General features: G+C 41.8%; 1 protein-coding gene across 1 annotated transcript; it reads left to right on the forward strand.

Moving 5' to 3' along the window:
- Positions 1-36,810: 36,810 nt before the first annotated feature.
- LOC147425805 (isoamylase 2, chloroplastic-like) lies at positions 36,811-37,933 on the forward strand. Its single transcript, XM_086498406.1, has 4 exons — positions 36,811-36,923; positions 36,999-37,139; positions 37,377-37,463; positions 37,550-37,933. Exons 1-4 carry the CDS (start codon positions 36,826-36,828, stop codon positions 37,611-37,613), a joined length of 390 nt encoding a protein of 129 aa, XP_086354532.1. The 5' UTR covers positions 36,811-36,825; the 3' UTR covers positions 37,614-37,933.
- Positions 37,934-69,474: the final 31,541 nt, after the last annotated feature.

Here is a 69,474-nt window from a genome sequence, read left to right on the forward strand (position 1 = left end):
AAAGGTCGCTTGTTCTCATTGGAAGCTTGAGATCCATGTTTACACAGTGGTATATATGCAAACAAATCAGCAACTCAAGATGATTGGGCAAAGTTATGGCATAAGAGTATTGGTCATGTCAATTTTAGAAGACTAAAGCATATGCAATCAAATCAAATTGTACATGGATTACCAAAGCTTGGCAGATTGAATTTGATCATGTTTGTGAAGCTTGTCAATTTCGAAAGCAATCTCGTTTACCATTTCCAAAGAGGGGGAGAATTAGCCAAAGTCCTTTGGAAATTGTTTATTCAGATATTTGGGGACCTTGTGATCATGCTACGCCGAATGGTTGTCGATATTTTATCACATTCGTAGATGATTACAACAGAATGACATGGGTTTACTTTCTAAAGGCAAAGTCAGAGGCATTTGAGGTATTCTTGGAGTTCAAAGTTATGGTTGAGAAAGAGAATGGTTTTTAAATTAAATGCCTATGTACAGATGGAGGGGGAGAGTACATGTCACACAGTTTTGATGATTACTTATGTGAACAAGGCATAAGAAGGCAGATTACTTGCAGATACACACCACAACAAAATGGAGTTACTAAGCGAAAGAATAGATTCATAGCAGAGATTGCAAGAGCCATGATGAATGAGATGAATATGCCGTTAACATATTGGGCTGAAGCAGTGCACATTATGAATCGAACACCAACAGATGCCATTCATGAAATTTCACCTTATGAGAGACTTTATGGGATCAAACCAACAGTTTCCTACATGAAAGTTTTTGGATGTGTTTGCTATGTTCATGTGCCAAATGAAGCAAGAAAGAAGATGGATCCAAAGGCAGTGAAGTGTATATTCTTGGGCCCACACAAGAAGAGGTTACAAGTGTTATGATCACGACAAGACAATTTTATGTCAGTAGAGATGTCAGATTTTGTGAGCATGAACCATGGTATAAACCAAAGCCAATGATGATAGAAGATGAGTATAAAGAGCAAGAGAATGTGTGTCATGTTTTTGATAAGCCAGGACCATCAACAAGAACTATTTCAGGATCACATATGGCAGAGGAGAGTACAGGAAGTGTCAACGCATGGAGCGGTCGTTTGCGAGATAAGAAGCAAGATGAGGAAGGCAAGAAGAAAGTGGTTGAGGAGAGTTCTGGAGATGAAAGTCTTGATGAAGAGCATGGTTTACCACATTTGATGACACCTGGCAGTAAGCATGCTGAGAAATATGTACTCCCATATGCAAGAGTTGAAGAGAATAGTGCACCACAGTTGACAAGATCAGAGAGGTTGCATTATCCAGTTGATAGATTGACATACAATGGTTACATGCGTACACATTATGCATACATGGTTTCATGTGTGCAACATAAAGAGCCTACATGTTTTCAAGAGGCAATTGCAAAATTAGTATTGGAGTCAGCCATGGATGATGAGATGAATGCTCTTGTGAAGAATGACACTTGGCATTTGGTTTCCTTGACAAGTGGAAAGAAAGCAATTGGTTCAAAATGGGTATACAAAGTCAAGTGCAAGTCAGATGGTAGTGTGGAAAGATACAAAGCAAGGCTTGTTGCTAAAGGTTATGCACAAACAAAAGGTCTTGATTATGATGAGACATTTAGTCGAGTTGCAAAGATGACAACAGTCAGATTGGTGATAGCAATGGCAAGTAGTTCGGTTGGAAGTTACGAAAAATGGATGTCGATAATGCATTCTTGAAGGGTGACTTGGAAGAAGAAGTTTATATGATACAGCCAGAGGGTTATCAACATCCAGAGTTTCCATATCATGTGTGTAAGTTGAAGAAAGCATTGTATAGTTTGAAGCAAGCATCTAAAGCTTGGTGTGAAAAGATAACCAGATTTTTGAAGAAGATTGGCTTTAAACAGTCTATTGCTGATCACTCATTGTTTTTGAAGCATGTTGATGGAGAGATCGTCATTATTGTTATCTATGTCGATGACTTGATTCTCACTGAAAGTCATGATGAGAAAATTTTGCATGTCAAGAAGAGTTTTTTGAGAGAATTCAACGTGAGTTGAGATATTTTTTGGGAATTGAAATTGTCAACACTTTATCAAGAATTTGGATGATACAAAGACAATACGCATTGGATATGCTTGAGAAGTATGGAACGACAGCGTGCAAACCGGTTGATACACCTCTTGATCAAAATGTGAAGTTGTTTGATGATGGACATTACATTGAGGATGTCACTATGTGTTGGGGTATAAAGCCCAATGTGGTCGCCCAGGTAAGTGGGCGGCCGCCAGGTATGTACACATATTCTTTTGTTAAAACCTAATAAGAACTCACTATGATCTACACATTACAGTAGAGCAAGTTCACCATATTGTCGTGTTCTTCTTCTCGCACTCTCTCGCGCATCACACTTCCGCTCGCACTCCTTCAACTGGTATCAGAGCTCAGATCGAGGCTCGGGGCAGGGCAGCACTGCAGGAGGCTAGAGTCACCAACTCAGATTGGAGTGAAATTCGATAGGCGAAGACACGGCCCCAAATCTCATTCTGTGGTCATCTCGGCCACCGTTCGGCTTTGAAAAAGGTCTGCGCATGCCATTTTCGACTACGTGGTCTCGGTGGGTGCAGATCCGACTCTGCAAATTTGGGGTTTTTTGGCCTACGACTGAAGGTGCTGAGGATATCGACACTCCGAGAGTGTTGATTTGTGGCTGTCTACACATCGAAGGACGGCTCACAGTTCTTGGAGGCGTGTCACATACGACACGGGCGCATCTACACACAGACTGTAGGCGACATCCACTAGTTCATCAGGTAGCTTGTGTTTGCTGCTTGATATTCCAAATTTCATCCTGACATTGCAGGTACTTCCACATGGGATGTATTGTCAGAGATGATGTATGTTTGTTGAGGGTTTGCTGGCTGTGAGTCACGTAGCAAACAACCGCCGCAGCGGTTTATAGCATATAGTGGGAAATTTTTGGATGTATGACTTTGTGGGAAGTCTATGTACTGTCAGATTTACTGCAACCTTTTTTGAGGGTCGAGTGAGGTTTTATTGAGATGGGGGATTCTCGAATGTTGAGATCCTTTCGGTGATACAGGTCTTGGAGCGATCCCTCGAGCACCCTTAGATAGGCAGCTAGGATGTATTGAATGTGAGTTAGACAGTTGGGATTGCATCTTTGCTTTACTGCCGTTGAGGCATTGTCACAGTCTATGCTTACAGGACAGTGAGAGATAGTACAGGTGCAGGACAGGTTTACCCGCAGCTTACACTGTCAAAGAGACAGTGTTTTTTTGAGCTGTTTTTTTGTCTGTTTTTTGAGTACACCAGAGCCATTTTACAAAGGAAACTCTGCCAAAATTTATGCAGAATCTGAAGCTTTCTTGGTTCATTTGACAGGTTGATATTGGTTCAGAGGTCAGTTTACAGGGGAAACTCTGCCGAATTTTTCCCAAGAAAGTAAACCACTATGAAGCGTAGCTATGGCTGGATCATAGGACACTACTCTTTACAATATCAAGAAGCTGGATGGAACCAATTTCCCATTGTGGAAGAAGCAGATTTGGCTCGTGTTGGTACAAAAGAAGCAGATAAAACCTATAAAGCTCAAGGGGATAAAACCAAAAGATATGGACGAAGATGAATGGAGCAAAATGGATGAATTGGCACTTTCTACCATTATGCTAACTTTGGCAGAAAGCGTTTACTTCAATGTAGCAGACGAGATGTCGGCTTATCAAGCATGGTTAAAGCTGAGTGATCTTTATGAGAAGCAGAGTGCACCTTCACAGGTATACTGGCTTAAGAAGCTTGTTGACTTGAAGATGAAAGAAGGGACACCTATGTCCAATCATCTGAATGAATTCAACACAATCTATAGTCAGTTGTCAGCTCAAGGTGTCAAGTTTGATGAACCTGTTAGAGCTATGTTCCTGTTGATCACATTGCCGGAAAGTTGGGACACTTTTCGCACAGCTTTGAGTAATTCTGCACCTCCAGATGGTTTGAACATAGCAGGTGTAGAAGGAAGTCTGCTTACTAAAGAAACCAATAGAAAGACAATGGACAAAGGCAAAGGAACAGCCTTAGTTGTCAGGGGAAGGACCAAAGAAAAGTACAAAGGTGGAAAGAGGAATCAGTCTCGTAGCAAGTCCCGCAGTGCTAAAGGCAAGAGTGACATAGAATGCTACCATTGTGGCAAAAAGGGTCACATGAAAAGAGACTGCAGAGAATGGAAAGCAGAAAAAAGCAAAGAGAAAGCTGAAGACCATGGTGAGAAGAACAAGTCCTCAGTGAAGATTCAAGAAATAAATGTGACAAACACTGTTGCAAAGGATGACAGTCTAGTGTCAGGAGACATCTACTTCTTGAAGAGTACAATGGACTCAGCTCTTCTTACAACATCTGATGGAAATGCACTGAGTGACTGGATTATAGACTCAGGGGCATCACAGCCTGGCTTTTCATTTAATGATTTTGAATTCTGTGAACATTGTCTGTATGGTAAGCAAACACAGCAGCCACATAAGCATAGAAGCAGTAGAAGAGATACACAATTGGCACTTGTTCATAGTGATTTGTGTGGACCTATGCCTAATCTCTAGTGGGAGCCTATCTCTACTTTACTTTATGACATTTATAGATGATTACTCGAGAAAAGTATGGGTTTACTTTCTCAAGCACAAGGATGAAGCGTTTAGTGTTTTCAAAACGTTTATGACACTTGTGGAGAATCAGAGTGGCAAGAAGCTTAAATGCTTACGCACTGACAGTGGTGGAGAGTATGTTTCAAAGGCCTTTCAAGACTTTTGTGATTCAAAAGGTATAAAACGTGAACTTACTGCTCCTTACAATCCTCCTCAAAATGGTGTTGCTGAGAGGATGAATAGGACCGTACATTGAGAAGGTCAGAAGTATGTTGTCTAATGCACAGCTGCCAAATGGGTTTTGGGCTGAAGCTGTATCAACAGCTGTTCATCTTGTAAATAGATCTCCTAGCAAGATTTTGCAAAAGGATTCAGTGCCAGAGATGGTATGGTCAGGCAAAATGCCCTCATACAAGCATTTCAGAGTCTTTGGCTGTGAGGCATATACTCACGTTCCAAAGGAATTGAGGAACAAACTTGAGCCAAAGAGTAGAAAGTGCATTTGTCTAGGCTATGGTAATTCTGGTGAGATGGGGTACAGACTTTGGGATCCCGAATCCAGAAAGGTTTTCCGCAACAGTGATGTTCACTTTAATGAATCCAAATATCATTCTAAACCAGAGAGGGTTGAGGAGATTAGAAGAGTTGTCTTCCAAGAAGATGGACCTGCACGTGCAAGACAAAATGTCAGGGCTCAAGAGGAGCAAGGACAGGATAGATTGGAACCGCAGGTTGTGGCTGAGCCTGAGCCACCTATTGTGCATAGATCTAGACGTGTCACGCGACCTCCTGATAGGTTTGTTCCATCTATGAACTATGTCATGTTGACTAATTGCAATGAGCCTCCATGTTACAAGGAAGCAGTGCAAATAAAGGACTCCGGGAATTGGCAATTGGCCATGCAGTCAGCGATGACAGCTCTGCATAAAAACAAGACATGGAAGCTAGTTAAATTACCACAGGGCAAAAAGGCTCTACCTTGTAAATGGGTTTACAGGTATAAGATCACCGCTCATGATAGTCAGCCAAAGTACAAAGCAAGGCTTGTTGCCAAGGGCTTTAAGCAAGAACAAGGCATTGACTTTGATGAAGTCTTCTCTCCGGTGGTCAAGATGACTACATTGAGATGCTTTCTTGCATTGGTTGCCATATTAGATTTGGTGTTGCACCAAATGGATGTCAAGACAGCGTTCTTGCATGGTGATTTAGATGTGGAAATTTACATGCAGCAGCCAGAAGGGTTTGTTGAGAAAGGCAAGGAAGATTGGGTATGCCAGTTGTTAAAGAGTCTTTATGGTTTAAAACAATCACCGAGGGCATGGTACCATAAACTCCACAAGTTTACGCTTTCTCAAGGCTACGAACGTAGTGAGTTCGATCACTGTCTATATACAAAGAAGGCTAAGGATGGTAGTTGGCTGATCCTTATTTTGTATGTGGATGACATGTTGATTGCTGGCAAGCACTTGGAAGAAATTTCAGCTTTGAAGTCAAAGATGGCAAAATCGTTTGACATGAAAGACATGGGTGAGGAAAGTCATATACTTGGTATGCGCATTGAGAGACACATGCTGAATTTATGTATATATATAAGGAGTAAGATGGAATTGTACCTTGGAGATAATAGAGAGAGGCATAGAGATGGTGTATGTACATGGAGAGCTCATATGAGAGCTATGGGAGTAAGTGGGGAGGTTAATGGTGAAGAAGGTGAGAGAAACCATTGAAGGTGCAGGTTTGAGTGAGGGATTGAGAGGAATGTGTGTGTGTGTGTGTAGAAGTGTGGAAAGAGGTGAGAGAAGACTATGGGCTACTTGTGAAAAAAGTGGACAGACTGGGGTCCACTCAAAAAATCATATCTCACCGCTGGTAGCTCCAAAAATCATGAAAAAATTTGAGGTTATTATTCAGAGCGTGGCCTACATTTTCTCTTTTGACCACTGCTCCAAATTCGGAGTGGAGATAGGTGCCAAAATTCTCACCAAAAAGCCAACTCCTTTGTCATATCATAATACAAAGCATCCAAGTTGCCCTTGACACATGCATAGAGGAGGATTATTGGTGAATAAAGAAATATATACATGGTGAGACTAGTGTATGGACTATTCATGGACTTTAGCTCAATGAGCACATGGTATTAGAATAATGAGTAAAAATAATAATAAAAATATGGAGGAGTTATGGATATGAAAAGATATTGGAATCATATGATATGGTCCCTCTTTAAATTATTTTGGGTGAAAGAGGAAAAGGTATGCAAGTAAATAATATAATAAATGTGACCAATGAGTAGAAATCAATTTTTTGTTTTCACGAGGGTGAGGGTGAAAATGTGGGAGTGATTTGTATAAAGGAAAAATATAAGGTTAGAGTATGTACATATTGGCAAAAAATATACTTATGGTGTAAGAGGATGAAAGAAGGCATACAAAGGTTTAAAAAAACACACACCTAAGTATAAATATTTAAATAAAATACCAGAATAATTATAAAAATATCTATATTTAGGCCATATATATAATGCAATATTTACACACAAATGGGCCATAATATATTTTATTTTTTTGACTCAACTAGCCCAGTGACTAGCTAGCTGAGGATTTTAAGAAGATATGGGAAAAGCCCCCTAACTCACACACGCCTATTTACAGTGAAATGGTAGGGATAGCCATAGTGTTTGGGTGGATTTGATAGGGTGAGGTAGCTTACTATGGCAATTATGGAAAGCCGAAAAACGGCTATCAGTAGTAACCATATCTAATCATAGACTACAAACTTGGCTAGATATTGAGTAGTTTTTATGGGTTTCTAGAGGTCATAATGCTAAACCCAGTTTTTTGATGTTTGCTATATTTAGCACTTTATCATTGCCCCCAAGGTTCCAATTGTAAGAGATCCATTATCCTTTTGACATGCTCCATGGCTCCTTTTGAATCCAAAGGCCCAAAGGAAACTAAGAAAACATGTATATTGAGCGTGACTATAGAAACTTTGATGATAGGTCCGCAGAATGGCAAAAATGCAACTTTTTTGTACCTATTTTTTTTTACCAAAAAACAAATAGTGAGGCAAAAGCAACCATATGTTTTGGTCACCAACCCATTGAAGTTAACAAGGCATTTTATCCCATGTCCTACAAAAATCCCCATTCTTATTTATATGCAATCAACCATAAGAAATTGCTGTTTTGGGAAAAATGCACTGGTCCATCAACTTTGGAGACTTGTAGTGACCAAGGGATGAGAAAAATTACAAGTTTCTCATTTTTTCCATTTATAGTAGTTATTGAACTATAAGCTCATGAAACGAATTTTCAAAATGAGTGGATCTACTATGGTTTTGGAATTTCTTCCCAAAACCGTGAAAGGACACTTTCATGTCCTGTTAGGTTACCATTCTAGTGAACATCTAGTTGGTAAGGTGAATCTTTTGTTAACGTTGACAAAGTCATGCATTTATACTATTGGATGAAGGGGGAAGAAACCAATTTTGAAAAACTCCAATTTTATATGGTTGTTAACGTTAATTAACGCTTTTTGATCACGTAAATATTAAATCCCTACAAACGACGTAAAAACATAATGCGGTCCATCAAAAGTATCATGCAAAACTAGCAAAAAGATACTTTGGTCCCTTTCAAATCTTGAAGCCAATCAATGACATGGCTTATCAACTCAAGTTGCCCAACCATTGGATCATACATGATGCTTTTCATGTGATCCTACTTAAGCCCTACAAAGGAGAGCCACCAAGGGAACCAATTATCGAAGACCCCCAAAAATCGAAGACCAAGAAGAGCTTCTACAACCTGAAGCTATTCTTCGGCATGAAGACAAGGTACTACAACATGGTAAGATTATCTAAAGGTATCTTATTAAGTTCAAAAATTATCCATGAAAGGAATACAGCTTAAGGATAGTGCAAACCTTGGAAATTCTTACAATGCTACACTAGAGTAAGAAAATGTACTTAAGTGATTAATATTTTTGTCTTATAAGACTAATTTTCTTTTTTTTGTGCACAAATTTAAATAGTATGAATGTTTAGAATCATGTTTGTGATGACGACGTCTCTCAATCACTCTACGTTGGGAGAATGAAATGGATTCAAGAGTTGACATGCTTGCGGTAGCTAAGTCTCCCAAGACCCAACTGGATTAGTCATCCATGTTGGAATAATGTCGAAGGGTAAAAAGGAATCCTCTAAATGCTAAGAAACATCGACTAATGACTAAGGATTTATCTCTTCTACCTCATAGTCAAGGACGACTATGATTTCAAGAGAGAGGTAATGTCATAAAATCTAATATCTAACCAACCCAAATGATTTTCTCATATTAAACTAATCATTCAATGTGGAAGAATAAATGGGAACAAGGGTTAGAATATAGGCATGTGCTTATGGATCTATCTCAACACCACGCCAAGGTTAAAGAGGTCCAAATGAGAGATGGTATGTCAAAGAGCAAGGCTAGCTAATGGAGCTTAAAGACCTTAGGGTTAGCTTCATTAAAAACCTCCAAAGGATAGTGTTAAAAGTCCTTAGAAGTTAGGAAAGTTAGGGTTGTGCTTGAGGTGGGAACCCGGCCCAAGCTTGAGGTGCTTGTCGTGCTCGCTGACTATGGTGCTTGTCGTACTTTGCTTACTAAGGTGTTTGAGGTGCTTGATGACTAAGGTGACAAAGGTACTCCATGACTAAGGTGACAAAGGTACTCCATGACTAAGGTGCTTGAGAGGCTTAAGGTGTTCAAAAACATAACTACAATCTCTACTCATGGGGGCATGAGGCCTTTTTATAGGGGCATGAGAGAGAACACACACACCCTCACACAAGTCAAGCCTTGTTAAAAGAAGCAACAAGGACACATGTCAACTTCCTCTCCATGTTTCCTCATAAGATTCCTAAAGCCTAATGGTTGGCCTCTCAAGGGATCCAATGATAATTTAGATCATTTAACTAATTGTTTATGCATTTATCAAGTCCTCTCTCTCAAAGGGGAAAGGGGGACACTTGTCGCAAGGCTAGCATTGTTGCTTCATATAAGCTGTGTATGTGATTGGCTAGGCTTGTAGGGGTCCAATGAGGTCCAGCATGAGCTACAAGGAGGGGGGGTGTGCTTGGGGGTATACTGTCTCTCACACACACTTTCATGCTCATTCTCACTTGGACAAAGTGCAAGAACTCCATCTCCTTGTCCAAGCCTATGGAGAACTGGAGAGCCTAAACCAACACTCTTGGCTATGGAATGCAAATCCAACCAGGATCCATGCTTCAATTCTTAAGCTTGCCATCTTGTTCATCTTGATTACAATGCTATTATGCTATGCTAAGCAAGAAGAGTGATGATAAGTGAAGAGATATTTATTTCTCATATGAATGATTCTTCTTCCTCTTCTCTATCCTTATTCCCTGCTAGCTCTCTCCACCTTCTAAGGTGTTTGAGGCCTTGGGATTGAGGCTAGGGATGGTTAATGCTTTTACAAGTTTATGTTATGTCTGTGATACATGAAGCTTTCCATGTTCATTGAATCACCTAGGTCACAAGGAACACAAACATTGTATTGTACCAAGTCTCTCTTGATGGGAGAATCTATAATACAGAAGCCTATTGGAGGGGGGACCGACTCGAGATAAATCCGGTCGTCAACTGTTGTCAAGTTCTCTAGCTCTCTCTTTTGCAAAAGTATTGTTCATGCCAAGTTAATTAAGTATAATGGTTATGTTGCTATTGCTAATTAAGCCCTCTATGTTCTCAAAGTAGTCTCATAAAAATGCTCACTCTAGTATTGTTAATTCCGCTACTCGCAAAGTTCATAGGCCATTTCCATTACAATGTGTATGATATATTGAAGAATGTACAAAGAGGTTCAAAACACTCTTTGAATACTCTATTAATAAAGATCCGTTGCTATAAATGTTGTTACCACTATAATTCCAAGGAGAAGACCTGTCACTTGTCACCATCCAAAAAATGGGAGTCCATCAGTATTGGCATTAATTGAAAAGGCAGGTGTTAATGACCCTCCCCCATGTTATTGGTGTCAAAAATTACAACAAAAACAGAAAACTTAGCATAGATCAAATATTATATTCACAACCAAGACATTATTTTCTACTATGTCTATATCATTGTTTTTCCATACAAAATTGGTTGTAGCATCTCCTTTGTAATTTGAATCAATTTTTAAATTTTCTAGTCCATTACCATGTTATCCCAAACCCTCACATGAGGATTAAGGCCCTTACCTTGATAATGAATGAGCTCTTGCACAAGCTCAAGGTGTTGAAAATAGTTTAATCACGTATTTCTCAGATAAAGATAGCTTCACAAAATGACTTTTCAACTTTGAATCCCATCAGTGTATACGTACATTCACAATGAGTACAAATGGTTCTCCCATCTAGTTAAGGATTTTCTAAACAAAAAAGTCATCTACATGTAAAGCCCTCTCTGGGACTGCCTGAGAATGAACCTCCCATTAAATAGCCCCTTGGGCCTCATTCCCTATCCACACTTGCAGCCGGCCCCTTGGGCCTGGTCCTTGACCATCGGGCTTTGCCCTTGGCATGACATTACACCCCCTTGGAGAAGCGTTTTCGTCCTTGAAAACAAGAGTGATGATGCACTAATGCTTTCCACAGGGGCATCCTGCATGGATGCGGAACTTTGCTTGAACAGAACACGGTGTTTAGTAGGAGGTTCAATGAAACCAAGAGTAACAAGTTGATTTTCCATATTGTTGTCCTGTTGCAACCATCTTGGTGTAACCTTTACATAGATAATATAGTGTGTAAACTCCATGTAAAACTCACTTGAGTAGATAAATGAGTTATCACAACTAAGATGTACCCAAAGAGTACCTTTTTGCACTTTCCTTGAAAGTAACTTGCTGAGATAACTCATCAACCAAGTGTAAGTCCTTTGACTTGTTCTCAATCCTTGACTTGTTCTCAAATTTCATCAGTAAACAACCCCACCATACCTAGTGTTCAACGTTGAGAACCTGACTGATACATGAAGAGACGAAACCTAGTCGAAAACATGCTTTACCTGATGGCAAGCAAACTCCAAGTAGAGCAATAAATGCTTATTAATTATTTTGCTTGGTGCTAATGTACACACTTTTCAAATCCTTTAGCACAAGATTACACTTTGTAATTTTCCTATCCCCTTAGATATTAACAGTACTGAGGTGTGTTTCTCCCACGATTAAAAGGCAGTCTTCCTAGAGGACTGGTAAATGGGAATCACAAGATCATACAATATTGTTGAGGAAACGACAATGTCTTGAATAACCATCTAGGTTAACTTGAAAAATCCACACACACCCAAACCGAGTCGTGACCTCTATTGGTGATTGGTAGACCAACAAGTAAACTCAGCGAGATACTGTACACGGAGTGCAAAATGCTTCATAAGTAACTAATGTTATGAATATGCATGCCGCTCCAAATTAGTCTTTGCTAAACACTAGGACCCATGACACCTAGTGTGCATGCATTTAGAAAAAAGTAGATCCGAGCGTGTATATCCCTGATCATCCTTGCCAATACTTATGGTGAATGCGATGTGCATAGCACAGAGTAAAGAGGAATGTAAATAGTTCCAAAAAGAAACTAAATACTTTTAGTGGCAATCATTTTCAAGCCTTGCTGAAATGTTTGAACCATAATAGAAGATGAAACATTAATCACTTCTAGGGAGAAACAATGAAACTTTTTCATTAACAACTCAGAGCCTTGCTATATGTATAAACAAACATTTGTAATGTTGTTTAATAGGACTTGTACCTGAACAAGTCATTCTAATTATCCGACAATTTTTTGTCACCGAAATTGCTCCTGATACGTCGTGCTGAAAATGGTCTAGAAAACACATGTGACCAGTAGCTAGGGACTTTTTCATGACACATATTTGAAATAATGGGTGCCATTGTCAGTTCCAGAGACTCATATTCGCCACATGTGGAATATGTCTCAAGTAATGATGTCTAAAAAAAGAACATCCTACAAATACAAGATGTACTTGTGTGTGGTGGTAACTGCAAACACTCTACAACGGGAGTGAGAGGGACCCTCATTAGCATTGATCCACAATGGCTAAACCGAACTCCTTGAGTTCCTAGACCATCTTGCATCCCATCTGACAACATGTGCCAAATAAACCCTACAAATGGGTCTTTAGCTACATAATTCAGAAACTTATTTTGGACACTATGACCCTAAAGTCTTGGCTCTTACATGACCTTGTCATCTCTCTGAAGAGCAAAAAATGGATGACAACATATTTTATGCATCCTACATAGGAAAAACAAACCAAGAAACGTCAAACCAAATTAGATGCGTACATATAGGTTAAACATAGTGTCCACTTATCCGAGTGAAAAACACCTTGGTGTTGCCTTTGCAAACCAGTCCCCTTGGGTAAAATCAGCATTGTCAAACCTCTTGGTTAAACACTACAGAAAAACTATGCAACTAGCAATCGATAGTATCTTAATTCCACTTTGGAAGTCAAATTATCCAATAGCCGTTCCTTGAAATTACAAGTGTGAAGATTCCAAGAATTGACCATCACGCCGAATAAGTGATTTAGTAATCGTGAACTCGGTCTTACCTCAAAACTAGATTCATATAGACACTCGTAGTGCTAGAGATAAAATAAAAGATCCACTAAAGTTGGAATTGTATTCACAACTAGATCGTTTCCGGACCCAAAAAATCTAGAATAATGGGTTTTTGTGAACAGTCGTGCTGTCTGAAATGCGGGCGTCATCTATACACCTTGGGAGAGATAAGCCCTTACGAGTTTAAGACGTTCAAAAATTCTACTTGATTTTTTCACTCAAAGTGTGTAGCGCTAAAGAATGTCTTAAAAATTGTTAATAATAAGACTCTTGCTTGTTCATTAGAATCGATGGGTACTCAACTAAATAGGATTGTTCAATCTTGAAACAAATCACTAATGGAGTACAAACAGATGGCTCCTAGCCTTTCAAAAATATAGGTGGCAATAGATGGCGCTTAGCCCTTTCTGTTACCATATTATCATAAAAAAGATTGCAATAAAATCATGCCTAGTTTCATCTTTTCCGCATAGAAGCTAGAGAGAGAGAGAGAGAGAGAGAGAGAGAGAAGAGAAGAGAGAGAGAGAGAGAGAGAGAGAGAGAGAGAGAGAGAGAGAGAGAGAATTGGGTTGAGGAAATCCCCTTATTCAAATGTGTTGTATGCCCTTTTCAAATGTTCCAGTGCAGACCATGTCTGTGTCAGAGCCTATCTTATAAGCATACATCAGTGTAATTGTACCATGCGCTTGTAGAGAGAGGTACCATAAGTCACCTCTTGATCCACTTACCTTGTATGTGAGCGTGACTGTATTAGGATACAGATGTATGGCATGTTGCCTCTGAATAAAAATAAAATGTCTCAAAACAGTGACAACTAAGCTCATCCTTGATAAAGTAGTTAGTGATATAGCGGAAATGTATGCAATGATGGGTGTTGTACGTCATACTAGTATGCCATGCATACATATCAAAAAATAGAATGAGAAACCCTTGGATTCAATGATAGTCTCAACCATGTGAGCCGCTGGTAGACGTGCCTTGCACGATTACACTGGCATGGATATATCACAGTGCACCATTGTGTAAACTGTGAGCTTATATCCACATAGTGCCACAAATGCATGCCATTATCATTGATATGAAGTACTCAATAGATAATACATTGGCACATAAGAGAAGCCGTGCTTCACGTGAAGTTCGGCAAAGCAATTTTCTTTGTACAATGACTTCTTATGGAATCTACCCAAGCCCTTTGCTTTGCACAACAGAGAGATCTTTTCCAAAAGGAAAAGTGAAACGTAGACAAGAACAAACATAACATGAAATTTACTAACTTTACTTTGTCGCCCACTTGTGGCTAGGTTGCTAGCAATTTGTTTGAATCCGGATCATAGCCATATGTAATGGAGATGGGTAATGCCTCCAGTTTATGTGAGGGTGTTCAGAGTAAGTTTGATGATCAATATGCTGCCAACCTTTTAAGGATGTTCCAAACTCCTCCACAACACAGCATTGTGTTTGCATGGGATGCATCAGACCTATGGCTATGGCTAGCTGCTATAACATATAGAGAGAAGATCAGCATTGAGATAAGAGCTAAGGAGCCATGGATAGACAAAAGCCTGATAGAATGCAAGAATAAAGACCTCATTCGCAATTTGGTACAATTTTTTACAAATAGTGCATCCTCTCTTTGGAGAAAGGTAAGTGGATTACGCTTGTATTTAAGCCGCAAGGTAGGTGGCTTGCTATTAGCATCAGTAAAGGAAGCTGACATGTTTGAGCACACCCAAAAGAATCATGATATGCTTGTAGTTTTTTCTAATGGCAGTAAGCAGGACTCTGAAGACAGCTTGAGCTCACCACACCAACAAGGGGCGGCCATTTATGGTGGATTCTTGGTACACTCTTGGGAATCATAATTTTCAGTTCTGTCTTTTCTTGGAGCCAAGATGCTCATTTCCCCTCTCGCTACTGGTGGTTACAAATTTGATCCAATTTGGCATGCAAATTTTATTGTTCAGACAGTACAAACAATGATCCTATTTTTCACTTGGGATCCAGGAGGACACTGGCACAAAGTTCTGGAAGCCATGGGCTTCCCCTTTAATCAATCGACACTATTCCAAGAAACAAGCTATCACCCGGACCTGTTACAGATTAATGAATATCCCAGAAATCTCACCAATGGCCAAATGGAATGGCTAGTTCAAAAGGCAACTCGATATCGGATCCTATAGCTAAGCGGAAGAAGAAACAGAGCTAGAGACATAAATGCCTCTAGCCAAAAGGGGGGGGCTAATGATGGGGGCTTTTCACAAGCCAAGATCCCATACCCCTCTTCTCTCGTCCCCACCCCATGAAAACCCCCTCTTAGGGAGGGAGTGATAAAAGGCATTGGAAAAAAGTAAGAAAAAAATAAAGTATGATTATGTAAATATATAAGAAAGGTAAAATAGGCCACCTCATGCCTGCGGGGCAGCCCATCCTCACCTTGCCTCCTTTTTCTTCACTATTGCCCCGCCGCCGTGTGTCCCTTTTCCTCTCCTCCACTCAAAAGGTCAACCCCCTCTCTCTTCCCCTTGTCCTTTCTCCTTTCTCTCTCCCCTCAAGCTACCCCACCTCTCACCAATAATGCATTCTAACTCACCAATAATGCACCCTAACTCACATGCAACTTATGCTATCTTCCAAAACAGTATACCCCACCCCCCTTTTCTCTCTCCTACACTCTCCCATGATCCAAATACCCCCCTCTCTCTCTAAAATTCAAAATCTCTCTTGTCTTGTAGCCAGATGGCCTCCCCCACACTCACACACACTCAGTTTCACTGAAAAAGGTGCCCACAGACCCATCCCCACCCAGTGGTTACCTGATTTTCTTGTGTTCACACACGTCTGCACACAGATTCACCTCTTAACACACTCCCCTCTCTCCCCTCTTGTAATTACTTTATTCTCCATGTCACCTCTCACTTTTTTTCATCAACCCATCTCTCTCTCTTAGTCTCTCTCTCATGAGACTGCTGTTCTGGCACATATACACATAGCCAGACAAGTGGGGCCCACAGTCACATGGTTTTGTGTAGATAATGATTTCTTCATTTCTAAATTCTAGAATTTCTCCCCACTCCTACCCTATATAAAGAGGGGTCACTATCACACTAAACACACACAACATCACCAAAGAACACACTATGCACTGTGTGTGCCTAGTGCACACACACACACCCACACCATCACCATCACCGCAATCACCATGCTTGTCTTGAGCATGACCTCTACACCCTTGGCTATGGAAGATGAAGGGCAACTAAATGAAGGATGATGGCCATAACCCTCGTGCGAGTCTTCGCCATCAACTCCCACCTATCCGCCATGTGCTCTACCACGCTCTCCCTTCTCATTCCCCTACCCTATGCTCCCCATTTTCATCGCCTTATTCTCTAAATAAAGCTTGAGGTTTTGTGAGTATGTTTTCTTGCAATGTTTTTCCCATGTGAGGTGTGCGGAATCGCCACCTAGTCTTGTGTTTTGGAGTGAGCTTGTGTATGTGTGAAGGGTGTGCGGATTCGCCATCCTTTTGTGATGCCTAAGTACTAAGCCGCTATACCCCCTCCCTCACTCTCTCTCTCTCTCTCTCTCTCTCTCTCTCTCTCTCTCTCTCTCTCTCTCTCTCTCTCTGTCTCACTTGATCTCATTCCCTTTCCTCTTCATCATTGCTCCCAAGCATCCGTCTCTCTTGGATGAAAACTTTGTTATGGTGGTGTGTTGTTTGCGTCCTAGCCGCTGAAGCTAAGTGGTGCCCCCTGTTTGCTTTACCATGACAGGCTCGAGGCGCGCCATTCGGTCCCCGGTGTTTTAGAGGCCGTCGGGGGTTCGGGGCTCGCTTTGCTCCCGTCAGCATATTGACCACCTCTTCGGTACCTATGGCATGCACCTGTGCTTGCACCCCCTCTTTTGCACAAGGTTCTTCCATAGTGACCCAAAACATGTCAGCATCAATCTTGAGCATATCATCCTTGCTTCTTATTCTCTCTGTATTTGTATAGCCCTCATCATAGGCCGTTTTAGTCTCGTACTCATAGCTGGTGGTGTCCCCTTCATCTCTCGCCGCCATAGGATGAAAATGGCTTTCATTCGTCTTCAGATCCAACACCACTTGTCTTCCTTTCTCTTTATCAGGTAAGGTGAACACTTTGCTTTCCCAATCCTGTTTGGCACCTATTGCCAACAGCCATGGCCTACCCTAGATGATAGATATATGCGTTATCCCTAGCTTTCATCACAAAGAAGTCTATCAAGCACTCTATACCCATCACTTCCACTCTTACATACTAGGCCATGACCAAACACCTAGCTTTAGCATGGTTAGCTATCCTCATGCGCACATTCGACTTGGCTACCGCCTAAACCCTGTTTCCTTTAGCTTCTGTCATGACAGAAACATGTGCTCCCCCATCTACATAGGCTTGAGCCTGCATCCTTTTCTCGATGACAACATCCACCAAAGGAAGAACATCCGTCAGGCTACCTACCCTGAGTGCCATATTTTGCACTGCCTGCAGATTGCCCTTACCCCTTGGTAGCCTAGTGCTAACACTAGTCGACCACTGCCGCCTCAATGTTGGGCTCAATGCCAACAACTATCCAAAAGTAATATTAGCTCTTTGGACATTACTCACCAAATCATACTATGGATGGCCGCGCCCAAGTTGGAAATCAGTTTTTTCAATACTGCAATGCCTTATTTTCTTGCTAGTTTCAGGCTTCTCTTTCCCCTCGTATACTTTCTCTTTACCTTTACAAGCTCTAGTCTCCCGCTCAGTTTGTGTCTCCCTTTCATATCTCGCTCTTTTGTTGGCCAACACTTCAACATCCTGTTTATCCACCCCAATGATGTTCACCCTCGAGACTTCACTGCCATCCGTTTGGGCTTGTTGTAGTGGATTCTCACTATCTACTCCCTTGGACCATTAAATTGTGCTTGGCCTCTCCCTCTGCCAAACAATGGGTAGAAACCACCTCTTTCCCTCATCGGATGGGGACAGTCGGGTGCATAATGCCCTTCTTCACCGCAATGATAGCACCTTCCAGGTAGAGGCCTTTCCCTCCCCCTTGCTCTTGTTGGCTGTCCCCTCTCCATTACACTCAATCGCAGCTCTTTCATATGCTCCGATAGATCCTGAACCGTACGTATCCGCTGCTATGGAATAGCATCCGTAAGCTCTATTCCCTTGATTTTCCTCTGAGTTGACTCTCGAGGGCTTTGTGGTTGAACAGGTGCCATTGCTTCATAATCTGCTATGCCCTGCTCTATCTTTTGTTTAATTTTTCAACTTTTTGACCTTGCAATTGCCATAGCCCCATTGTAGTTCTCTGGGCTTTCAAAGTCCATTTTCTCTCTCACCTTTGGATGTAAGCATACCATAAACTTACCTAATTTGAAGTACTCACCATTGGCTAGCTGCATAGCTGCTACTAACTCTGCCCAACATGCTTCAAAACGATCCAAAAAAAAGCTGAATTCCTCACCTACATCCTGCTTTAGAGCCTTTAGCCTCGCATCCATCTCAGCTTGAGAAGCTTCTTTATGAAAATCATGCAAAAATCCTGCCCGTAGAGCCGGCCATGCCTATCTCGGCTCAATCTCCAAAGCTTCGAACCACAGTTTGGCCTTTCCATGCATCACCAAAGGGAAGGTTTGCATCTTGTTGTTCTCATTAGGCATTCACAAAGACAACATGTACAGTTCAAAATCTGCAAGCCATTCATTTGGATTCTCTTCACCTGTAAAAATTGGACCATAGCTTCGGGGCGCCATCCTTACCTATACGAAAACCTGTATTTTCTTTCACCGACAGGAGCAATCAGTGTGCTCCTCCGTGGGGGGCACCAGAAGATGGATAGGGGGAAAGGGAGACACACCCAAAACACAAGTATCCTACCTCTCTACAACCTAGGGTAAACACAACCCCCCAATCCACTGGGATTAACCTTCAAAATCCTCTTTCCTACTAGTAGACCGCCGCCTGCAAACCTCTTGAGTCAATCACACTATATCTGATCACGATCGAACACATATGCACCACATGACACATTTTGAAGCTTCCCACGCACACCAGAGCCTCTTTCTCTCTCTTTGCCACAAGACAACGCCGGTTTGAGGGGGCACATTGGCCTACACACACACCCGACACCCGCGAACACAAGCACAAGAGCAATAGAGCAGGCAGGGGGAAATGGAGAAACATGCCAATAAGCGGCAATCCTTGTTTTTTTCCTTTATTCAAGATAGACAAGTACAAACGGCCTACTCGACACAACCTGGACGGGAACAAAAAGCTGATCACTACAACCCTCATTGTGCTGTGGCCGAGAATCGGTCTTTCTTCCTCTGCATGCATTCATTGTCAAAGCACGTACGCACGCAAGCGAGCTCCTTCCTCTTGAGATCTCGTTGCAAAAGCACGCATTACGAGTCTCCCCTCGAAATTGATCCATGCTTGATAGAGCCAAAAGAAGACCCTTCTCCAAAAAACCTCATCGCGTTCTCTCCAGCCCAAAAAAAACCCTCTCATCTTCCCCTTTTTCAAGAACAAAAAAGCCTCCTTTTCTTTAACTTCCCAAGGGGGCAATGACGGCGCGCCTCCTTTTCTTTAACTTCCCAAGGGGCAACGACAGCGCCGTCGTTTCCCTCCTTCTTTATCCCCTTTTTCTAGAAAAGGGTTTCCACTTGTTTTCCTTATAAAATAATTCTAAATGCAAAACCTCCATGGCTCATCTTTGTTCCACTTTGCCAATTCTTCTTTTTTCCTTCCCACATTCTAACCATCTTTTACTTTTGAAGTTAGGCTACAATCAAGAGCTTTTCAAGCAAAGGTTTTGCATGTGGTCGGTGCTTCATGCGATTGGGTTTGCCAAACACCCATCACATCCATCCATTGGAATTCCATCCTACTGGTTTGAAACCATGAGAAATTTTCCAGCACTTCAATCTTTTTCGAGGCCATCAATTGAAACCGCCAGAAAATGGAAACATATTTGAGATCGCCTCCCATTGACCTTGGCATATCTAGCCACCCATGATCCGATCAACGAGCCATAAATTACGGCTAATTCCTCACATCATATGAAATTTTTTTGAGAACCTTAGCGAGCTCAACAAAACCCCTGTCGATGTGCCTACCACTGTCGCCCAGCGAGCCCACAACTGGCCCCCTTGAAAACTTCATCGACCCATAACTTGCAGATCTGAGCTCCAAATAGTGATCCGAAAAGACTGGCATGCTCCACAACTTGAGCTTTACACACCTGCTTGTGCATTCTAGCTCGGGCCAGCTGTCCCCATCTCGCGTGCCCATCGGGGATCCGCAAGACCTTCCAACTTTGAACTTGCACATCTTTCACACCGAACCTCCGTTTGACGAGCCATCTAGACGGGCCTCAAGAGTATCTTGAGCCCTACATTCCAAGGCACATTCCATACATTTGAACACTTTGGTATGCCATCCCAATTATCCCAATTAGAAGGCCCCTTGGCCTAAAAAACCACTTTAGACATACATTTTCGCTACCACTAGTTTTTCAAAGACTGACCCGCCTGCTTTAGCTTGTCGCCATGCACCTGCTAGCATCCATAGCACTGCTTGTCACGCTTCCTCTCATGGACCAACTTTGGCTACACCAATGTATAGAGATCATCAAATTTAGTATGCCCGCTCGATGTTATCTTTTCTTGGCAAGCCATGTTTAGGCTTAGCATAGCTTTCCAATAAGCCCATTAAAAAAAACATACCCCGATGGGGTTTGGTGGATTGCCACATCACCACTAACCGTATTATTTGTGATCATGTTAATTGTGATTATATGAATGTGATAAGAAATATAATGATCACAAGGAATTTTACACATGTTGCATGAATATTAAATCCTTGTTTCCAAAGCATAGGAAAGGGGAGATCCTGTGCAATGAGCATCCCCTTTTTGAGTTCCAACCATAGAAGCTCTAGGTGGCTCATTTCATGCATTTATTTGGGGGCAAGTGCACTAGCCATGTCCTTGCTCCCCACACTTGAACCACTTGTTTTCTTTGCAAAAATTCTCTAGCTCTTTAGGGAGAGTCTATTCTTACCTTTGCAGACTCCTTTCTTGTTATCTTTTTTCTTGTTGTTGCTTGAGTTGCCTTCAAACTAATTTTGAGATCTCTTTAGTCTCATTTGGTCCTTTAGTTTTCATGAGCTTAAAATTCCTCTTAGCCCTTGTTTAATTTGTGGAGCAACCATAATATGATGTATGACTCTAGAGATGATCTTGGCCTTTGAGAGTTGACATTACTAGCCGGAAAAACATGCCATATGGGTGGCCTCTACACCACACATATGTGAACATCCCCAAGAATCATCTCAAGGTAGGAGTGATCCTATAGGAGGAAGGGGAACCACCTAGCATAAGTGCGGCTAGGACACAAACATTCATGACCTACGGAAACAAAAGTGAAATGCCCTCTAGGTAATCAACATGAAATGGTGTATAATAGACATCCATATGTAAAGAACATGCCTCATCACTAGTCATTAGTGTGTGCACGAGAGAGGTATGTGACAAGCTCGTAACAGGGCACACTGACTGATGGGAAATCAAAATAAGAATGGATGAAACATCCCATAAGTCAGTGCCTTCAATCAAAATAGAGAATGGAGCTCAGAAATTTCAATGCTTCGGGGCCCGAGATCTCTGAACAGGCCACTGAGCAGGCCCTCCAGTGTTCTCTGGACAGCCCAACCTTTATTTGGGCAACCAACCAACTTATGTTGCCACAGTGCCTGGAAAACCTGTAACAAATGGTGTCGATGCTTTGCCTCACTCTTGGAGAAGATGATGATGTCCTCAAAGAAAGTGCCCACAAATGATCGGTACTCTCTAAAAATCCTATCCCTTATGCGGTTAAATGTAGTGGGAGCATTCGTGAGGCCGAAGGGCATCACCAAATATTCGTATTTAGGAAAATTCGTCCTAAAAGTTGTCTTGTAGACATCTCCGAGAGCAATTCGGATCTGATTATAACCACTCTTCATATCAATTCGTCTAAAACAAGAACCCTAAAGTTTGTCGAGTATATCATCAATCCTCGAAGAGGAAATATGTTCTTAATGGTGATTTTATTGAGAGCTCTATAGTCAATGCACATTCTCTGAGATCCATCTTTCTTCAATACCAGGAACACGGGCGAACAAAACGGTGAAGTACTAGGTTGGATGAGACCCTTCTCAAGAAGTTCTTTTACCTTGTTCATTTTTTCTTCATTTTGGGCTCGGCTAACTCCTTAAGGTGGCCGGTTCGGTGGTGTACTATAGGGTATCAAATCAATCTTGTGATCTTTGAGACGTGAAGGAAGTAACTCGCCTAGTAAGCCTTCAAACTTAAGAGAAACAGTCAGCGTGAGCTTGCAGAAATTCTTGTCGTTCCTTTTCGAGATTAGACATATTTGACCTTTGTTCATCATTCAGTTCTTTCAAGAAAATCGAGTAAACAAAATGACGGGATCTCATTAATTTGGAAACAGCCGAAGCCGATACAAGTGGGATGGACTCGCCTTTCAGTTTTACATCAAGTACAATCTCTCTACCCTTCTCGTTCTTCAAGATGGCCTTCCTTGCTCATAATCGACCACAACGCTGTTCGTCGAACCAAGGGATTCCTAGGAGGACGTCACACCCTTCCAAAGGCATGATGTAAAAGTCCTCGTGCCCTAAATACCCCTGGCTATGCAACCGAAGTTTGCCAATGACAGGTGTAATGGCAACATTCCGTCTGGGTGCCGCTAGAACAACGGTCCCCACACAGTCTGGTACCAGTCTTACTTTCATCTTTCCTTTTCTTCCGTGCTCTTGGCTGCTCTAGAACTCTCTGGCTTGCCTTCTGATTGACCTCTAGGCGCCTTGTGTGGGCATCGTGCCAACACATGCCCATGTTCTCCACATCCAAAACACTTTTCCGCTTTGAGATACGAAGCTCGGTCTTCCTCTGTCAATCGGAGACGTGTGTCTTTCTTTTTTTGAAACTTGCCTCTTCTTTTGTTATTGTTATTTAAAATTTTGTTTGGCCCTTGTTGTCAAGAGTTGATCAGTTAGATACGTAAGTGTACCCGCATGCATTGCAAACCCTTGCTTAGCATGTCCCTTGAGTTGTTGTATGGAGTCAGACTTATGCAATAAATAGTAATCTTGTATCTCTTTGGGTAGACCACAACAACATTGCTCAATCTATTGCTTAAAGGTGATATTTTTAAAAGAAGAGGCCGGTAGAAAAGTATCCCAAAATCTCTAGCAATAGATATCTAAAGTATCTTCCTTGGTCATCGAAAGATGATTCCAAGCAGTGACCACATCACGTTCGTACTCCTGAGTGAGCCACGAAGAAGTAAAAAGTCGCTTGAACTGCAGCCACTCTGTAGGTGCTTCCTTGGGCAACAATAGGGTGGACCACCATATCTGTGCATTTCCTTTCAGATAGGATGGTGCCCTCCAAAATAAGCTATGTCGAACCGTTGAATAAAGGCGAGAGCCTTATGAGTATTTCGAAAGCCCGAAAAAGTATCAAACTTCAAGGCTTTTCCACCTTTCTTGAAATCTTTGGTCTTCTTGCTCTTGCCCTCGAGAAAGTTATATTGGTTGGCTCTGTAAAAATGCTTCCTCTTGGAGTAAAACATCTGCTCATCGGAGTCCGAACTCTCACAAGAAGATGAATCCTCCTCAGAATTGTCTGAATACTTTCAAGATCTTCGGTGGGATGTGCTCTTAGCCTTCTTCTTGTTTTTCCGTATCTTTGGGTCTTTCTTCGTTTTTGCCCTTTCTGTCCTCATCATTGGAATCAGAGGAGGAAGAGCTATCGGAACTATCAGAAGAGGATGAGGATGAACTGGAAACACCCTCAAAGCGTACACACTTCTTTGTCTTTCGTGCAGTTGCAAAAGTAGACTTGTGACCCAAGTAGCCAGGGTAGTCTATGTCGATTGAGCTCTGATACCTCTGTAGTTGACTTGGACACCCTAAGTCGGAAATCTGACACGACACACAAAAAATACTTAGAAACACTTAACAAAACTTATCACAGTTAGAGAGAGACACACGACGCGATGTAGTCCTATGCCCAAAGGTATTGGCCCCAAAGTCTGGCGCCCCTTTCGGTATTTATTTTTATATCAATGCTTGAGCAAAGTACAATGTCCGAGGGTGCTCAGTGCTCCCAAGACAATCTCAGGAAGAGAGGCCCTAGCAATGAATTTATAGACCCATGGCCTTCCAGAAGCAGTTACATGAAAGTCTTCAAGACACTATTTTTTTTTAAATCCCTTGTGTCCCCCTAGGCCCCATTGGATGGAATCCCATAAGTTGGGACAACTTCTAAAAAGTCATTTCATCCATCAGTTGGACATGCCACTACATCATTTTGTGACAAAAATGTGTACCGTAGGTCTGCCTACTGCTTTGGCAGCAATTGAAGCTATTGTGCGTAGTGTCTTATGACACTGAGCCAAGCAGACAACGACCATACACCTACAATGAAACCTTTGCCAAGAAAATCAAAGAACTATGAAATAGAACACACTGATTGGGTATCACCTATTGTAGTAGTGCCAAAAAAGAATGGCAAACTCAGAGTGTGTGTGAACATCAAGAAGGTGAATGCAGCTACCATATGAGATAACTATCCTCTTCCTGTTACGGATCATGTGGTAGAACAAGTAGCTGAGAAAGAGGCTTATAGCTTCTTGGATGGATTCTTTGGTTATAATACAATAGCCATAGATCCCAAAGATCGACATAAAACGACTTTTGCCACAAAATGGGGAATTTTCGCTTAAAGGGTCATGCCTTTTGGACTGACCAATGCACCTGCAACATTCAAGCGGCTAATGAGCCATGCATTTAAGGAATATCTACGCAATATTCTAGAAGTTTACATGGATGATCTTTGTGTGCATTCTACAAAAAGAGAGAATCGGATAAGTGAAAATGGGCGAGAAAAAAAACACGTAAGAGCGGGCCGAGAGAGTGAGGCGTCGGGTATTGAGCGGCGCATGAGCAAGCAGGTGGGCAATGTGAGGGGTAGGCAGTAGGACCTGTGCGAAGGCCGTGGAGGCGGCCGGAAGGGGGCGGTAGGGAGGGAGGGAGGGGGGAACAGCGAGAAGGGGGGACAGCGTGAGGGGAGGTGAGAGGGTGGGAAGGAGGGGCAACGGTTCAGCGATCAAGGGGGACAGCGAGGTGAGGGGGAGGGGCAGCAAACAGCACGGGGGGGGAGGGGACAGGGTAGCGTGAAGGGAAGGAGAAAGGATAGCGCGAGGGGGAAGCAGGGGGCAGGAGCAGATTCAGCAAGCAGCGAGCTTCGTCTCTATATATCTTATGTGTCTCCACTACAAAACGCCCAAACTGGCATTGATCCCTAGACTCCATGGTTTGTCGTTGGGTGAATTATCTCTCTCATATATTTTCTCTCTACATTTGCAAACAAAGTGCTCGTGGGAGCAATGTCGAGAGAGGGGACCCTCGAACATTGTATGTGTTGAAGCATAATAATAAAGAAAGAGCGACAAGGGGTGTGAGTCTTTGGGGCCAGTACCTCTGGGCGTGAAACTCCAAGGTGCCGTGTAGTTTCTCTCTCAGTCTTGTGTAGTTCTTTTCTGTTTCTCTCATGTGTGTTGCATTAGATGATTGGCTTGGGGTGCCCAAGTCTATTACAGTGCTATTAAAGCCCAGACGATGCTTCTTCTACAAAGGATCCGATCCCTTTATTTGCAGCACCCTTGGACTAGTCGATGAATCTCGCCAAGAGGAAATTGTTGCACCCAACCACTCGGGCGATTCGGGAGAAGAGTATGGTTCGTCTCCACCCACAATTTATGGAAGAATGGAGATGCATCGTCAACAGCAGGTCGACAATTGTGCTCGACAGATGCTACGGTACTCCAACGATCCCCAATACGCAACATTTATGGCGAAGCATCCCTTTATGAGGTGCACTCTCGATGGCGTGCCGCCATCCGTCACCTCTCAAAGGTGCTTTAAAGAAGAAACCTACACCAGCGGTACCAACCCAAAGGGTGTACTCAAAGGATGAATTTGATGAAGCTGTAGAGCGACAAATCAATAGACTCTTGAAGACCAAGAGGCAGTCGTGGAAGAAGAGTTGAGAACCAGATATCCCGGCTACTTGGGTTGCAAGTCTACCTTTGAGGCCGTCAGTAAACCAAAGAAACGTGTTCGATTTGAGGATGATTCCAGTTTATCATCGTCCTCTTGTGACAGCTCGGAGAGTTCTTTCTCCTCTAACTCTAGTACTAGATGGGGACGATTCGAAAGAAGATTCAAAGAAGGTGACAAGGTTTTTCTTTGGATTCACCCAAAGAGAAGTAGCTTATCACTTGGAAAGTACAAGAAGCTTAGCCCACGTTATTGTGGTCCTTACGAAGTGATCAAGTGTATAGGAACCCAAGCTTACAAGTTGAAGTCCACGATCTATTTTATGTAAACTTATTAAAACCCTATATTCCCTCTGATGATCAACTCCTCAATGATGAACAAATGTCATGCCCACTCAAAACATCTTGGAGCTCCAACCATCTAGAATTTTGAGAGAAGATTTTTCAAACTAGAGTTCTCAGAGAACACCTTGTTCAATGACAGGACTATCCTAAAGAAGATACAACATGGGAAGAAGATTAAGCCACCTTAGAGAAGGACTTGTCTTACTTCTTCTCAAGATGAGGACATCTCGAATCCCTAATAAGTTGGGGAGATTATAACATACACATACTGCACTATCCATAAGCTCTTGGGTAGTAGAGACTCGCTTGGACAAACAATATTCTTGTAGCAGTGATGGCAGTCCAATTGTATAATGTTCACATTGGTCCCTCCAAGGGTATCAGCTTGAAGAAAGACACTCAAAGATAGACATCAAGGAACCTGTGGTTGTAGTCTTCCATGGTTTCCGTGGCAAGCATTTTCAGGTTACTTCATTCTGCCAGTAGTTGCACTTCAAATAACGATGTCATGTGACTCCAAGCAAAAATATCCTTGAAAGCTTGTGTCACAAGACTTGCACCACATGTCAATAGAAAAGAACAGACTCTGATACCGCTGTCACAAGACGAGCACCACGTGCCAATAGAAAGAACAGATTGAACAAACTTTTAGCACTTCAATAACCACTGAACTGAAAGAGAGAAACGACACGCGATACGGAGTGGCGAAATTCCACCCCAGAGAGTATTGGCCCCAAACCTTGGTGCTCGTTTTGGTATTTCTTTATATTGCAGCAACACAGTACAAGCCGGTACTCCAGACTTTACACCTTCTTCAGGAAGCATGCCAGAGTATGAGCCCTAACCTCATATTTAAAGGCCCTAGGCTCCAAAAGCAGTTTACAGCGAAAAGCCTTCAAACTCAAAAGCATCTGGTCAAAAGCAAAGCCAAAAAGCTGCCAGCGTGAATCACGGAAATCCATACAGCCTGCCATGTCATCATGCCATCGCAATTTTCGAAAATCTACCACGTCATCAGTTTTTGCGTGTGTGCGGGTCCTGCTTTATTTTAATCCTTTATGTCACTTGGGGCCCCATCAAACGGGGTCCCCATAAGTTGGTAGAACTTCTTCTTCTGTTACTTGTCCTTCTTAGGGTTTAGGCCCCTCAGCCAGTATCTGCAAGTTGGTTCCATTCTTTAGGGCTTTGACACGTCAACAGTTTGTTACAGCTTGTGTGACAAATTGCTGACATGTCGACCTACTAAAGAACTGAGCTTTCGGCCGAGGGGCCTAAACCCTAAGAAGAACAAGCAACAGAGGAAGTGTCACAGTGTGATGACGTGGTTGCCCGAGTGCAGAAAAACCCTAACCCTAATTTCTGCCAGAAACCCTAATTGCTGAAACCCTAATTCTGGAAACCCTAACCCTAAAACCTGCAAACCCTAATTTCTGCCAGAAACCCTAACCCTAACCCTAAGGCAGCAGACAAATTCCGAAAATTGCGCTGACATGATGACATGGCAGGCTGTACGGATTTCCGTAAATTACGTTGGCAGCTTTTGGCATTGCTTTTTGGACCATAAGCTTTTGAGTTTGAAAGTTTTTCATGTAAACTACTTTTTGGACCAGAAGCTTTTGAGTTTTAAAGGCTTTTTACTATAACTGCTTTTCAGGCCAAGGGCCTTTAAATATGAGGCTAGGGCTCATTCTCTGGCATGCTTCCTGGAGAAGGTGCAGAGTTTGGAGTACCGGCTTGTACTTTGATGATGCAATATAAAGAAATACCGAAAGGGGCGCCAAGGTTTGGGGCCAATACTCTCTGGGGTGGAATTCCGCCACTCCGTGTCGCGTGTCGTCTCTCTCTTTCAGTTCAGTTGTTATTGAAGTGCTAAAAGTCTGTTCAGTCTGTTCTTTTCTATTGGCACGTGGTGCCCGCATTTGTGACAGCTTGCCTAGTCCTTGGATCGTGTGGTTTTGGTAGCTATAGAACTTCACCAATGCATAGCATTGTCTATGAGAAAATTGACTGCTCGAGAGATCTTTGACTCTTTAGTGAAGCTATTGTAGGAAGTGTAAGGCTTTCTTTCTATCTCTCACTCCCGAAAAGCTGTAAAGTTTTACTATGGATCCACCATCCTTGAAGTCCTCGGGCTAATGCGTTGACAATCTAGGATGTGGATAATAGGGATATGCATACAGGCTCCAACCGTTATACCCAAGTGGCGGTGGGGGAGGTGGTGGCAAAGGCGGTTGCACTGTGTAGAAGTCAGATGATTGAACCATGTTCCTGCCTCGATCGGAATAGAAGACTGAGTGGGTTGTCGAGAGGAAGCCCTTGCACTTTCTGGTGTCGGAGGAGGAAAAGCCTGAGGCGATAGAGGTGGCAACGGTTACAAGCTTGGACACTCCAAGCGAGAAATCAATAGCAACACACGAACAGAAACTGCATAATCATTGAACTTATATAGGGAGAGAGAGAGAAGGAGAGTCGACATGGCACGGCGGAGTTCCGAACCAAGACACATTGGCCCCAAAGATTGACGCCCCTTTCGCTATTTCAATATTATTGCGCTTCTCAAAGTACAACTGCCAAAGGTCCAACTCTATCCGAGACTCTGCGTGTCACAAAGTGATGACGTGGCGGACAGCAAAAACCCTAATTTCTGCCAAAAACCCTAATTTCCAGAAATCGCAGAGGCTTTTTTTTCTTTTTTTCTTTTTTTCTTTTTAAAAAAAAATTTTTTTTTAATGATGAGCGACACGAATCTTGCTTTTTCTCTATGCAATGAGAAAGAGAGAGAATGCTTTTGCTTTCAAGTTTTTACTCTCTGTGAGCAGTTGCTTTTGATTTGAAGCTTTTAGGGCTCTGCTTTTGGGAATCCCTTGTAACCTTTAAATTAGTGGTGAGGGCCTCACTTCTCAGACCATCTGGACGCAAAGTCTAAGAGTGAATCCCGACCCACTCTCTTGTACTTTGAATTGATTAATACAAAAAGAAATACCGAAAGGGGCGCCAGTCTTTGGGGCCAATATGCTTCAGAGATACTTTTTTTTTATCTTTGAAGCATATGATCTCTGTGTCCCTTTCTCGTGGGGATCCACAGAGGTGACTTTCTTTCAGACATTGAAAGAGAAATTGACTACAGAACCAAATTTGACTTTGTCGGACTTGCAGAAGTCATTTGAAGTATTTTGTGATGCTTATGGTCGTAGTCTGGGTGCGGTCTTGATGCAAGAAGACCATGTCATTGCTTACGAGAGCCGATTGTTCTCTAGGCCGGAGATGATAGCACAGATTTATGAGAAAGAGCTTTTGGTGGTTATCCATGCTCTTACTCAGTTGCGGGATTACCTACTCGGAGCAGATTTTACTGTGTTTACAGACCATCAGAGTTTGCGCTACTTCTTGCCACAGAAGCAGCTTTCGGAAAAGCAGATGCGGTGGGCGAACATCTTGTCAGAGTTTCACTTCCAGATTGTCCATGTGCAGGGATAGAAGAATGTGGTGACAAATGCGTTGTCTCGGAAGCCATTGGTTCTGGCTATTTCCGCGATACATCATAGGAGCTTCGAGGATATGGTCGATCAGTATGCCACAGATACAGATTTTGCATATATTTTCACACGGATACGGGATGGGGAGACAGTAGCTGGATACTCCCTTCGAGAAGGCTACTTGATGAGAAAGACTATGTTGTGCGTTACATAGCCGTTGCGGGAAAAGGTTATGATACCACTGTCCACCTTTTACGGGTCACCGCGGCATTGCTACCATCATGAAGGGGTAGAGAGATACTTCTTTTGGCCGAGACTCAAAAAGGATGTGGAAGAGTTTGTGCGTAGTATGCCATAAGGTCAAGTTTGACAGGCATAAGGCACAAGAATTGTTACAGCCTTTACCCATACCCACCCGCCCTAGGGAAAATATTGAAATGGATTTCATTTTTGATCTCCCAAGAACACAGAATGATCACGATAATTTTCCGATTACATGGCACGTCTGAGAGGATTGTCTCCGACAGAGACCCCAGATTTATGAGTTTGTTTTGGAAGGCAATTTGGGAGAACATTGGCACGCAGTTGCAGTTCTCGTCATCGTTCCACTTGCAGACTGACGGGCAATTTGAGATTGCCAATTCAGTGATTTTAGATTTATTGAAGTCTTGTATCTCGGATCAGAAGACTCAATGGGAATAGAACTTACCTTTGGTGGAATTTGCCCACAATAACATGATACACTCTTCGACAGGGAAGACGCCATGTGAGATTGTTGAAAGTGTTGCGAAGGTTCCATCCTTCCTGAGCACGAAAGATTAGATATTTGAAGCGGATGAATATTCGCGAGATTTGGATACGGCTTTTGCCGAGGTTCGCGAGACTTTGCAGAAGTCTCAAGAACGACAAAAAAGGCAGCGGATCGCCATCGTCGCGACTTAAAACTGAAGGAGGTTGATTGGGTGCTCTTACTTTTGAGAAGGCACGCCTACGAAAGAAAAAGGGAAAGGAGAGGCTTTTTCCAAAGCTTAGTATGTGATACTACGAACCTTTCCAGATCACTGACAACATAAATTATGTCTCCTTCCGATTGAAACTGCCAGATACTTGGAGGATTCACAATGCATTGCATGTGAGTCTCTTGAAACCTGTTAAGGGTGATGTGCCTGATGATGGGGAGCCTGATGAGCAACCCGAAGTGGAAGAAAACGAGGAGATCCTTGTTCCTGAACAAATTTTGGCACATAACGATACGAAGAAAGGTAAAGTCCGAAGGCGGTTCTTGGTTAAGTTCAAGAACTTTCTTGCATTTGATGCGAAGTGGATGGAGGAGGAGGACCTAGCAGATACTCCTCGGATTGTGAAACTTTACCTCGATATTTTGGTTTAGCATAGTCTACTCCAAACGGAACCCAGAATTCAGCTTGGCCGGAGATCTGGTGCAGTGGGATGCACAAGAGGGAAGTCACTCCGCTCCCTTGTCAACAGATGCCTCGATTTTGATACTAAAGTCACTGATGTCTCTTTGAGCTTCAGGGATACCGATAGCTGACAGTATTCTGCTGGATGACTTTATGAAATGGAATTCCTGATTATGATACTGAGTTGTTCTTGACTTCTTGTGAGTGCAGGAACGGATAGACGAAATGACTGCAGCATTTTGGTCTACTTGATCTCGAATAGACATGGTTGCAATAGGGGTTAGTCAATTGGACATCGATGAGGGCCCGATCGGACCTAGATGTGATAGCTAGCTACATTGCCGATAAATCATGGTCTAAGATCCGAATGAATGTTGAATGTCATGTGATGTCCTGTGATGTTTGGTGATGTCGTGTGATGTGACTGTCGATTTTGTACATGTGCTAGATGTGTGTTCCTAGTACGTAGGTACTAACAGTCAGTGTCTGCTAAGACAGTTTATAGCTTTTGTCGGTTTTGCAAGCGTAATCGCGGTCGATTACAATGCTTTCAAGAGGGGGATATGTCACAAAGTGATGACGTGGCGGACAGCAGAAACCTAATTTCTGCCAAAAACCCTAAAATTCCTGCAAACCCTAATTTCTGCCAAAAACCCTAGTTTCCGGAAATCGCGGAGGCTTTTTTTTCTTTTCTTCTTTTTTGATTTTTTTTTTTTTTTTAGTGATGAGCGACGCGAATCTTGCTTTTTCTCTATGCAATGAGAAAGAGTCTCTAGAGAGAATGCTTTTGCTTTCAAGTTTTGACTCTCTGTGAGAGAGAGAGAGAGCAATTGCTTTTGATTTGAAGCTTTTGGGGCTCTGCTTTTGACATCCCTTGTAACCTTTAAATTAGTGGTGAGGGCCTCACTTCTCAGAACATCTGGACACAGAGTCTGAGAGTGAATCCCGACCCACTCTCTTGTACTTTGAATTGATTAATACAAAAAGAAATACCGAAAGGGGCGCCAGTCTTTGGGGCCAATATCTCTAGGCACGGAACTCCGCCGGGCCAGTGCAAATCTATTGTGATCTGTGAATTGTTTTGAAGTGGTTATTTGGTGCTGTTGTGATTGATTCTTGACTTGGAGTGTCCAAGTCTGTTACACTACGTCCAGATGCTCTCAGAAAGACTTGCCCTCTGAGCACTTATAAACGTACAAGGGTAGCTCAAAAGCAGAGCCCCAAAAGCATCTGCTCAAAAGCTCCACGCAAAAAAAATGGCCAAAAATCCAATAGCGCAAAACGCAAAAATCCATACAACTTGCCATGTCATCACTATAGCGTAAATCACGGAAGTCCGTACAATTGCCACATCAACATATCAGTGCGTTTTATGAAAATTAGTCTCAGATGTCAAGCATGTCATATTTTTGGGTTAGGCATCTCTGCTAGTGCTCAGAAGTTCTTTAAGTTGGTAGGGGTTAGGATTTCTAATCCCTAACCCCCCCTAGGCTCCTCGGCCCGTCTTCTGGGTTTAGTTCCTCTTGTCCTCTCAACCATTTCTCTTCCAGTTGGGCACGCCACATCATCATTTTGTGGCATTTCCCCCCCCTTGATCAAGAATTGTAATCGCCCTTGATCATGCCTGCAAAAACAGCTAAAAATCAGAAACTTTCTATGTACCCATGCACTAGACTCCACCAATCCAGCATTGCTACAAAGACATCACTCAATGATCAATCACAGGAGGGTCTTAGATACAAATCATGATCATTGTGACCTATTTAGCAATCACATCCAGATCGCGCTAATCTTTTCACGGATGTCTTGATCTGCTAAATCTTGTTACTATCAGATTCATATCCTTTCTTTTCACATTTCAAACAAGCAAACCATGCCCATGACCATCCCCACAAGACAGTACATCCACATAGCATGCAGTGCACAAAATCACACACTTAGTTCACACTGAGCACCGTGTTTTAATTATTCAATCTAGCCATCTCATTCCGTCCAAAACTCTTGATGCACCTAGATCACTATGCACCCATCTCATCCTTCCGGAACTCTTGATGTGCTCACCAGAGTATCCAGTCATCTCATCGAGATAAACATCTTGATGCACTAGAATCTCATCCAGTTCTCATTCACTTAGCCATCACATCCAGATTCTAGGCAATTTGTGACAAAGGAGTGGAGTGGCTTCCCTTGTGCAGTCGGCACCGCACCAGATTCAACCTGATGATCGGTAACTTTTGGCATAGACACTGCTAATAATCCAAAAGCTTCAAGGTACAGCTCTCTCTGAAGAGAATTTGTGATGTTTTCCTCCATCCACTTTACATCGAGGGCCAAAAAGTACCCAACACCAAATTATCCGGTGGACCTAGCTTACCTTTTTGTTCTTTTCATGTGCCCTGTGACCTATCGGTAGCCAACACCAAATTATCCGGTGGACCTAGCTTACCTTTTTGTTCTTTTCATGTGCCCTGTGACCTATCGGTAGCCCCGTTGCCTCCCTTGTCCACTAGCAGCTCAATGTGAATCTTTGGAATTCTATGATGAACTATTAGCTGATTCCCTTGCTTCATCGGAACCCTCGGATGCACTATCATGTGATCCTCTTTCTTTTTTGGAATCCTCCGATGAACTTGTATCTGGTTTCCTTGGTTTGTCGGAACCCTCGAATGCACTATCATCTGATTCCCTAACTTCTCCGGAATCTTGTGATGAACTTTCATCTGGCTCCCTTGGTTCTCTCTCTTCAGTCGAAGACTCTTGCCCTCTTGAGGTGGACACTGGCGTGTCTGTAGGAGAAGTCAATGAGTCGGCATGCATAGGAGAACCTTGTTTGGCATGTCCCATTAAGTCTTTTGAAAGCTCAAAGTCAACTGTTTTCTATGGCGCCCAAAAGTCAACATGTGAGATAAACCTCACCAATCTTGTAATTTGGGGCGGAAAAAGCGGCGGATTACGCAGACTGCCAAATTCTGCTCCAAGCATCCCATACCCGTCGGCCTCACTTCCTCAAGGTGACCTTGTGTACGCCTAGCTTGTTTTACAGGCTGATCATTGGATCTGTGCGAGTGAATGTTGTCATCCACAAACAAGACCATGTCCTCCTTTTATAAGCGACCAACCACACTAGCCGGGTTCACACTACGTCCCACCCACACTGATTCCGACAGTGCCATGGACTAGGTCCCCTCTCCTGTGACGACCTGCCTTAAGAGGAGTAATTGCCCTTGATTACGCGTGCAACACAAATAGTAAACAATAAACCAGCTCAATAGACACCGACTCCATGCATACATGCATTTGACTACTCAAACCATGCACTAGCACAAAGAATACTAGTCACTGAACAATCAACAATCATATTCACATCATCATTTGTCGAGATCTTAAGACACGAAATTGTAATCATTCATATTTCACCTTACATACTCAAACAAACACACATTTGCATTGTATATCAAGCAATCAGTTTTAAGGAATTCCAATTATAACATCAAATATCATAGCATTCACTATGCGTAGCACTCTTAGCACATCAGCACCCCCAGAATGTCAAAGACAAATTTCAATTTGGGGCAATTTGTGACAAAGAAGTCAAGTGGCTCCTCTCTTGTGCAGCACGCACTCCACTAGATTCAATTCATTGAATCGATGTGCACTTTTGGAATAGTCGTATTTAAACCAAAAGCCTCAAGGTAATGCTCTAGTATCTAAGGAGTATCTGCAATTCATCCACGTCGCATCAAGAACAGGGTAGTTCTTGAACTTGACCAAGTATTTCTGGACGAGTTTTCCCTTCATTCTTTTCTTGTGCGTTTGGGCCTGCTCAGGTATAAGAATCTCCTCGGTTTCTTCTACCTTTAGTTGCACCTATTGCTCCCTATCCTCAGGCGCCTCACCTTTGAAAGGTTGTAGCAGACTCGCATGAAAAGCATTGTGAATCCCTCCAAGTATCTAGCAACTTTTTCAGTCAAAGTATATATTGTTGATCTTCTTTAAAATTTAGAAAGGGCCACAATATCACATACTTAGCTTTGGGAAAAGCTTCTTCTTACTCTTCTTCTCTCTAAGTTGCCTTTTGAAACCTAAGGAGTACCCAGTCATCTTTCTTTAATGGCAAGTCACATCGATGCTTGTCTGCTGCTCTCTTATACCGTTCTTGAGACTTCTATAAAGCCTCCTTAACCTTGGCAAGAGGTGACGAGATCTTGTCCTTGGTGCACAAGATAGGGAGAACCTTCTTGCCATCCTCGACAATCTCAAAGGGTGCCTTCCACGTCTGAAGAGATTGGCATGGACCACCTTTCTAGGGAGAGAGAGTCCGTGATTGGCCAAACGAACGAAATGAACAGTTGCAACTATGACCCAAAAACCCTAACCCTAAAACTCGTCACCATTGAATGTTATACTTAATGAGAACCCCCCACACATTGCTTATAGGCGGTAACAACACGAAAAGAGTCGGTATCTTTTTGGAGAGCATTCTGTTGGCTTCACCAGGACCAGACATACATCTCTAATATTAGGCTACTGCTGCAGATATTGCATTTTACACACGATGGGTCTTGTGTACTAAAGTATGCTACCGACACCCCTGTAGCTGTTTGGGCACACCCATGTTGTGAGAGGGTGCATCAAAGCTGAGGCACATACTAGTCTTCAGGCAGGCGACTGTTTGTACCATATTTCCTGCAGGGAATCCGAAGGATTATTGTCAACACCTTGAAATAAAACAGGACAAAATATTTGATTTATTTCAAAAGGGGGAAAGAGGGGATGACACGTCATTGGCAGATGGGAAGAATGAGGTTTAGACACCCTATAAACTTATTTATTTTTCAGGCAAATGTGTTCCAATCTTGATTTGGTCTTTTTTCTGGCCCTTCTGATAATTGATAAACTCAGATCATTCCAATCTATTGTCATATGAAAGCATATATAGACAGCCTGGATGGGATTATGCACTCCCTTTGTTGTTCATAATAACTTGCATATCCATCTCTGTGCCAGTGCTTGCAGGCTTTAGTTGTTGCTTCTTGTCATATGCTCTGGTATGCTTGTTAAATATGATGGATATGCTTGTTGTTTATCACTTAGAAAACAGACGTAAAACACTCCATTCGCTTTAAGCTCTGGCAGAAGCTGTTTCACATGTCTAGATGCCTCTTACATAATCTAGGATGTTGGCTGGCATGCAGCGCAAGGATTTTGTTAGGCTCGAAAACATCCAATGGCATGGTGTCCAAATCAATGAACCTGACTGGGAAAATCTGGACAGGTAGTCTCCTTGCTTTTGTTTGCTTCGAGGTCGTTGATTCCCGATTTTGATTGTTATATTGACTATTTCACACAGCTCCTTCATTGCCGTAAGCCTCATCTCTGACAAGGCCAGTACAGAATGCCAAATTGCACTAGGAGACATCTACATAGGCTTCAACTCAGGAAATGTTTCAGTCATTGCCTCTCTTCCTGAACCTCCTACAGGCATGAGCTGGTATGCCACTTTCTCCTCTTCCTGTCTATTTGACCGGTGTTTGAGCAGTTTCAGCTCAGCAACTTAACTGTGGAAAAGAAACTATTCAATCCAACTTCGTGGTAAACTGCCCCAAATGATGAGATGCTTGCATAATTGTTCAATCTTTGTTTTTCCTATATTCTTCTAAAGCATTTGTGATCTCCACAACAGAACATGCAAGGATCACATTAGGTGCTGTCAATGTTATTCTTTCAGGCACCGAATTGCAGATACAAGCCTTCCGTTTCCTCAATATTTCCAAGAACATGGACTTTTTCTCAACTTTGCAGAAGGAGAAACAAGGTCAATTGTATTCAGATCTCTTTAGGCACTTGTGGTTTTTTATGTGTGTTTTGACATTCCGTATCCTGTTTCTATGTCCCACTCAGAACCTATCACATTCAACCCTACAGCTCCATCCTACTAGAAGCACGCACACTGGCAGAAATTTAGCAGATACAATGTTTGTTCTCTCCTGAACATGGAAGACCTTCATCAGCATTGTCGGATACTGCCACCCCAAAAAAATAAAGGAATAGTATCTTGTGTCAATGGGCAAGCTATATCTAGCTAACTGAAATATTCTGAAAAACAGTTTTTCTAGATTGCCACTTTCATTCTTGTTCAGCTTTGGAACGTAAGCAAGCAAGCTCATTGTTCTATGGGCTAGGCACTTGAAAATTGTGAGCGCAAGACTCATTCTGGCATGCTAAGAGCACAGCAGGATATTGGAGAAATGTTCCTTTGCAATCATCTTTGTGTTTGTATGCCAACACTGCCTTTTTAGCGTAATGTGTCTCATCACTCGAAAAGAAATCAAGTGTTCTTTTAACCATACGAATAGATGTATTCAATCAAGTGTCAACTTTTGTGTCTTGAACTAGATAGGCTTCTTTCTGATCATGTCTTGAGGTGTTTCTTCGATAAGCATGTAGGGCCAAACAGTTGTGCACAACACAAATGAAGGTGTCTGTATCTCTATTCTCTTTCTCTGCCCTGCTGCTGTTTTAGGATTCGCAAGCCCCCTTTGCCTGCCCTGCTGCTGCCACAATCATTGTTTTTGCAAACCTCTTGTCGTCAGAGAAGAAAACCGCCCCCTGTGCAAGGTTTTCCACCTGGACAGGTGGACGTTTGGTGGGGAGCGGGCCTCAAGAAGAGCTGGTAACGTCAATCTCAAAGGCGGCTTTCTTGTTGCCCACCCCACCAAGGCCAGGATCGAGGTCATGGGAGGAATGCAGGGCCAGTGGGGGAAGGGCTTCTGTCCATGACAGGGATGCTTTGTTTGCGACAGTGGGTGCATGCGTCCGTGTGGAATGATGATTTGGGCTGTTTCTGGTGTTGGAGAGTGGCCAATCTCCTTCAAGTTGGGGTAGGGACTACTCCATGTGGCAGATGTGGAAGACTCTGCGGCAACCCTTTTCGGGAGGAAGGGGAAATGGTTGTTTTACTGATGGGATCTGCTAGACTCTTTTTGCTGCCTTCTTCGCAGGCTTCGACCTTCGAGTTCGGAAGACATGTGGGGATGAGGTGACGGCTCTCTCCTCATGGTGGCGTCCCGCTCTAGAGCATTATTAGCGCGGGGGGAGAGAGGGAGAGAGAGAGACCTTGCAAGGCTCGAAGGGACGTGGGATATGTTGCCTAGCCAGTGCACTGCACATCTCCAATCGAGACCGACGAGCCTGCCTACCCCCTCCACCTTCCTCCTGTCGCCCATGTGTGCCTCCTACCAGCTCATGCAGACACCACATGAGCTCTCTTTGCTTAGCGCAGAGAGAGAGAGAGAGAGAGAGAGAGAGAGAGAGAGAGACCCATTGGTTTCCACACAGAGAGTGTTCAACAGCATCTTCTTTCTGTTTCCCTTGCCGCCACCTGGCTGGCATCATCTCCAGATTCTGCATTTTAACCATTTGTTCAAAATTGGCAGTGCGCACACTGGCACTACATTTGTAGAACCCAGAAGTCGGAGAATTCCACGGCATCACAAGCTGCCTTCGCCCACCGGCCATTGCCATCGCTGCTTATCACTCTAGTTTCCTATTGCCTTCAACGAAAGCTTCCCTTGCTCTTGTCTCTTCTTGCGCACACACACAGAGAGAGAGAGAGAGAGAGAGAGAGAGAGAGACCCATTGGTTCCCACAGAGAGAGTGTTCGACAGCATCTGGCTGGCATCATCTCCAGATTCTGCATTTTAACCATTTGTTCAAAATTGGCAGTGCGCAATGGCATTACATTTGTAAAACCCATAAGTTGGAGAATTCCGCGGCATCACAAGCTGCCTTCGCCGACCGGCCATTGCCATCGCTGCTTATCACTTTAGTTTCCTATTGCCTTCAACGGAAGCTTCCCTTGCTCGTCTCTTCTTGCACAGAGAGAGAGAGAGAGAGAGAGAGAGAGAGACCCTTTTCAACTTCTCGTTGCCCCCAAAACAACTCTCTCCTAACTAGCACTCTCTAGCGAATTGACCACGTAAGGCCCCTTCACAATGATTGCATCCCAAAAGGCTCTCAAATGGCAACCTTAGGATAACATCACCAAATGGTCACTTTTGAAAATGTGTATTATATTAGGCGATTTAATTGAAGAGGATTATTGATAATCTAAAATGTATAGTTTAATTTGTGCATGAGAGTGGAGTGAGAGGCTTTTAAATAGGTCCACATTGTAAATATAACATGTATATTATCAACTGAGTGCTTCGTCAGCCTCCATAATCGGAAGTGGTAGAAGCATCGAAGCATTGAAAAAGAGTATACATTAGTAAAAAGAACATAGAAGTGAAAGCTGCTGTGAGAGAGAGAGAGACAGAGCCGGCTTACTTTTGGCAAAACTACAGAGCTAGTTTCTGTCGAGATGTATGCAGCTATTTCAGTAGATAGTTGCTCTTTGTCTTCTTCATGCATCCACAATATGACATGAGCATGCAATGATCCTCTATTTTGGACCTCATATCTAACCAAGTGGTGTTGCAAACGACCCAACACACCTTTCACAAGTATATATTTGGACATAAGCTTTTGGAACTTAGAGTGGAAGGTGAGGGCGCATCCGATTGGACAGTCTGTCCAAGTGAAGAAGGCGTTCAACTGACGTGCAATTAGCTCGATCGCGTCAATCTCATGCCATCTTGTGTTTGTGACCTCATTGGCAGTGAAAGTCAAGAAGAAATTAGGCATTCCCTATTCGTGCACCATTGCTATCAAGTCCTTTAGGTTCTTGTGGTGCCACGAGCAGGAACCTGGCATGCTGGAAGGGGTGTTGTACTGAAGCACATGTCTCACAGCATCTTCGTCAGTTGCTGTACGATTGGCCCTCTTGTAGTTGTCAATGTCCCTTTGCAACAAGCTCACGTGTGTATTGTTGGCCAACATAAGTGCCTGCTTTAGTTGGTACATTATGAGCAGGTATGGCTTGTACAGGATGTAAACGGAGAACAGAGTCGATGCACATATCTTTACATATATACTAAAGTTGATTTTACCATCATATTGGCCTTTCCCAAAAGGGAACATGAATGGAAACGCTATTGTCTCTATTGTGATGTCGTTCTCGAAGCTTGATGCGGCAGGCATGCTGTTGGGCTTGAAAGTAACTGTTCTCTCAAGCAATTGTTGACGGCCACGGAGCTGCAAAGAAGCAAATTCTTAAGTATCACTAGCGGTGAATGCTCTTCTACTGGCTGGTTCAACGATGTTTTCAATGATACCAAACATCAAACTTGTGTCAAGTTGTGTCATCAATGCAAACGGTGCATTGTCTTGTTGTTGTTGAATGATCTTGCTCACACTATCTTGACTTAGTATGCAAAGGCCAAGCTTCTTATTCGGTCATTCAACCATCGACATGTACTTCTATAGTACGAAGTTGTTCTCAAGATTGAGTGCAAGTATGTTTGCCACTTGTGACGTAGCTAGATCTTGCTCTGTGAAGGTTGTTCTATGCTCTTTACTCCATGATAGCAGAGGGTTATCTAATATTGAACGTTTGTCTAGTGTACCTCGTGCAATTGTTGTCATTGTTGAGATGGCATTGACAGATATGTCAATGACGCTCAATAGCTGCATGTGAAGCTGATTTCTGTTCAATATTCTTCTTGTGTAGTCTGGAAGTAAGGACACACAATATCTGCGACGTGCACTTGAGTTCTCACAAGTGGAGCATTGCACCCATTGTGTTTTTATTTGTGTAGCCTCTAAGCTGGATACCAATAGACTGCTAGCACACATTGCAATAGATGTCTCGTCTGGAGCTCGAGTACAGTAAAAAGAGGCACTTCTTTGGATGAAAACTACACCACAAACAAAGCATATGCTTAAAGGTCTGAATATCGTTGCAACCTCTGAACTCCATCGATGTACTAAATTGACGATATCAATCCATGATTGTGAGTATGATAGAAATCTAGCCTTGTTCTTGATTGAAGTAAGATGTCTCACTTTCGATCTGCTGAGGTGTATCCTATGCTTTTGGTGATGGTCCATTGAAGGCTTAAGTCGGACTCAATCTTAATGATTCAAATGCGATGAGAATCTTGTGATGTTTACTTACTAGTCATGGCTAAGCAACGAACAATTCAAGCGGTTGAAACAACCATGTACCTGATGTTGGATTGTGTTGTTGTGGGGTTTCGAACTGAGAAGAGGCAAGCGATAGCTGATTTCCTGAATGTCCCTTGCAAAGAATAAGTACAAAGTGTTAGAAAAGTAATAGCACAATGTTGAAGGTTCTAAGAGTAATCTCATTATTTGTATGTGTTCTTTACCTCTTATGTTATAGAAAAAAAAAAAAACGTGCTAGTGTCCCTGCACGGGGGAGTCTGCACAGTCCTCCCTAATTTTTATAATACAAGGGAACGTGCCATTTCCACGGTAGCATGCAATTTTCAGTGTGTTCCTTTTTACTGTGTCCTCAGCGTTCAAGATTAAAATGTGGCACTTCTTACTCACCACACGTTGGAATATGTCGCTGTTGCAAATGTAGAGGAGATGTGTCCAAGTTTCTCTTGATCTGTTTGCAGTGAAACACGGTAAAGTTAGGCCATAAGTAGTTGCGTCTACAGAAATGAGTTGAGTAAGGTAGTTGAAGGTGGACATACACACAAAGCTGCTATGATTGCTACGTCGGGAAGGTGCAGAGGCTTTACTGCAGATGAAGGTCAATTCGAATATGGCGACGAGGCAAACAGTGACATTGTCGACCTTCTACTGTTGGAATGAATAAGGAGGAGCATGGCCTACAGAATCTATGATATTGAAGAATGCTCTCGCCATGTCGAGAAGGTAGGCTTTTTTTCTACGAGCGAGAAGGCCTAGTTATTATCGTGAACACTACTGCCATTCCTTCCAGTGAGACCCCTTTATCCTCAGCATGGACACCCCCTACTCGTGCATAATACCTCTCCCCTCCTAGACGCTGCACAAGGTGGACATGGTCTCAAAACATCAAATAAGTTATCCAAGCAAGATGCAATAGCAAGTAATGAAGATCTACAAGACAATTGGCAGCATTGTGAAGCAAGTAATCACCAAGCAAACAATTAGAGCTGATAAGAGGGATTTGCTAGTAGTGTTGTGCGTTGTGACTAGCCCTGGTCTGCTAACGCCATCTGTGTACTCAATGGCCCTTAAGGTCCTCCAACTATGCGTACCGATAGTATGTATTAGATCGTGTTGCATTAACGCTAGTACCACACCCTGCATCGTCGCCACAAACCCTGGAGCATTGAATTTTCGAGAGATGTATAGTGCAAAGTGGGACAATGTCTAAATATCCATATGCTTAAAGGTCTGAATATCATTGCAACGTCTGAACTCCATCGGTAGACTATATTGACGAATATCAATCCATGATTGTGAGCATGGTAGAAATCTAGCCTTCTTCTTCATTAAAGTGCGATGTCTCGCATTTGATTTTCTGAGGCAAACAGTGACATTGTCGACCTTCTACTACTGGAATGAATAGGGAGGAGCTTGGCCTATAGAATCTATGATATTGAAGAATGCTCTCGCCATGTTGACGAGGTAGGCTTTTTTTCTACGAGCGAGAAGGCCTGGTTATTATCGTGAACACTACTGCCATTCCTTCCAGTGAGACCCCCTACTCGTGCATAAGAACTCTCCCCTCCTAGACGTTTCACAAGGTGGACATGGTCTCAAAACATCAAATAAGATATCCAAGCAAGATGCACTAGTAAGTAATGAAGATCTACAGGACAATAGAGGAGATGTGTCCAAGGTTCTCTTGATCTGTTTGCTATGAAACATGGTAGAGTTAGACCATAACTAGTTGCACCTGCAGAAACAAGGTGAGTAAGGTAGTTGAAGCTGGACATACTGTTCAACTAGCCACTGGGTCTTGTTACACACAAAGATGCTATGATTGCTATGCGGGGAAGAGCAGAGGCTTTACTGCAAAACAAGGTCGATTCCAATATGCCGATGAGGCAAACAATGACAGTGCCGACCTTCTACTGCTGGAATGAATACGGAGAAGCTTGGCCTACAGAATCTATGATATTGAAGAATGGTCTCGCCATGTCGACGAGGCAGGCTTTTCTTCATGGCTCTTTTCTTTCATGTGAATAGGCATAAGGTGTCAGTACAACAGCTAGCTGGGCGTTGCCACTTCCAACACCATAGATGGGTGTTGCCACTCCCAACACCATAGATCAGAGAATGAGTGAAAGACAGAAGGGTCCGATGGTTCCGTTAAAGCTCTGCGCGAACAAGTACTTCTAACTTTTGTCTCCATTGCTTTCTCTTATATGACTTCATATGTGAGTAGGAGCTGCCAATTAACCTCCTAATAAGTTGCTTAAGCGTAGGGTAAACGCGCCTATTTTGGAGCACATAAGAAAAGCATGGAAAGAGAAGGGTAATTTCTAGACCCACATGCAGCAATGCTTGTTTGCTTCCTGCAGTACTAGCTACATAGAAGTCACAGTCTCGTGTAGCAATTACTCCTGTGAGTATGTGTGTGCGGAAATTTTAACGTGCTGCAATGAAGGCTTTGGTTGAAAGGAGGAGCGTCAAAAGATGCTACTGTGTGTGCGGCAATTTTAACGTGCTGCGATGATGGCTTTGGTTGAAAGGAGGAGCGTCAAAAGATGCTACTAGCTTCATAGCCTTCTCTCTCTCTCTCTCTCTCTCTCTCTCTCTCTCTCTCTCTCTCATACAGTGGCCAGAGACAAACCTGTAGACAAATCTCAAACCTGATTACTTCTAGAACCTACAAGCTGCTTGTGAGAAGATCGAATTGCTCCTACGAACTGCTTACTTCTTCTGGAACCTACGGACTGCTTGTGGAGAAGATCGAACTGCTTACTTCGTGCGAACTGCTTGTGCAGAAGATCGAATTTCTCGTGAGAGCTGCTTACTTCGTGCGAACTGCTTGTGGAGAAGATCGAATTGCTCGTGAGAGCAACGCAGAATGCTGTTTTTATTTTATTCACTTGGTAACTTCTGACGGCGTAGTTTTTACTTTGAGCTTATGAGCACTGGCATGTTGTGGTAGCTTATGACGGCGTAGTTTTGCAGTTTTAGCACAATCCGGCACAACAGTGGGCGTTGGTGGTGCAGTTCAACAAGAGGCAGCACAGGGCAGCATGAGGTAGCTTTACACAGTGGCTCTAGCGATGCAATAGGCGGAGTCTAGAAATTCTGCTTGTTATTTGTATGCTTTTCTGTGGTAATGACAGGCGTTTGATGGTGTTGTTTTTTTTTTAGAGCTTGTTGGGCTTTTGACGGCGCTATTTTTTTTTTTAGCTTTTGAGCAAGACGCACAGGCGTTTTTTTTAGAGTTTATGAGCGCTGCGCTGGAGCCACGCGGGCTGACGGGCCAAGGACTCTAGGAAATGCCCACTACGCTAACGAAGTAATAATCTCTTGAGCGCATGCAGAGTTTTTGATGAGTGATTGCTCCATCATACATTTCAAAAAAAGAATAGATCGTTGCATAATAAGGAACCTCTCTAAAGCATGATAAACATTTTTTGCATGATAGAGATTAAATGGTTCATAAGGATCATCAAGCTCTCAAGTGGCTCCAGACTATACCAAGTACATCTTGGAGTGATCGTTAAGCTAAATGGTTCCAGTCTTGTGAGCAATTTGGTGGTTTGATTTATTATGTTCTTAGCAAAGCTAACTTAGTTGCAGATACAATGAGTTGCAGAGGACAAGCCGAGCTCTCGACTTGAGGTCCACAGTATCCATTCTATTGTTCACAGGAAATGTCATTATGTATTTTTCGAGTCTCTTGTTTGTGACAATCTCTTGTATTTTCGTCGTCATCTTTGTGTGTTACTTTCTCACAAAAAAGTCATATTGCACGATGCACATTATTCACTCATGAGTGAGTACAAAAGCATTAAGATCTCTTTAGGAAAGGTAGACAATTTGCATTCAAGGAATACACAATGTTTCACCATTGTATATCATGTCAATAAATTGTGCATTCTATTTCTTGGCAAGACACATTCACGTCACAAGCATCAGCATGATCAAGCATTGATATTTCCTTTGCAGTTTGTCAAAGTCAATAGTATCAGATAGAGATATCAAGTTTACATCACATTTTTTGTAAGCACTCTTTGAAAATTTTGACACTAACTTGAATTTTTATCTGCATTTCATCCACAGTCAGATGGTCAAATTGAGATCTATAATCAACTAGCCTTCGATGTCTTAAAGTCATATGTGCATGATCAATAGTCTCATTGGGAGCATTATCTGTCGCTAATTCAAGCTAATTCTAAAGTTTTCTTTTCGAATGTATGGTCCATTTCTAGTCATTAAAAAGATAAATAATGTGTCCATGAAATTGTAGTTACCTAACTCATGGTCAATGCACAATGTTTTCTATGTTTCATGGTTGAAGTTGTTCTAGGGAGATTCCCTAAAGATCATTTTGAAAGAGGACGAGCCCGAGATAGTAGACGAACTTGAAGTCCCATATGGAGCTGGAGTAGATTTTGTTGCATTGTTTTCGTCATGGTACAAAGAAACAAGCACGCAGTACTTTTGAAAGTTCAAGGATCCTGGAACCTAGGAAGCGGTGTGGGTGGACGAAGACTTCTTCACAGATTACCTTGAGTTGTTGGTAGACTTCAAGGAAGCCATGCAACTCGATACCAATAACTCATCATAAAAAGGGAGGGATGTCATGTGCACATCTAATCCTATGTGCATGTGGACAAGCTATAACTCCTAGTTCTAGGGTTTAGGACAACCTAGGAAGTGTTATGGCACCCTTGTGAGCTTGTAGGCAGGACGTGCATATCCAGGCATTTTAGAGTAGCTGCATATCTTTGGGTTGCACATGAGCACAACCAATGTCTACTAGGTGGAAGCATTGAAGAGTGTTCCCATACAACACCATTAGTATCAAGCCTAGGCAATAATTGTATACGAGACACCTCTTGTTAGTAGTTCATCAACTTATTTATAAGTGACATTTTAGCATCATTTTATAAAGTTGTGGGACTCAATTTGACACTCCTCATACTTTTGCACTTATATAGGAGGCCCTAGGGGTCACCTCTCCAGACATCCAGTACCCGCAGTACAAGTATTCGTAACACAATATATATATATATATATATATATATATATATATATATATATACACACACACACACACACACACACACACACACACACACACACACACACATATACACATATACTAGCGCCACATAGACTTTTCTTCTTTAAAGAAAATATAATACTCCGAAGATTCAAAAAGAATCTTGATGTGGTGTCCCCTTATGCTTCTTTGGTCCCTGTTTGCCACTTCAGGACCCCCTACTTCCCTTTCTCCGCCCCCTACTCGCAACTTCATGTTGCCCACACCATGTGCCGTCGATCCTTCCCTAGCAAATTTGAAGCAAGAAGATGAAGCCATAGGTTTGCAACGTTGGAAGATGTATGAGAGAGAGAGAGAGAGAGAGAGAGAGAGAGAGAGAGCACTTGCACCATGCAGAGATCCATGCAATCGACCGTCTCAACAAGAACTTCCTCATTACCTTCACCTTCTCTTCCATTCCACCAGAACAAAGGCTAAGGTCTACCTTGTGGGTGGGTGTAGGACTAGACTGCCTTTGCTCTGCATCCTTGAGATGCAAAGCTTCTTCTTCTTCTTCGATTGTTAGTGCCCTGTTTCAAGCATTCGATGTGTCTAGCCTAGACGTGTGTGTGTTGTATGAGAGAGAGAGAGAGAGAGAGTGAGAGAGAGAGAGAGAGAGAGACTTCTTGGATCGCCCTTCTCCAAGAATCTATACAAGACATTGTTGTGTGCTTGCGTGTGTGTGTGTGTGTGTGTGTGTGTGTGTGTGTGTGTGTGTGTGTGTGTGTGTGTGTGTGTGTGTGTGTGTGAGAGAGAGAGAGAGAGAGAGAGGGAGAGAGAGAATCTTGTATGATTCTTCTTAATTAACAATAAAAAGTATTGTCAGTTTCAAAGTTTTGCCATAATTCACAGCAAACAATGACAACAAATTTCAAACATGTATATGCATAATCTATGAGAGGTAAATTCTCCGATTATAACGTTTTAAGTCAAGCACGCTCCTTGGAATTAATTAGAGGCCATATGTTTAAGGTATTGCCACAATCCAGAATAAAAAGGAAACCAAGTACAACCACCAAACATTTGGGGTTCCCAAGAAGCCCACAAGGGTTCCTTTTTTAAGAAACTAGGTCAAGCACATGTGTCAACGTGCCAAATCTTTGAAATCCATATCAAAATTCATAACCAAGCACTACGAGAGCAAGAATCCAGCAAATATAGAAGTCAAGTGCCATCAAAGGGTCATAAAAAGGCACACAACTACGGGTTTACTTAAATATTATACACTCAGTACTAGCATACTAGTGAGAAGGCATCCCGATCTAATCAAAGAGGTTAAGGAACCCAGCCAAATTCATTTAAAACTAAGCTAATTTTCTTCATCAAAACTAATTCCCTTCGTTTATTCATAGGCAATAGAATTTAAGGCCATTTGATTCCAGCCATTCAAGCCATGGCAAGAAAGTCAAATCTAGTTTAAGATTACTATAACCAGTTTAGTGCATACTAATCCATGCCAAACCTTTTTATGGAGTGTCTCCATAGTCAAGCAAAGTGAGGTTTAGCTTAGAGATAAGTGAAAGGATGCCACCAAGGCTAAACTGAAAACCCAATCCACAACTATCACAAGATGTCCATCCATCCAATGATTATTCAAAGACCATCAAAAAGAACAATAGCCTCAAAGTTATCCAAAAATCCAAACCAAACTTCCTACAAGCCATGCATTATGCCAAGAATAGGAAAATAACCATTAAATAGGGGATATGTCAGGAAATCAACAAAAGTCATGTAAGGGAGATCAACCTAAAGCTTCCACAAATGAGAAGGGGGCACCACCTAGAGACATTTTCTTCTTTCACTTATACTCTCTCAGGGAAATCATAAACAAAGCCATTCTAAGGACACATCGGTCCAACACCCATCATTATTCCAAGATCTCATATAGCCTATTACACGAAAAATTTAGAAGTGACCTTAGATAATCTACAGTTGCCTAGTAAGGCAACTTCTAGGCCAACACCACCTTTTCCCCATATCCTTTTTTTAAAAACATAATCACATCCATCCATAACCTTCCTTTTCTACGGGTTAAGATCAGAATAGGACTAGTATGAATACTTAGTCCATGAGAGGGAAACAACCATGTCACTTTTAAGCCTAGTTGAAACCCAAAATTTCAAGCAAAGCAAATTCCTTTCCTCGCTGAAGTAATTTCCAAGCACATCCCAGCTTCCTTTTAAGAAAATCATATGCCTTCACTTACTCTGGTGTGTATTCCTCTCATCATAAATCAAGCTCATCCATTTAGGTGTAAGCCACCCGTGCCAAAACCACCTTAATAAATTTATAGGAAATCTATGCCAAATTAAGTAACAGTGTTTCAAGAGCAACACCTTCTCATTGCTTACTAGATTTATGAGAAAAAGATCTAAGCTATGATACAATTTAACCAAGTTAACTCCTTTATTTGAGCATAGTTAATTCCTTTGGTACAAAGAATTCAAGAATTTCCAAAGTACAACCACAATTGAAAAGAATGAGTGTCTTGTGAAGAGGAATCAACTTCAACAATTTGCATTTGAAGCCACAATTATCAGAGACCAATAGACGGCACCACAACACTACTCTCTTCTTTTCCAACTCACTCTCTCTAACTTGAACAACACGGCAAGAAAAACCCAAGGCTAAGTGAGGGATGAAAAATCCATCGCCTTATATAAAGGTAGAATGCATGAAGAGGTAGGTAGCCATAGCATCATTCAACATCACTTTCTGTTGTAAACCAGTGGCCAAGAAATTACTGTAGCTCCAAAATGCTAACAAGACCATGTACAAAGAGCCAGCATGTAGCACAAGTAGAGCCAAAATCTAGGAGCCTTGAATTTATTGTAGAAAATAAAACATTCAAAGAAAGTGGAATCGCCATTAGGGGCTAACCACAATAGGCCTTCTTCCAAAGTATTGATAGGTACAGAATGTGTATCATGGGTAGAGTCACACAGCCAGGAAAGGGAGACCATCCAACAAGGAGAATTCAGTTGGGGAAGGGGATACCAATAGCCCATGCCACCTTCAAGAGCAAGTAATTGATAGTGCGAGAATCATTCACCAGCCATGGGTATTGCATGAACAAGGCAAGAGTATTCATCAGAGAATACAAGAGGCATGGTAAGAGAGATGATGTCCATCAACCTCTAGGTATAGCTTTAAATCCTTCTTTGATGCAAGAATCAAATCGGGTAGCAAAATCAAATTGGGTATTGCATGAACGAGGCAAGAGTATTCATCAGAGAATACAAGAGGCATGGTAAGAGAGTTGATGTCCATCAACCTCTAGGTATAGCTTTAAATCCTTCTTTGATGCAAGAATCAAATTGGGTAGCAAAATCAAATTGGGTGGGAAATATACATTACAACATCACTTACTAGATGAAGAAGAGAGAGCTCGTGGTCAACTGCACGGATGGGAGCCCGAATGAAGAACCCATCATAGTGAAGAGGGGGAAGAGGAATGTAGGATCCCTGTGCCACAATTTTGGTAGAGGGGAAAAAGAGGGGAGGGCTTAATCATGACCAAGTGCCAAGGAGGAAACATTAACTACCTTGCGCAAAACCCAAGAGGAGTTAGGTGAAGGATTTGTAAAGGGACAGTCACACTTTTATTAAAGCACTCCTTTAAGGAGTTTTTGAAAGAGTTGTAGGAGGTAGTTCACAGACTAGCCCCAAGGTGAGAAGGACAGCACCAAGGTATTATCCAAAGAAGAGGCGTCTAGGTCGAGGGAGGAGAATTGTCATATTAGGTTGAGAGGTTACAGCAACCAAATTTTAAGCCATGCCAAGACAAGCAAAGAGAAGTTTAACTCTTATAAAAGTTTTAGGAAGCAAGTCATGACAGCAAAGCAATGAATTAGAGTTCAAAACCTCAATGTGGTCAAAGAGGAACAAGCATTTAATGACGAAGTATTCTTCCAAGGTAAACCGAGAGTGAGGAAGTAATATCCCTTCAGAATTAATTATGTTCAAAGAGACAGTCCATTGATTAGCAAGTATCAGCTAATGGAAAGCCAAGGTTTTAAGGTAGAAGATCTATGAGAAGAGAGCACAAAAAGTATTACTAGTGTGTGTGTGTGTGTGTGTGTGTGTGTGTGTGTGTGTGTGTGTGTGTGTGTGTGTGTGTGTGTGTGTGTGTGTGTGTGTGTGCATGTGCGTGTGCGTGTGCGTGTGCGTGCGCGCACGTACGCATGATTACCGACATTATTCCCCCGTTGATAGTTCACATGCATATTGATTCGGATGTTGCTTGGTATCGCTTTATCATGAGGGTACAAAGTGTTATTTGTGACTATGGCACGCATTATATGCAGCACACTCGGGGGGATGTCATTGATGCGAAACAGTTTGTCAATGACTGCAAGAATTGGTGATTTGCGGCCCCTGTCTGAATCTAAAATGGTGGAGTTATGTGAAGCTTGTGTGTGTATTCAACAAAATGGTAAGTGAAAATTTCCTAAACGACAGACGGGTGCACATCAACAAGCTTTTATGGATGAAGGTTGTGCTTCGAAGCAGTTTTTTAAGCATCTGCATCATATAGGGGTCTTGCAATCAATTAAGCGGGTTATGCTTCCCTCGGGTGCTTGGACTTTTTTGAAGCAGGAACTTGTTGATGTTATGGTTTCACATTATCGTCAAGTGTTTGCTGCTCCATCTCAGCCATCTTTGGCTGCTTGCTAATCGCGTCAGTTGTTGCTTTTTAATGTTCATGCGATCTTGTCTTCGCAGGATGCACAATGCCTTGAGGATCCTTTCATTGATTCTAAATTGCATGGTAATTTCTTGCATTAGGTTGTTGGAGATCTCCCGGTTGAAACGGACTTATTGTGGAATTCTTCCTCTCCTTTTGGGATGCTCTTAAATAGCCCCTGCTTTTCATGTTAAATGCAGCATGGGAGAAACAGGATCTGCCATTATCATGGAAAGAGGTTTTACTTAAATTGTTGCCCAAGCAAGCTCTTTGCGAGCAATTCTCTCATTGGCGGCCCATAACTTTGATGTCGGTGATTTACAAGATGTTGGCTAAAATGTTGGTGCATCGCATTAAGGACCATCTGTTTACAGGACTTCATCATGCTCAATATGGTTTCATCCCTCGTCGTCAAACTATGGAAAATTTGGCTAATGTTATGATTGGCAGGATGTACGCTAAGTACACACATTAGGATGTGTTGGTAATGCAAGTTGATATTGAAAAGGCCTTTGACACTGTGCAATGGGACTCATTCTTTCCCGCCACAAACTGGTGTCTAGGGTTTGGTCCTAAATTGGCGAATGTGGTTTATTTCTTGTATGCTTGTAGCACGTCTTCGGGGATCCTAGAAGGTGAATTGACAGAATCGTGGCCACTTGGTTGTTCGGTTAGGCAAGGTTGCCCCCTTAGTGCTTTGTTGTATGCTATTGCCACTCACCCCTTGTTGATGTATCTTGATCACTTGACCTCTGCAGAGCGCCTTCATGGTTTGCAGTTACCCTCGGGTCATACCTTTGTTGGGCAGGCTTATGCGGATGACTCGTTGTTTATGCCTCGCAATCAGCAGAGTGATGTTCAAGTGATTATAAAAGCTTTGGAATTGTTTGGGTTTGCGGCTAGTCTTAAAGTCAACTTTCATAAATCGAATTTTCTTGGTGTGCTCCCTGTGGGTACCTTTCTTAGGACGTGCCATATCCCTTCATCTTCTATATGTTGCTCGACTGTGGATGAGGATGTTTGTCACCTGTTGTGGGATTGTTATATTACCCAAGATTTCCTTCGCCGTGTATCAGCATGCATCGACTATGTTTCCCACGACAGTCTTCCATAAACGGTTTTGGACATTTGGCATCTTCTCACCGGCGTTGTAGCGCTTCGCGGTCTTCTTCATGTGGGTCAATTTTGGGCTTATTGGAGTGTAAAGAGCGACACCCCGTAATGGCTATATGTTCCATCGCATTCATGCAGATCCTTTCCCGCTCTTCAAGCTCTCTCTTAGACAGTTTTATGGTTCGCTTTGGAAGTTGGTGATATCACTACAGAAATACATCAGCTTCCCTATGAATGCTTTTAGCCATCTTGTACATCTAACACTTTTGTGTTCCTTCCCTTGTACCTGATCTTTTTGGTGGGTATTCCTCTCTTTGTGGTTTCCCACAGGTAGATAAATCAAATTGATTTACAAAAAAAGTGGCCCATTGAGTATGGGCTTGTTGCCTCATCAAGTCACTGAGAGAAGTACAATCGCGTCGGGATCAACTATTACGTTTGATGGCAACAATAATAGTGTTAAGCAAGTCATGTTTCTTAAAGCCGTTCCGATAAAATTAATTATCAAGCAATTGATCTCTTTAAAAACAAAAAAATATGTTACAAGAAGAGTAGAAAATCAAATAGAGCATGACAAGGCAAGTGTTTATAGTAGCCTTAGTCGATCCATTGCTTTTCTTTTGAACAAACTCAATAGGGGCTATGTTCAGTTTATCTCACTTCGAAATGAATCTTAGGTTGAATTTTCCAAAAAGTGGACTACACAAAGAGATGGAGAAGTTTAGAAACTGAAAAGAAGCTAGATTCGATTTTAAATCATGAGACATATGTGGGTTAAATTTTCAAAATGTTGGGGTAAATAGCTAGGACCTCCAATTGGAAGATTTTATGGTTAGTGCTTAAGAGATCATCCATGTAGTGGTAAGTATGTAAAAAGAGGGTTAGTTTATGGATAAAATTTTTGTTTGCCATGTTTTTTAAGAAGCATTTGTATTCAAAATACGCAAGGTATAAGCTACACCTTATTGGTGAACAAGAGAAGCCCATCGGAATGTCTTTGCATTGCCTGAAGCTAAGTGCACCAAAATATACAAAGCAATTCTCAAGGATCCAAGAGGTGTTATCACCGAGTTCTTTCTCATTGAAGTGTTTTGGTGATTTTTTATCAAATCATTTAACCTGTTTTGGTTTATGAACAAACGAGATCTTATCAAAATCCATTTCGATAATTTCAAGTAGGATGTTAATAAAACCAAAAATCCCCGCTTAGAGGAATGTTTTCATAGCATTGAGTCATATCCGTATTAAAGAGATGAAAAATATGTTCAATTTAGAGTACCCTCTGTGAAATTCTTGACTAGCCATAAGGGATGGTTGTCTCCTTTTTGAAAAATTTTGCAAACTTTTTATTTCTCGGCACATATGTTCAAATTCAGAGAGGATGTGATTAAATCATGAAGTAATATCATTTGTTTTGTCAATGTCTATTCCATTAGAAGCATCCACAATCCACCTAAACTTTTGCAAGTAGGAAAGAGGACCGGTAGTTTATTGGTATCAAGAGAGTAGCAAACTTTGTTACAATGAAAACCGATGGAAGCCAAAATTGGAAGGGTGAGAGAGTGAAGGGAAAATTATTTCCTCGTGAGTCTGTCTACCAAGCAAGCAAGCCTCTTGCACATAATAGTAGAGCTATTAGATGCTTTATTGAATCCAACAATAAGCCACTTTTGTGAAATAGGTAACAAAAAATAAAGAGGTTATGTAAGTATCCATATAAGGCAAATCAAAGATTCCCAAAGTTTTAGCAAATTTTAGCCTGATAGGAAGTAGTCTACTGGTCCAACATACCTACATTTAGTGTATAAAACACATTAATCCTTCCATAGTCTCATCATTCAAGCACAATCAAATGATTTAACAAAGTCTAAAGCATCCAGTTATTATGTAATGCCTTGCCCAAAAACAGAAGAGTAAATGATTACCATTTTAAAATTAGTTCAAGTATACACATCAAGGAGGTATAGTATCCCAACCACAACCTTTCTCGTTAAGAAAACTCCACCTATTTACACTAAATTATCTAAGTGGAGGTGAAAGTACAAAGACTAAGTAATCATCAAATACCAATGATTACCATCCAAGTAATGTCCTAAATTATAGTAGAAGTAGACAGTTAGTTTCAAGTAAGAACTTCATTCAAAAAATTTATGCCATCCTAGTCCTTTGTGTAAAGCCATTCTTCTGATTTATCAAAAATTGGTCTTTTTAGTGTTTAATTAATAGCGAAATCCTACCCCTAATCATCAATGGTTTAGCATTAGGCTGTTGAAGGTGAAGCCTTAGCTTAACCATAGGAAAAGCGGAAGAAACAATCAAGCCGACAAGAAGCAAAAGCGACCCAAGAGCTAATCAATATTGAGTTTTCTTTTCCTAGCTCACACCTGTCGTGACAAGGCCACTTACACAGAGAATCTCAAGTGGCCTCCCTAACCAAGGAAGCGGGTACATTGACTCGATTCCCTACCGTGAGAAGGCCTGCTTACACACCTCCAAGCCACGGCATCGACCTGCGCAAGAAGGCTTGAAATTGCTGTCAAACGGGTCGCCTTGGACCGTTGGGCAAAAGCTTGATCATGCACGCAAGTTGAAACTTCTTCTCCACACTGCCCTGGCCCTTCTCTCCCTCTCGCGTTGTTGGTATTGTCCATTGCACGCTGCTAGCCTATTTTGGTCTTCAAAAAAAAACCTCATGCAATTTACACTTGAGTTAAAAGTGTTAGTTAATTGTCCGGCCACCCAAGAATTACAAAAAAAATCCCTCTCTTAAGAGGGTATTCACCCATCTTCCCTTCCAACAACCTATCCTAAGCCTTTGGACGGTCGACAACACAGTTGGCAGTTGCTAATTATTACGAACTTTTCGGCCGCCCAACATCAATATTTTTCTTTTTGCTGATTCAAAGAGAAATTTGGTTGTTTATCAACTGCAGTCGTCGGAGGTTATCTTGAGCTGCATACTCTTCAATTATTTTTTGGCCATGGTTAAAAATTCAAAGCCTGCTCAAGCTACGTCATTCGCAACTACCGCTGACTCTACCAATTTAATTTTATGGTGAAGAGTAACATAAATTGCCGATTGTATTGCCATTATTTTGGGATACAGGAGATTGGACGTGGCGAACTCGACCGACTCACAGACCAACCGTCTGGCCGCTCGCCTTTTCGGTAATTTCCTCGCACATCACCATTCTGGATTGGACGCCAACGCAATCTCAAGCTAAGTACATTTTATTTCTATCATTTCTTTTACTCCCTCTCATTTATTTTGCATACTGCATCTGTAAAAATCTCCATATATCCATTTTAAATTTCAAAAGACACATTTATTTATTTATTTTAAAAGAGAGCGAAAAAAAAGAAAAACATGCAATCATGGCCCACCTTCCACAAGCACCCACAATTGCTGAGCAACTTGCTAATCTGCAACAATCTCTCACGTATGAACGCATGCGAAGGCAAGAGCTTGAAGATAAGTTCTTGCATTCTGCATGCATAGAACTGCATCAGCACCCAAGAAAAACAAAATTAACAGAACCTTCACTTTGAAGGATTTTGATGGCATTAAAGATGCTAGCACAGTTCTAGCATGGGTTGGTCAATTAGATGACTATTTTCATGATGAAGACTTTCTCGAACGGGAAATGGTAAAATGTGCATCAAATCATCTCACCAGTAGCACTGCGCTATGGTGGAATGCCACCAAACAGCACGGGAAAAGACCACGTACCTGGCATGCATTCAAAAAACATTTTTACCTCAATTTTTGCCCACACAGTATAAAGCTAAAGCACAACTCCAGGGGGAATTTATTCAACAGGGTCAAAATGAAGATGTCCAAGGCTATACTAATTGTTTTTGGAATTGTTTAATTCAATTGCAAGCTATTGAACATGTCAGTCCTCACAGGAAATTAAAGCGTAAATATATCTCTCGCTTAGCACTACAAATTGGTGTTGAGGTAGATATGTTTGAACCAGATTCACTGTCAAACGCTATTAATTTGGCCCTTAATGCGGAGAAGAAGAAAGGTGGACAACCCTCTCATCAAAGAAGCTGCTAACACTAACCGTAACAAGAGAGCTTCTTTCTCTCCTAACTTTGATAGGAACAAACATCAAAGACGTACCTGTTTCAAGAGATGCAGATTACAATTCTGCTATAACTTCTTAACCTCATAGCAATAACAACAACAACACGCAGCAACGAGGCAACCAAACATCTTTCAACCAACGTCCTGCTCAAAACTCTAATGGTAATAAAAAAGTGAAGTGTTTCAAATGTTTTCAATACGGTCACTATGCAGATAAGTGCCCAAAAAGTCATGCTAAGAGCAATGGCCAATCCAATGGAGTCAACCAAAATCCAAGCCAAAAACCCTTCAACAACAATCGCCCCAACGGTGCTTCTGTTAACCTCATGGAAGATGCTAATCCCGACGACAATGAAGTGGAAGCTAATTTTACGGTGAGGGATATGATCCCTGAGTATGATCACAATGACAACCCATCTTCAAGTATCTCCTCACACTTTGTTTAAAGTGCAAGGCAAAGTCAAGGGTGAAAGTGTCACCATTCTTTTAGATGATGTACACGATTGGCACAACAACTCTCTCTCTCTCTCTCTGAAATTTCTTCACCTCACAAAGTCAAAACTATTTTTAATAATCAATGTTTTCATTGTAAAACCCGAGTCACTGTCAAAGTTTGCATTGGTGAATTTACAGAAGCATGTACATTTTTTGTGGCACCATTGCACGGTCTTGATATGATTTGCGAATGCCATTTTGTCATGAATTTGACCCGTTGATTAATTATAAAACACGTACTATGTCTCTCACTCATAATAATAAAATTTTCTCCATCCAAGCAACACTAGCACACCAAAAATTTCCACTCCTTTCTCATACTCAAGCCAAAAGAGCCATTCGAAAACAAGGGAGAACACATCTAGCGTTGGTAAATCAAATTTCCGCTGAAACCAAAACCTCACATAACTCTTCACATGATTTTATTTCACAATTTCAGAATTGTTTCATGCATGACCTACCACCTGGAATACCACCTTCACGCCCAGAAGACCACAAAATAGATATTATATTGGGTAGTGAACCTCCTTGTAGAGCACCTTATCATTTAAATCCAGCTGCACACAAGGAAATACAAACTCAAATAATTGATTACTTGATCGAGGACTTATAAGACCTAGTAGTTCACCATAGCGAGCTCTAGTACTTCTTGTTAAGAAGAAAAATGGGACTTTTTGTATGTGTATTGACTACAGGGCTTTAAACAAGATCACCATCAAGAATAGGTTTCCTATTCCTAGAGTGGATGATCTATTAGACAGACTAAAAGGGGCAAACATCTGCAAAATTGACCTCAAATCAAGGTATCACCGAGTCAAAATGTTTGATCAAGATGTATACAAAACTGCTTTTAGAACACAAACGGGACACTATGAATTTCTTGTCATGCCATTTGATTTGACAAATGCACTAGCCACATTCACACGCATGATGAACATAATTTTCATTGACCATCAAGATTTTGTGATTGTATTCTTTGATGACATTCTTGTATTCAGTAAATCAAAACAAGAATATAAAGAGCATTTAACACGTTTATTTGAAATGCTTGCACACAACCACTTGTACCTGAATCTTGAAAAGAGTTCATTTTTCCAATCTGAAATTGAATATTTAGGACACATTGTATCGGGAAAGGGAATCCATGTAGACCCTAAGAAAATTGAAGCCATTCAATCATGGCCTAGACCCAAAAATTTGCATGAACTTCGTTATTTTATTAGTCTATGCAGTTATTACAAGAAGTTTATACGTAACTTTGCTTACAAATCTTACTACCTCAGTCTCCTGTGTTAAAGAAAAAATCTCCTTATGTATGGATTGATTTGCAAAAAAGCTCCTTTAATGCACTCAAGAATGCTTTGATAAATGTACTAGTACTGCAATTGCCTGATTTTGATAGACCATTCTTTGTCGTTGTCACTAATGCTAGTGGAAAAGGTATCGGTGCAGTCCTTATGCAGGATAACAATCCACTCGCATTTGAAAGTCGTAAGTTTTAAACATCTGAAGCAAAATTTAGTACATATGACAAAGAGTTGACTGCTATTGTACATGCCTAGAAATTTTGGAAACGCTATTTAATGGGTGCTTATTTAATCATCAAAATTGATCAATAGAGTATCAAGTATTTATTGTCTCAACCCTTAATAGATGATAGACATATTAAGTGGGCTGCCTTCATTCAAAGTTTTCAACCCAACATTCAATACCAACCTGATAAGGAGAATGTTGTAGCTGATGCTTTGAGTCAAAGACCCTCTCTTAATAATCTATCAACCATTACGGGCATTCATTTGATTCAATGCATGACACTTATGCACAAGATGATGATTTCAAAACCACATATGACTAAGAACTCTATGCACACATTTTTGGAATACACTATTCAAAAAATGTAATGGAAATGGTCTATGAACTTTGAGAGTCGCGGAATTAGGAAAGTAGGTGAAGCACTTTTAAGAGATTACGGGTGAACTTAATTGATGGTAGCAACATAAACATGGTACCTAGTTAACTTGGCATGAACAATACTTCTGCAAGAGAGAGAGTTTAGAGAACATGACATAGTTGAGGACCGGATTCATATGGAGCCGGTCCCCCCTCCAATAGGCATTTGTATTATAGTTTCTCCCATCAAGAGAGACTTGGTACAATACAATCTTTGTGTTCCTTGTGACCTTGGTGATGCAATGAAGATGGAAAGCTTCATGCATCACAAACATAACATAACATAAACTTGAAGAAAGCATTAACTATCCCAAGCCTCAGTCCCAAGGCCTCAAACACCTTCGAAGGTGGAGAGAGCTAGCGGGGAATGATGATATGGAAGAGGAAGAAGAAACATTCCATAGGAGAAAGAAGTAGTTCCTCACTTATCATTACTCTTCTTGCTAGCATACATAATAGCATAGTAATGGAGATGGAGAAGATGGCAAGCTTAAGCATTGAAGCATGACTCTTGGTTGGATTTGCATTCCATAGCCAAGAGTGTTGGTGTAGGCTTTCACTCTCACAAGCTTGGAGAAGGAGGTGGTGTTCCTCAACTTTCACCAAGTGAGAATGGTATCTCCAATGAGTGTGTGTGTGATGGTGTATATCCCCCTAGCACCCCCCTTTCTTGCTTTGAGCCAAAATTCTACTTGCTACAAGCTCATTGGACCCCTCTCCCCTTAGCCAATCACACCCAGCATGCAGCCAAGCATATGGGTAGTCTTTTGACAAGTGTCCTCCTTACCCCTTAGAGAGAGAGATCTTGAAAATATCTAGATATTTGTTAAGTGGAAGTAAAAGCTCATTGGACCCCTCTTTAGCCCAACCGATAGCATTCAATCACCTATGTGGTTAAGCTTAGTGAGAGTCTGACATGTGTCCCATGTGCTCTTTTAGAATTCCCCTAACTTTGAGATTTTTATGCATAGGAAGTTTCTCAAGCAACTTCCTCATTAAGTGAGTAGGTTCTCTTTTTGACTCAAGCATCTTACCTCCCATGCATAGGAAGCTTCTCAAGCAACTTCCTCATTAAATGTGACAAGTACCTCAAGTACCTTAGTCATCAAGCATAACAAGCACCTTACGTGGAGTTTCCACCTCAAGCACAGCCCTAGCTTGCCTAAGTTTAGGTCGGGTTCCCACCTCAAGCACATCCCTAGCTTGCCTAAGTTTAGATTGGGTTCCCACCTCAAGCACAGCCCTAGCTTGCCTAAGGTTCTCACCTCAAGCACAACCCTAGCTTGCTTAAGGTCAAAAGGACTTTTAACACTAACCATTGGAGGTCTTTAATGAAGCTAACCCTAAGGTCTTTTAAGCTTCATTAGTTAACCTTGCTCTTTGGCAGACCATCTCTCATTTGGGCCCCTTTACCATTGGCCCCGTCTTGAGATAGATCCGTAAGCACATGTCTATATTCTAACCCTTGTTCCCGTTTATTATCCAATATTAAATGATCAATTTAATATGAGAAAATCATTTGGGTTGGTTAGATATTAGATATTTGATGACATTACCTCTCTCTTGAAATCATAGTCGTCCTCGACTATGAGGTAAAAGAGATAAAGTCATAGCCATTAGTCAATTTGTCTTAGCGGGTAGAGGATCTCTTTTACCTCATAGTCGTCCTTGACTATGAGGTAAAAGAGATAAAGTCATAGCCATTAGTCAATTTGTCTTAGCGGGTAGAGGATCCCTTTTTACCCTACGACATCATTCCAAGATGGATGACTAATCCATTTGGTGCTTGGGAGACATAGCTGCCGCAAGCATGTCTGCTCTTTAGTCCATTTCATCCTCCCAAGTAGAGTGACAAATTCTACATGGTGTTTGAGAGACGTCGTCATCCCAAACATGATTCTTAGTATGCATACTTGCACAATAAAGAGAGAATTAGTCTTATAAGAAAAAAACATTAATCATTTGAAAGAAACATGTACATTTGGTTACTCTAATGTAGCATTGTAAGCATTGACAAAGTTCATACTATCCTTAAGCTGGATTCCTTGCATCCATCTAGCATCTTCAAAAGGATAATTTCTGAACTTAATAAGATACCATCGGATAATCTTACCATGTCGTAGTACCTTGTCTTCATGCCGAAGAAGAGCTTCGGGTTGTAGTACCTCTTCTTGATCTTCGATTTCGGGAGGATCTTCAATAATTGGTTCATTTGGAGGTTCTCCTTTGTAGGGCTTGAGTAGGCTCACATGAAAAGCATTGTGTATGAGCCAATGGTTAGGTAACTTGAGTTGATAAGCTACCTCATTGATTGGCTTCAAAATTTGAAAAGGACCATAGTATCTTTTTGCTAGTTTAGCATAATACTTTTGATGGCCCGTAGGGTTCTTGCCCGTCGTTTGTCTCAATCGAGCCTTCGGAAACTTAAGTAAGATCCAATCATTTTCTTTGAACGTTAAGGCCCTTCTGCGCTTGTCAGCAGCAGCTTTTTGCCTTAGTTGGGAGATGGATATAGCCTCCTTAATCTTTTAAAAAGATGTTTGCAGGTCACGGCTATACTCATCGGCAGCGAAGATCTTCCCATGTACTTTGAGTAGCAAGGGACTTTTAGGTCTTCCTTCCATGATTTCAAAAGGTGCTTTTCCCGTAGAAGTATGGATAGTATTATTATACGCATACTCTACAAGAGGTAAGTACTTTTCCCATTGTGAGCGTTGATCTACTTCTGTGACATAGGTCTTTAGTAGATCAAGAATTGTAAGTTTGGCTATCTCACTTTGGCCATCCGTTTGTGGGTGATAGGCCGAAGAGAAATTCAATCTTGTACCTAGATTTTCAAAGAGACCTTTCCAGAATTTACTGGTCATTCTAGGATCTCTATCTGACACGATGGATGTTGGCAATCCATGGTGTTTGAAAAACTGTGATATGAAGAGAGTTGCCATTTGGTGTGCCTTAATAGTCTTCTTGACAGGGATAAAGTGTGCTTGCTTGCTAAACCTGTCGACTATTGTCCATATTCCCGTATTCCCATGGATAGATTTTGGTAATCCAAAGACAAAATCCATGGATATACTCTCCCATGGTGAATTAGGAATTGGAAATGGTTGGAGTCCAGGTTGCTTCCCTCTATCATACTTGGTCCTTTGGCATACTACACATTTTGAAACATACTCTTGTATGTCCACTTTCATGGTAGGCCAATAAAAGTATGTCTCTACTCCTCGAAGAGTAGGTTGAATGCCTCTATGCCCTGCATAGGGAGGAGTGTGGAATTCATAAATGACTTTCTCACGAAGGGAGTGGGTAACACATAGCCTATTGCCATGGAGAAGATAACCATCCTGCAAGGTGAATGGTTCCTCTTTCTTCCCCAAAGCAAGGGCTGACATGTCTTTAAAATCAGGGTCAGTAGCATACTTATCTACCATAGAAGATAGATCATTGTGAGTTGCTATTGACACAGCATTAACTTTTGGTCGTCGCGAAAGTGCATCAGCCACTTGATTGTGCTTACCAGCAATGTGAGCAATGTGAAAGAAAATTTGCCCACCTCATTTGTTTGTCGGAAAGCTTTGTTTGCGTCATGAAGTACTTGCGACATTGATGGTATGTTCGTAAGATGAATGGAGTCCCCAATAGATAGTGCTTCCATGTGTCTAGGGCATGTAGAACAACTAACAGCTCTTTCTCATAAATGCCTAATACCCGTTCATCCATGTTGAGCCTTTGGTTCTCATAGGCTATGGCATGCCCTTCTTGAAGTAAGACTGCTCCAAGGCAATCACCACAAGCATCACATTGGACCTCAAATGGCTTTGAGAGATCCGGAAGCATAAGGACTGGTTGGGAGATAAGCTTCTCTTTGAGCTTGTCAAAAGCACTTTGCTCCTTAGGAGTCCATGAATACTTAACGTTTTTCTTATCAAGTCATGTAATGGTCCTTCTATTTGAGAGAATTTTGCTATGAAGCGTCTATAGTATGCACACATACCAATAAAGCTTCTTAGCTCATGTAGATTCCTTGGATTAGGCCATGCTTTTTTATTACCTCCAACTTTGATGGATCCATACGGATACCATCTCGAGAGATAATATGACCTAAGTATTGAATCTCTTGAAGGAAAAATTCACTTTTCTTTTGATTGAGAAAAAGCTTATTCTCCCTTAATGCTTGAAAAATCACTTGGAGATGGTGCTTGTGTTCCTCCAAGGAATTGGAGTAGATGATGATATCATCAAAGAACACTCCAGTGAATTTGCGGTAGGGTATAAAATTTTTCTCCATTAATCGATTGAATGTAGCTAGTGCATTAGTCAAGCCAAAAGACATGACTAGATATTCATAAAGGCCAAACGTTGTATGAAACGCAGTCTTTAGGATATTATCATTCACTATCCTTATTTGATGGTAGCCACTTTTAAGGTCAATCCTACTGAAGTAGGTAGAGCCTTGTAGCTTATCAAACAGATCTTCTACCCGGGGTACGGGAAATCTGTTTTTGATAGTGATATGATTTAGTGCGCAATAGTCCACACACATGCGGTATGTACCATCTTTCTTTTGCACTAAAAGGACTAGAGAGCAAAAGGGAGAGGAGCTAGGCATTCCTCTGTGTACCAATTCTTGTACTTGCCTCATGATCTCCTCTTGTTGAGCTTGTGAAACTCGATAGGGAGGTTTGTTAGGCGGTCAGCTTCCTGATAGGAGCTCAATTCGATGGTCATCATCCCCTCGTTTTGGAGGTAAGTCCATAGGGATATCATCAATGAACACATCTTGGAATCCTTTTAGAAAGTTAGACAAGTCTAACTCTTCTTGATTCCTACCATTCACCTTTGATGAACATTAGGATCTTTTTGGGATTCTTTGACAAAAATCATGTACACAGAAACTGAGCTTTTCATTGATTTATCAAGGGCGAGAGGATTTACAAGTGGTATAGTACGACCAGACTCATTAGCATCAATATACATAGTCTTTTCCCTGTAGGTGAAGTAGATTCTCCTTTTAGGGAACTTCATGTTGGTAGCCATGCGGTTGAACCATGGTATCCCTAGGATAACATCCTCATGTTGGAGAGGAGAGATGAAGAAGTCTTCTTTGTCGACATAGCTTTGGACATGAAGCCTCAACTTCCCAATCAAGGTAGTAATGGAGGCTTGTTGTCCCTTGAAAGCGGCATCGTCCGTTACAGCATCTCCCATCTCAAAAGCTTGAATGCCCAACTTGGTGGCCAACTCCATTGATATGAAGTTGAGACCAGAACCAGGGTCAAACGGGATGAAAGCATCATGCTCCCTTACCTTTCCCCAAGCATAGGAGAGAGGTGATTCTTTGCAATGAGTATCCTCTTTTGAAGCTTCGATAGTGGAAGCTCTAGGAGTCTCATTGCGAGCATTTCTTTTGGGGCAAGAACGATAGCCATGTCCTTGCTCCCCACACCTAAAACAATTGTGATCCTTGCGAAAAGTTTCAAGCTCTTCAGGAGAGAGTTTATTTTTACCTTTGTAAACTCCTTTCTCCTTGGACTGATTATTGTTGTTGTTGTTGGAATGGCCGTGGGAAAATTTTTGGGCATTAATTTTTCCCTTTGCATCACTTTTGTCTTTATTTTCCATGGGTTTGACATTCCGTCTAACCCTTGTTGGAAATTGATGCGTGAAGCAACCATGGTATGGTGGATTACTTCGCTGATAGAGTCAGGCCGTTGAGAGTTGACATACTTGGCCATCTCCTCAGGTAATCCTGCACAGAATTGTTGTTTTTGCTCAGCAAAGTCTATCTTTTGAAAGACAGTAGCCTTGAGATGTAAATCCCAAAACTTGTTCACATATTTGTGGATAGACTCATGAGAGAGAAGCCTTAAACTCCGCCATTCGGTGAGCACTTTGTCCTTTGCATCACTTGCAAGGAATTGCTTCATGATGGAAACTCGTAGAGTTTTCCGTGTCTTTGGTGCTTAGCCATTGCCTCGAAGACTAGCCCACCTATCAAGGGTCTCAATGGTCTCAACTCAAGAAGGTCACAAAAACTGACGAGCCGATTTTTGGAAGTGCATAGCTACATGGCGTAGCTTGGAGGACTCCGTGAAGCCCTCGTCTCCAAAGGCCGCATCAAATTGTTGGATGAAGGCCAATATTTTGTCGGTAGCACCAAAGGTTCCATCATAGGTGAGAAAAGAGATACTCTTTCCTCCCTCTTTGAACTTCTTGAGTTTTTGTGACCTTCGCCGTGCAGGGTAAGATTTGCGATGTCCTCCCCTCTTATATTCTCTAGGAGAATAGCCATAGCTTTCATCGGTAGAGGAGGAAGGTGTAGAAGAAGGAGAAGAGGGTGACCTCTTTCTTGCCCTTTTCTTCCTTGGTTTCCTCTCTTCCCTTTTGGAGTGACGAGGAGAAGGACTATGGGTTAACCGTTTCCTCTTGGGAGGAGTTGGCGATCGTTTAGTCCTCCTTCTTTGTGGAGCCACATCTTCGGAGGAATTTAGGGATTCATTGCTTTCTTGATCTTGGGATTCCTCCTCTCGTATGGGAGAGAGTCTTCTTTTGGGGGTCTCTTCAAGAGGCCTCGTAAGCTCTCTCTCCTCTTGGACAGGAAAGGAAATCCCATAAGCACGAAGTTGTTGAGTAACTTCAGCTTGCAAAGTGGGGTTGCCCATAGCTTGTTGCAACCTAGTGACAAGATAATTAACAAACATGGGAGCATCATCATTGGCACCTTCATGTGAAAAATCAAAGTTATCAATGTTCATTCTCCTCTCTTGATTATTGTCAGCCATGCTAATTAAACTTATGTGTTTACTTAGTGTATGCTGTAGCAATTCAAAACCTTAGTTGCTACTCCTCTTAGCCTTTGAAAATACGCACTTAAGTATCTACACCCACGGCTCGAATTGGTTAATTATAGAGAGTAGTGGAGTGAGTCTAACATAGCGAAGTTGTCGAGGGATAGCTCCTTTCGAACTTCTTATGGCTCAATAATGATAAAGCCATAGGCAAGTCTAAATAGACTCCATTATTAAGTCCAAAGCTCGCGAGGTGTGCACCATATGGGTTCAAAAAAACCGATAATAGATCCCAGTCCCACTTACCCTAATATAAATAACAAAATCAACCATTAATAGGCTACTTAAGGACCTCTCTTCTTAAGCAATAAAAGAGAAACCAAATGCTCTCATACCAATGTAATGGAAATAGCCTATGAACTTTGAGAGTAGTGGAATTAGGAAAGTAGGTGAAGCACTTTTAAGAGATTACTTTGTGAGCATAGCGGGTGAACTTAATTGATGGTAGCAACATAAACATGGTACATAGTTAACTTGGCATGAACAATACTTTTGCAAGAGGGAGAGTTTAGAGAACATGACAATAGTTGAGGACCGGATTCATATGGAGCCGGTCCCCCCTCCAATAGGCATTTGTATTATAGTTTCTCCCATTAAGAGAGACTTGATACAATAAAATCTTTGTGTTCCTTGTGACCTTGGTGATGCAATGAAGATGGAAAGCTTCATGCATCACAAACATAACATAACATAAACTTGAAGAAAGCATTAACTATCCCAAGCCTCAGTCCCAAGGCCTCAAACACCTTCGAAGGTGGAGAGAGCTAGCGGGGAATGAGGATAGGGAAGAGGAAAAAGAAACATTCCATAGGAGAAAGAAGTAGTTCCTCACTTATCATTACTCTTCTTGCTAGCATACATAATAGCATAGTAATGGAGATGGAGAAGATGGCAAGCTTAAGCATTGAAGCATGACTCTTGGTTGGATTTGCATTCCATAGCAAAGAGTTTTGGTGTAGGCTTTCACTCTCACAAGCTTGGAGAAGAAGGTGGTGTTCCTCAACTTTCACCAAGTGAGAATGGTATCTCCAATGAGTGTGTGTGATGGTGTATATCCCCCTAGCACCCCCCTTTCTTGCTTTGAGCAAAAATTCTACTTGCTACAAGTTCATTGGACCCCTCTCCCCTTAGCCAATCACACCCAGCATGCAGTCAAGCATATGGGTAGTCTTTTGACAAGTGTCCTCCTTACCCCTTAGAGTGAGAGAGCTTGAAAATATCTAGATATTTGTTAGGTGAAAGTAAAAGCTCATTGGACCCCTCTTTAGCCCAACCGATAGCATTCAAGCACCCATGTGGTTAAGCTTAGTGAGAGTCTAACATGTGTCCCATGTGCTCTTTTAGAATTCCCCTAACTTTGAGATTTTTATGCATAGGAAGTTTCTCAAGCAACTTCCTCATTAAGTGAGTAGGTTCTCTTTTTGACTCAAGCATCTTACCTCCCATGCATAGGAAGCTTCTCAAGCAACTTCCTCATTAAATGTGACAAGTACCTCAAGTACCTTAGTCATCAAGCATGACAAGCACCTTAGATGGAGTTCCCACCTCAAGCACAGCCCTAGCTTGCCTAAGTTTAGGTTGGGTTCCTACCTCAAGCACAGCCCTAGCTTCCTAAGTTTAGATCGGGTTCCCACCTCAAGCACAGCCCTAGCTTGCCTAAGCTTAGATCGGCTTCCCACCTCAAGCACAACCCTAGCTTGCCTAAGGTTCTCACCTCAAGCACAACCCTAGCTTGCTTAAGGTCAAAAGGACTTTTAACACTAACCATTGGAGGTCTTTAATGAAGCTAACCTTAAGGTCTTTTAAGCTTCATTAGTTAACCTTGCTCTTTGGCATACCATCTCTCATTTGGGCCCCTTTACCATTGGCCCCGTCTTGAGATAGATCCGTAAGCACATGTCTATATTCTAACCCTTGTTCCCGTTTATTATCCCATATTAAATGATCAGTTTAATATGAGAAAATCATTTGGGTTGGTTAGATATTAGATATTTGATGACAAAAAAACTTTCTTTATTTCAAACAAAAACTGTGTGTAACTAAACCTTTTTATACATTGATCATTGACGAGTTCCACATGCTGGACATAGAGGATTTGCTGCTACTTTTCAAAACTTATGTCGTGATTTCTTTTGGCCTACTATGAAAATTGATGTTAAACATTATGTTTCAACTTGTTTAATTTGTCAAAAGGTCAAAGCAGCAACATATAAGAAATTGGGACTTTTACACCCTCTCCCTATTCCTGAAAAACCTTGGGAACATATTTCAATGGATTTTGTCATTGGATTTCTACTCACTGTTGACAAGCATGATATGATTTGGACTGTCATTAACCATTTTTCCAAACAAGCATACTTCATTCCTTGTAAGAAAACACTCACAGTACATCAAGCTACACTTCTATTTTTTAAAGTTGTCTTTCCACATCATGGTTTGCCTAAAGTTATAATATCGGATCGAGATTCCAAATTTTGTAGTGCTTTTCGGACGATATTGTTTTTGAAAATCTTGGAACCACACTTGGTTTTACTTCTGCATTCCATCCTGAGTCTAATGGTCAAACCGAAGTCACTAATCGCACCATCATTGACTTGTTAAAAGCTTATGTTTCTTCTCAACCCAAGAAATAGGATGATTACCTGCATATTCTACAGTTTGCATATAACAACACCACTCACACTGCCACAGGTAAATCTCCATTTGAAATCATTCTCTGCCTACTCATGCTTCCCGTCTTTCCCATATTGTTGCTTGCCGTTGATGATTTTACTGTTAATTTTCATGATATTTATGCAAGTGTGCATTCTGCCATTAAACAATCACAAGAACTTTACACTAAGCATGCTATCAAGCACCGCAAGGCACACCAATTTAAAGAAGGTGATTATATTATGCTTCGCATTGAAAAACGAAGGATCAAAAGTGTCAAGTGTCTACACTAATGTTTTTGTTAAACTTGCTCTTCGTTTTTACGGTCCTTCAAAATTTCTACTGTAATCCATGATATTTCATTTTTTATAGACCTACCCTCACATTGGCACATTCACAATGCTTTCCACATTAGTCTTTTAAGACCTTTCAGAGGACCCCTACCTACACATCACATTTATGAGGATCCACGTTCACTTGTGGACCAAGAAGAACAACTCATCACTGCACAAATAGTTGATCACGAGACCACCACCACACTCACTGGCATGTTTTATAACCGCTATCTTTTGACCGTTAAAGGCCACCCTCAAGAGGATGCCAAATGGATGCCTGAAAAAAAGTTATGCAACTTCCATACCTTCTTCACACTTTCCATCACTCACTGTCCATTTGAATTTTTAGTGAGCAACTGAGAACAGTTGCTAACCTGGTGGAGGGATGTTACGAGACTAGGCACCCTCCTGTTGCATGTGCTTAACTGCAATTGGGATAGCTGGCTTAATGGTTAATTATGTGCTGTCTATTTGAATTTTACTAACAGTGAGTGCATGATGGTTTGTAGATTGAAACTCT

The sequence above is a fragment of the Adiantum capillus-veneris genome, chromosome 24 (assembly GCF_014529385.1).
Source record: "Adiantum capillus-veneris isolate H3 chromosome 24, ASM1452938v2, whole genome shotgun sequence".
Lineage (NCBI taxonomy): Eukaryota > Viridiplantae > Streptophyta > Polypodiopsida > Polypodiales > Pteridaceae > Adiantum > Adiantum capillus-veneris.

Coding starts and splice junctions, on each gene's coding strand:
- LOC147425805 (XM_086498406.1), top strand. CDS start 36,826: ATGTTGGCTGGCATGCAGCGCAAGGATTTTGTTAGGCTCGAAAACATC. Junction 36,924..36,998: donor GACTGGGAAAATCTGGACAG/GTAGTCTCCTTG, acceptor TATTTCACACAG/CTCCTTCATTGCCGTAAGCC. Junction 37,140..37,376: donor CCTCCTACAGGCATGAGCTG/GTATGCCACTTT, acceptor TTATTCTTTCAG/GCACCGAATTGCAGATACAA.